Source organism: Musa acuminata, chromosome BXJ3-1 (assembly GCF_036884655.1).
Source record: "Musa acuminata AAA Group cultivar baxijiao chromosome BXJ3-1, Cavendish_Baxijiao_AAA, whole genome shotgun sequence".
NCBI lineage: Eukaryota > Viridiplantae > Streptophyta > Magnoliopsida > Zingiberales > Musaceae > Musa > Musa acuminata.
In genome coordinates this window covers 17,649,025-17,720,584 of record NC_088349.1, presented here as the reverse complement: position 1 = coordinate 17,720,584, position 71,560 = coordinate 17,649,025, and the positions used below count along the sequence as shown (strand labels likewise).

General features: G+C 39.2%; 4 protein-coding genes and 1 long non-coding RNA gene across 14 annotated transcripts in view; 3 read left to right on the top strand and 2 right to left on the bottom strand.

The window, feature by feature from the left end:
- The first annotated feature begins 19,853 nt into the window (after window positions 1-19,853).
- LOC135584086 (nonsense-mediated mRNA decay factor SMG7-like) lies at window positions 19,854-27,829 on the top strand. 3 transcript variants are annotated; one of them, XM_065136648.1, is made up of 8 exons: window positions 19,854-19,986; window positions 20,515-20,611; window positions 21,963-22,565; window positions 22,667-22,789; window positions 23,313-23,545; window positions 23,638-25,604; window positions 25,684-25,827; window positions 27,285-27,829. In XM_065136648.1, exons 2-6 carry the CDS (start codon window positions 20,540-20,542, stop codon window positions 25,580-25,582), a joined length of 2,976 nt encoding a protein of 991 aa, XP_064992720.1. In that variant the 5' UTR covers window positions 19,854-19,986; window positions 20,515-20,539; the 3' UTR covers window positions 25,583-25,604; window positions 25,684-25,827; window positions 27,285-27,829. The 3 variants fall into 3 exon arrangements, with proteins under 3 accessions (XP_064992720.1, XP_064992721.1, XP_064992722.1); XM_065136649.1 differs by having other exon boundaries at window positions 19,909-20,366; XM_065136650.1 differs by having other exon boundaries at window positions 19,909-20,611; window positions 25,684-25,808.
- A 1,196-nt stretch (window positions 27,830-29,025) lies between these two features.
- LOC103992035 (calmodulin-binding receptor-like cytoplasmic kinase 3) lies at window positions 29,026-37,063 on the top strand. 5 transcript variants are annotated; one of them, XM_065136645.1, is made up of 8 exons: window positions 29,026-29,296; window positions 29,590-29,905; window positions 30,244-30,495; window positions 31,463-31,722; window positions 33,412-33,577; window positions 33,653-33,742; window positions 35,701-35,999; window positions 36,513-37,063. In XM_065136645.1, exons 2-8 carry the CDS (start codon window positions 29,590-29,592, stop codon window positions 36,738-36,740), a joined length of 1,611 nt encoding a protein of 536 aa, XP_064992717.1. In that variant the 5' UTR covers window positions 29,026-29,296; the 3' UTR covers window positions 36,741-37,063. The 5 variants fall into 5 exon arrangements, with proteins under 5 accessions (XP_064992717.1, XP_009409872.1, XP_064992718.1 ...); XM_009411597.3 differs by having other exon boundaries at window positions 29,417-29,905; XM_065136646.1 differs by lacking the exon at window positions 30,244-30,495 and having other exon boundaries at window positions 29,417-29,905.
- Window positions 37,064-38,244: 1,181 nt separating this feature from the next.
- Window positions 38,245-43,790, bottom strand: LOC135628423 (ubiquitin C-terminal hydrolase 22-like). The gene is made up of 4 exons (XM_065135058.1): window positions 43,689-43,790; window positions 42,492-43,510; window positions 41,259-41,380; window positions 38,245-39,304 (listed from the first exon to the last, which is right to left on the bottom strand). Exons 2-4 carry the CDS (start codon window positions 43,415-43,417, stop codon window positions 38,535-38,537), a joined length of 1,818 nt encoding a protein of 605 aa, XP_064991130.1. The 5' UTR covers window positions 43,418-43,510; window positions 43,689-43,790; the 3' UTR covers window positions 38,245-38,534.
- A 3,420-nt stretch (window positions 43,791-47,210) lies between these two features.
- Window positions 47,211-48,060, bottom strand: LOC135628788 (uncharacterized). Its single transcript, XR_010492987.1, has 2 exons — window positions 47,924-48,060; window positions 47,211-47,829 (listed from the first exon to the last, which is right to left on the bottom strand). It is a non-coding gene; the product is annotated as an uncharacterized LOC135628788 (long non-coding RNA).
- Window positions 48,061-63,276: 15,216 nt separating this feature from the next.
- Window positions 63,277-71,560, top strand: part of LOC135584100 (uncharacterized) — a 16,898-nt gene continuing 8,614 nt past the window's right edge. For 3 of the 4 annotated variants that reach the window (XM_065136642.1, XM_065136641.1, XM_065136640.1), the window contains exons 1-8: window positions 63,277-63,693; window positions 64,925-65,573; window positions 65,757-65,845; window positions 65,949-66,038; window positions 67,226-67,958; window positions 68,080-69,147; window positions 69,268-69,388; window positions 70,403-71,560. The exon at window positions 70,403-71,560 is cut by the window's right edge and continues 719 nt beyond it. In XM_065136642.1, coding sequence (XP_064992714.1) covers window positions 63,568-63,693; window positions 64,925-65,573; window positions 65,757-65,845; window positions 65,949-66,038; window positions 67,226-67,958; window positions 68,080-69,147; window positions 69,268-69,388; window positions 70,403-71,560 — 4,034 coding nt within the window. In that variant the 5' untranslated portion in view covers window positions 63,277-63,567. Of the gene's footprint in view, window positions 63,694-64,924; window positions 65,574-65,756; window positions 65,846-65,948; window positions 66,039-67,225; window positions 67,959-68,079; window positions 69,148-69,267; window positions 69,389-70,402 lie in introns of those variants that run through there. The other variant, XM_065136643.1, reaches the window with a different exon arrangement.

Below are 71,560 nucleotides of genomic sequence, written 5' to 3'. Positions count from 1 at the left end.
TATTATGGAGATAATAATTCACTAAGCTAGAAGGAGTTCTGACAAGTATAACTCATATCCAACTTGATATTGGGCCTGGAGGGTCACGCACATATGGTAGGTGTTGCAACGAGTAGAGATTCAGATATGAGATATCCGTTGGAGCCCCTATCTTATTGGATATCCAATAAGCCCCGGAATTATTGGATCCCATGAATGAGATCTAATAAGAGATAATAAAAGATTATTGGGTAGAGATCCACTAATATAAGAGGCTTTGGTAATTAGATGAAGATCCAATACCCAATAAGGCAGGATCCATTAGGATTAACCAAGGGCCTCTATAAATAGGAGGGAACTAAAGGCCAATAGGTTGGGGCTTCTTGGTTGCCACCTCCTATTCTCCTCTCTCCTTCTCCTCTTTAGAGAGTAGGCTTGAAGATTTGAAGAGCATCGTTGCAGCTCTGCTGTGTGGATCACCGCTAGAGAGGAGGATGCTTGACCTCCTTCATCCACTCCTACATATCTGTAGGAATTTAGGGATATACGATCTCCTAAGGTAACACAACTATCTCACACATGTTTTCTATGTCGTGGATTTTATACACCAATGTTCGCATGACGACAAACACATATTGGGAAATTTAGGATTTTTTTTTATGTTCTTCCGCTGTGCAAGTGATGTCGACCCTAGATTTCCCTACATTAGCCACTAGCATTGCTTTATAGGCCTCTACCTTTCTATCTACTTTGATCTTCTTCTTGAATATCCACTTGCAACCGATGGGTAGAATACCCTCGGGTGCATCAACTAGGTTCCAAACTTAGTTGAAGTACATTGAATCCATATCAGAATTCATGGCTTCTTACCACTTCCTAGAGTCTATACTCATAATAGCCTCCTTGTATGTCTGAGGATTAATATCCTCTCATCTAATATGTCCCACATATCTCTCAGGAGGATGAGATACTCTATCGGACCTACGTAAAGTCGGAACTTGTGTGCTAGGTACCTGAACGGACTCGAGCTGTGTAGTGGTGCTTGAGCTAAGTTCTCCAACCTTACTCAACTCTATCATGCTCCCATTGTCTCCGCCAAGAATGTTTTCTTTCTCAAGGAACACCGCTCTCTTGGCTACAAAGACCTTTTGGTCCTCAGGTGATAGAAATAATAACCACAAGTTTCCTTGGGGTATCCCATGAACTTGCATTGCTCCATCCTTGATTCCAACATATCGGGGTTGTCTTTTAACGTGGGCAGGGTAGCCCCAAATCTTAACAACCTTAAGATCATACTTCTCCCCTTTCTATATCTCAGATGGTGTAGACACTACCATCTTAGTTGGAACTCTGTTTAGAATGTAAGCTATGGTCTCTAGGGCGTATCCTCAGAATGAGATGGGGAGGTTGGTGAAGCTCATCATGGACCGCACCATGTCTAACAGTGTACGATTCCTCCTTTCAGATACACTATTGAGTTGAGGTGTATAAAGAGGTGTCCATTGGGATAGGATCTCATGGTCCTTAGGGAACTATGTGAACTTTGTACTCAAGTACTCACCTCCTTAATCTGATCAAAGAGTCTTGATACTCTTTCCAGTCTGGTTCTCCACTTTATTCTTATACTCTCTGAATTTCTCAAAGGTCTCAGACTTGTACTTCATCAAGTACATATGTCCATACCTTGAGAAACTATGAGTAAAAGTAATAAAGTATGAGTAACCACCTATGGCATGAGTTGATATGGGTCCACATACATTACTATGTATGAGTTACAATAGCTCAATGGCTCTCTCTCCAGTTCCACAAAAAGGAGAGTTGGTCAGTTTTCCATGAAGGCAAGGCTCACAAGTTACATATGACACAGTCGAATGAATCTAGATATCCATCCTTTAGCAACTTTTGAATCCTTCCCTCATGGATGTGACCTAGCCTACAATGCTATAGGTATGCATTATTCACCTCATCTCGTTTCCTCTTGGACACTCTTACATTCATGATATGTGGAGCAGTGTCTAGTATAAACAAACTGTTATACAATGTTCCTCTCGTGATGATCTCATCATCTAATATTATTGAACAATCATTGTTCTTAAATACTAATTCATTTCCACTAATTGTCAAACATGAAATAGAAATAATATTTTTGATAATAGAAGGAACAAAATAACATGCATCCAATGCAATAATAGCTCCACTAGGCAGATGTTGGGTGACCTCGCCAACAGCTACTTCAACAACTTTTGCTCCATTGCCCATCTTAAGATCCATCTTGTCTCTTGCCAATCTTCTAGGTCTTACTAGAACATATAATGAATTGCAAATGTGATAAGTACTACAGATATCAAATACCCATGTGTTATTTCCACTAATTTTCTCCAAGCTTCTGTTTTGCCCTCTCTGCAAAGTACTCTTTGCAGTTCTTTTTTCAGTGCCCATCTTTGTCGTAGTGGAAGCACTCGTCTTTATCCTTTGTCGAGTCTTTCTTAGCAACATTTGCTTTACCCAGTCTACACTTGCCTTTGCCCTTCTTAAGGGACGTTTATGCTTTCCTTTTCTTTATGGTCTCACTTGTATATAGAACTAGCTTCTCTTTCTTGATATATATATATATATATATATATATATATATATATATATATATATATATATATATATATATATATATATATATATACGATGTAGATATATATTAAATATGTATGTGTATGACATATCATATTAGGAGACCAAATCAAAGAAACCCCTCTCTCGACAATATTAAGTCGGTAAACATGAGACAATTAGATTGATTCACGTGGCCTTCTATCATTATAGGTAGGGACCGATTCTCGGTGTAGGTTGAGTTGGTCGAGTCCCTCGATGTTCACCTATATCACGATTCGCTATCTTGCCTATGACATAGAGATGTCACCGGTGACCTAAGGACATGGTATGCTTGGTCGTGTCTCTCGAGGGTATATCATTAAATCAAACTCATCTTGTAACGATGGTGTTGACTTAACGAACATAATAGTTAGTCGAGTCCCTCGAGACCATGGTGATTTGGAGGCCGAACAGGATGAGAATCATAAGGAGTTGTGATTGGCAAGAGTTGCCTACTATTCGGTCTTAGCATGATTGGTCGAGTCCCTCAAGGTTACACTAAGATGCTGATTGGATCCTGATCCCCATTAGAAGTCTGTTGGAGACTTCCATTTCACATGCTAAGGGTGTCGCGTGACTCGCTAGTTAAATAGTATAAGCATATTAAGATAGAAGTCCATATCTTGATTTTTTTTTTTTTACAAAATATGCATGTTTTTTTATTTCTACTACATCTTTATTTTCAGAAAATGTCGCTTTCAAATCCATTACATGGCATACTTAATGTCAACCGCCTCACTGGTCCTAATTATATAGATTAGCTCTGCAGCTTGAGAATTATTCTCACGATAGAGAAAATCACATACGTTCTTGATACAATGATGCCTATGCCCGAGGAAGGGGCAAGCGAGGATGAGATCGCTCGCTACGTGAAGTACATTGATGACTCCACTCTTGCTCAATATTACATGTTGAGCTCCATGATTCCTAAGTCACAAAGACAACATGAAAAGATGGATGTCAAATCCATTCTCTAACATGTCTGTAAATTGTTTGAGGAATAGGGAAGGACACAACTATATGAGATATCTAAGAGCCTATTCTGTGCTAGGATGACTAAGGGGACACCGGTTTAGAACCATGTCCTAAAGATGATTGAGTGGATAGAGAAACTCACATGTCTAGGAATGGTCCTAGAGGATATCATATTTATGGATCTTGTGCTTCAGTCCCTACCAGATTCCTTTTCACAGTTCATAATAAATTTTAATATGAACAAGTTTAAGGTGACTCTCCCGGAGCTCTTCAATATGTTGAGGGAGGCAGAGAGCACTATCAAGAAAGAAAAGTCAATTCTCTACACTAATGAGACTAGAAAGAAAAGGAAAGCAAAAAATTCTCTTTAAAAGAGCAAGAGCAAGAGTAGACTAGGTAAAGCAAAGGTTGCAAAGAAAGACCCAACAAAGTGTTAGGATCAAGAGCACTAAGAGGGGGGAGGGGGAGTGAATTAGTGCAGCAGAAAACTTTTGACGATTTAAAACGACGTTCGTACGATGAAATCATTTTCGACGTAAAACCATTTTCGAAAACTTAACTTGAAAGCGAGTTCGTAAAGGAGTGCAGCAAAAGTAATGAGGAAGTAAAGCACATATGGAGGTTTTCAGTAAGGTAAGCAGCAAGAATAAATGCAAACCAGAGAGCACCGTAATTTTAGAGTGGTTTAGTCAATCTTGACCTACATCCATTTTGGCTTCCTCCTCCGACGAAGTCACCGACGTCCACTAGAGGCCTTCCTTCAATAGGCGAAGGCCAACCACTTTTTTATAGTTTCACTTCTTTTGACGGGCTTAGGAGACAACCCTTACAGAATTTTCACTCCTCTCTTGAATGATCGAAACTTGGAAGAAAAGAGGGAGGAGAACTTTTGGCTTATATAACAATTTTAAGCTCTAAAAATCACATAGTAAGATTGTATTTTCAGTGCCCTTTCATGCAGGAAAGGGTGGGGTATATATAGGCCCCAAACTGGTTTGAATTTGGAGCTCAAAAATATCATCTCTCGAATTTTCGGGGTCCTGGCGGTACTACCGCCAGACTAGGCGGTACGATCGCTTAACAGAGCTCGGAGACCAAGCTACGGCGGTACCACCGCTTGACAGGGGCGGTACCACCGCCCAGTCTCATTCGGAGACTAAGCCCAAGCAGTGCCACCGCCTGATTGGGGCGGTTGCACCGCCCAGCTTTCTTGGGAGATTGAGCTCCTGGGCGGTGCCACCGCCGGCCAGGAAATCTGGGTCCGAATGGGCTGATCCATTCAGCCCAATTTGGGTATGTCTGTTGGGAAATCATGGGGGGCGACATCATATGCGCAGCGGAAGAACAAGAAAACAAAAATCCCCGATTCCCAAAAAGATGTTCGTCGTCGTGCGAAGATTGGTGCGCAAAATCCGCAAAATACAAAACTGCGTATAGAGATTGTGTTACCTAGGGAGATCGTATATCCCTGTTTCCTTGCAGATCCTCAGGAGAGGGTGAAGGAGGTCAAGCGTCCTCCTCTCTAGCGGTGATCCACACAGCAGGGTTGCGACGACGCTCCTCAAAACTCTAGGCCTACTCTGAGGTGGAGAGGGAGAGGAGAATAGGAAGGGCAAGCAAAGACTCTAGCCTATGAGGCTGTGAATCCCTCCTATTTATAGAGATCCCGTGTCAAAACCCTAATGGGTCCTTTCCCTAGTGGGTATTGGATCTGCATCCAATAAGACAAGGGCTCCGTCGGATATCTCATATCCGAACCTCTACTCATCGCAATGCCTACCATATGTGTGTGACCCTCTAGGCCCAATATCGAGCTGGCCGTGAGTCATACCTGTCAGAACTCCTTCTAACTAAGTGAATTATTATCTCTGTAATAATTCACTCGACTCATCGACTACGGAAGTACTATGCCACTACGCCGTAGTCCCCAGACGATACAGGGGAATCCAATCCATTGGACCTGTCTGTCCTCAGTTACCATGTACCTATAGTCCCTCATCCATCTAATATCCCAGAGACCGTATATCGAGCATGGTGCTGTCAGACCCATACGGTTTCTACTTGAGTCTCGCTCTAATCGGATTCTCCCGGAGAACTCTTTCTCTCTCAACCCGAATGACCCTGGCCAGGGATTTGTCTGAGCAAGAACACATGGGATATTCCTCTCATGATACCGAGAGTGGATGATCCTCTATCGACACTCAATAGCCCTCGTAAGGTCGACTACCACTCCCAATGACCAGCTGTACTAGATCTGGGAACAGCCAAACCTATAAGTCTGGTATCAAAGAGTGGAGCACTCATACAGGACATCCTTGGTGTCTCAAGTCTAAGAACCAGATACACCACTAGGACTACGGAATCGTTGTCTGACAATAAGGCATCATCAACCATCCAGCATTCCGTAAGCGGATCAATCAGTGAACTCATTCTCCAATGAGCACCTGTACTGTATCCCTAGTGTCCCTACACGAGCAGCTATGAGACCAGCTGCATCCATCATATGGACGGGTATACAGCACACCAGTCTATCCGGTTATCACGATGTCCCTCTCGAGTAACCTATGACCGGGATTATTTAGGATATGTGTTTAAAGGTGAATCGATCTCATTATCGTGATCTCATCACGATCCGATTCCCATTGCACAAATCCAAGGACATCACAATACATATGCATTTATGCAATAGTTATAAAGTGATATACGCCAAAAATATAATAAGCAAAAAGATTCTGTATCAAGTCACACGTGCCATCACTCACGTGATTGGCTTGCTGGGCACTTATGACTAGCAATCTCCCACTTGACCTAAAGCCAATCACCTATGTGTCTGATCCCCATCAGACCCCTGTGACGCTCAAAGACAATCTGAGACAATGGCTTTGTTAGTGGATCTGCAATGTTATCTTCGGATGGAACTCTTTCCACTGCTACATCTCCTCGGGTCACGATCTCTCTGATAAGGTGGAACCTCCTTAGAACATGCTTAGATTTCTGATGAGACCTAGGTTCCTTCGCTTGAGCAATTGCCCCGTTGTTGTCGCAATATAGGGAAATCGGCTCCTCACTATCCGGCACGACTCCCAAATCTGTGATGAACTTCTTCAACCAGACTCCCTCCTTTGCTGCATCTGATGCAGCAATGTACTCCGCCTCTGTGGTCGAGTCAGCAGTGGTATCTTGCTTGGAACTCTTCCAGCACACTGCTCCTCCATTCAAGGTGTACACATACCCTGAATTCGACTTGCTATCATCGACATCAGACTGAAAACTTGAGTCAGTGTAGCCTTCAACCTTAAGACTATTACCTCCATATACTAGTAAAAGATCCTTAGTCCTTCTCAAGTACTTAAGGATACACTTTACTGCTTTCCAGTGCTCCAAGCCTGGATCCGCCTGATACCTGCTCGTGACACTCAGAGCATGCGCTATATCAGGCCTAGTACATAGCATGACATACATGATAGACCCTATTGCTGAGGCATAAGGTATCATATCCATGTTTGCCCTTTCTTCTGGAGTCTTTGGGGACATACTCGTAGAAAGCGATATCCCATGTCTCATCGGTATGAGACCTCTTTTGGAATTTTCCATGCCAAACCTTTTGACAATAGTTTCTATGTACCTGGACTGGGACAAGCCAAGCATCCTTTTGGATCTATCTCTATAGATTCTAATCCCCAAGATATAAGATGCTTCTCCTAAGTTCTTTATGGAGAAGTGTCTAGATAACCAAGCCTTTATTGTGGATAGCATTCCTATGTCATCCCAATGATGAGGATGTCATCCACATATAACACCAAAAAGCTAATAGCGCTCCCACTTACCTTTCTGTATACACAAGGCTCATCTTCGTTCTTAACGAAGTCATAAGATCTGATTGCCTCATCAAATCTTATGTTCCAACTTCGGGAAGCTTGCTTTAGTCCATAAATGGATCTAAGCAACCTACACACCTTATCTGGGCAGTTCTTGGACACGAATCCCTCAGGTTGCATCATATACACCTCCTCCTCCAGGTTCCCGTTGAGGAATGCGGTTTTCACATCCATCTGCCAGATCTCATAATCATAGTGTGCTGCAATAGCCAATAGAATTCTGATGGATTTTAGCATTGCTACGGGTGAGAAAGTTTCGTCGTAGTCAACACCTTGCCTTTGACGATACCCCTTAGCCACTAGCCTTGCTTTATAGGTCTCTACCTTTCCATCTACTCCGATCTTTTTCTTAAAGATCCACTTGCAACCGATGGGTACAATACCTTCGGGTGCATCAACTAGGTTCCAAACCTTATTGGAGTACATAGAATCCATCTCAGAATTCATGGCTTCTTGCCACTTCCCGGAGTCTATACTCATAATAGCCTCCTCGTAGGTCTGAGGATCAATATCCTCTAATATATCCCACATATCTCTCAAGAGGATGGGATACTCTATCAGACCTGCGTAAATTTGATACTTGTGTATTAAGTACCTGAATAGACTCGGGCTGTAGAGTGGTGCTTGAGCTTGGTTCTCCAACCTCGCTCAATTCTATCATTCTCCCACTGTCTCCGTCAAGAATGTGTTCCTTCTCAAGGAACACTGCTCTCTTAGCTACAAAGACCTTTTGGTCCTCGAGATGATAGAAGTAATACCCACAAGTTTCCTTGGGGTATCCCACAAATTTACATCGCCCTGTCCTTGATTCTAACTTATCGGGGTTGTGTCTTTTAACATGGGCAGAGCAGCCCCAAATCTTAACTACTTTAAGATGAGGCTTCTTCCCTTTCCATATCTCATATGGTGTAGACACCACCGACTTAGTTGGAACTCTGTTCAGAAGGTAAGCTGCGGTTTCTAGGGCATATCCCCAGAATGAGATGGGTAGGTCAGCGAAACTCATCATGGACCGTACCATATCTAATAATGTACGATTTCTCCTTTCAGAGACACCATTGAGCTGAGGTGTATAAGGAGGTGTCCATTGGGATAATATCCCATGGTCCTTGAGGAAGTGAGTAAACTCTGTACTTAAGTACTCACCTCCTCGATCTGATCGAAGAGTTTTGATACTCTTTCCAGTCTGGTTCTCCACCTCATTCTTATACTCTCTGAATTTCTCAAAGGCCTCGGACTTGTACTTCATTAAGTACACATATCCATACCTTGAGAAATCATCAGTAAATGTAATGAAGTAGGAGTAACCTCCAATGGCATGAGTTGACATGGGTCCACATACATCACTATGTATGATTTCCAACAACTCAGTGGCTCTCTCTCCAGTTCCACTAAATGGAGAGTTGGTCAGTTTTCCACGAATGCAAGGCTCACAAGTTGCATATGACACATAGTCGAATGGATCTAGATATCCATCATTTAGCAACTTTTGAATCCTTCTTTCATGGATGTGATCTAGCCTACAATGCCACAGGTATGCACTGTTCAACTCATCTCGTTTCCTTTTGGACATATTTATATTCATGATATGTGGAGTGGTGTCTAACATAAATAAACCATTATGCAATGTTCCTTTCGTGATGATCTTATCATCTAATAATATCGAACAACCATTGTTCTCAAAAACAAATTTATATCCACTAACTGTTAAACATGAAATGGAGATAATGTTTTTGATAATAGAAGGAACAAAATAACATGCATCTAATGCAATAAAAGCTCCACTAGGCAGATGTAGGGCGACCTCGCCAACAGCTAAAACAGCAACTTTTGCTCCATTACCCATCTTGAGGTCCATCTCGCCTCTCTCTAGTCTCCTAGGCCTTGCCAGAACCTGCAACGAATTACATATATGATAAGCACTACCGGTATCTAATACCCATGTGTTATCATAAGAGTCTGACAAATGGAGACCGATCATGAATGTACCTGAAGCTTCATCAAGCTTTTGTTTCGCCCTTTCTGCAAGGTACTCTTTGCAGTTTCTCTTCCAGTGCCCATCTTTACCACAGTGGAAGCACTGGCCTTTGTCCTTTGTTGGGTCTTTCTTAGCAACCTTTGCTTTACCTTGTTTGCCCTTGCCCTTTCCCTTCTTAAGGGACCTTTCTGCTTTCCTTTTCTTTCTGGTCTCACCAGTGTAGAGAACTGGCTTCTCTTTCTTAATAGTACTCTCTACCTCCCTCAACATATTGAGGAGCTCTGGGAGAGTCATCTCAAGCTTGTTCATATTAAAGTTCATTATGAACTGTGAAAAGGAATCTGGTAGGGACTGAAGCACAATGTCCACACACAAGTTATCCTCTAGGACCATTCCTAGACCTGTGAGTTTCTCTATCCACTCAATCATCTTTAGGACATGGTTCTGAACCGGTGTCCCCTTAGTCATCCTAGCGCTGAAAAGGCTCTTGGATATCTCATATCGTTGAGTCCTTCCCTGTTCCTCAAACAATTTGCGAACATGTAGGAGAATGGATCTGACATCCATCTTTTCATGTTGTCTCTGTAACTCAGGAGTCATAGAGCCCAACATATAGCACTGAGCAAGAGTGGAGTCATCAATGTACTTCACGTAGCGAGCGATCTCATCCTCGCTTGCCCCTTCTTCGGGCGTAGGCATCACTGTATCAAGGACGTACACGATTTTCTCCGCTGTGAGAACAATTCTCAAGTTACGGAGCCAATCCGTATAATTTGGACCAGTGAGGCGGTTGACATCAAGTATGCCACGTAAGGGATTTGAAAGCGACATTTTTCTGAAAATAAAGATGTAGCAAAAATGAATAACATGCAGATTTTGCAAGAAATAAACTATCAAGATATGGACTTCTATCTTAATATGCTCCCACTATTTTACTAACGAGTCACGCGACACCCTCAGCATGTGAAACGGAAGTCTCCGGCAGACTTCTAGTGGGGATCAGGATCCAATCAGCGTCTTAGTGTAACCTCGAGGGACTCGACCAATCACACTAAGCCTAAAAGGTAGACAACTCTTGCCGATCACAACTCCTTGTGATTCCCGTCCTGTTCGGCCTCCGAATCACCATGGCCTCGAGGGACTCGACCAACCATGATGCTCGGTTAAGTCAACACCTTCGTTACAAGATGAGTCTGATTTGATGATATACCCTCAAGGGACTCGACCAAGCATATCATGCCCTCAGGTCACCGGTGACATCTCTATGTCGTAAGCAAGATAGCGAATCGCGATATAGGTGAGTCTCGAGGGACTCGACCAACTCAACCTACACCGGGATTCGGTTCCTACTCATAACGATGGAAGGCCACGTGGGTCAATCTAATTGCCTCACGTTTACCGACTTAATATTATCGAGAGATGTTTCTATGATTTGGTCTCCTATTATGACATGTCACACATGTACATATTTAATATATATCTACATCGCATGCAAATATATATACATATCTAGTATGTGTATAAGCAATCACACCAGATGATCATGGACCACAACCTAATATGATTAGGCCCAAGCCAGTAGGCCTAATCACTCACATCAAGATCTATGTGTGCAACGGTGCATCTCCATGCCTTGTGATCGTCCATCTCGTCCTCGTTGGTTCCGTCGACATCTTGATGCATCTTCATGCATCACGATCGTCCGTCTCGTGGGTCCCGCTATGGCTTCCACGCTCCCGCTGCGCCTCCTCATGTGATTACAACTTAATCATAGGCACGCAGGCCCGACAATAAACGAGAAATATAATGGAGGTTCGCAGACCTCAATAATAATAATCACAAGTACACACATCACACGGTCCATGATCATCCGTCCACTCATCATACATCACATGTATAAATAATCGTCATTATGTAGGATTACTAGATAATAAAAATAATAATCAACTAAACCTTTTAATTAATTAATATTTTCTGAAATCAGGGATATATAGGGAATTTCTCAATTCCTAAGGGTATTTTCGTAATTTGGACAAAAGACAGAAACTGGAATTTCACAAATGCATAGGGGCAAAACTGTCTTTTGCGCAGAAAACCCTAATACCCTTTCCCCTTTTCGCTGCTGCGCCGCCGCCGCCGCCACCCTGCTGGCGGCGGCCTGTGCGGCGAGGGCGAGGGCACTGCCCTCGCCTGCAGGTGGCACGCCCGCTGGGGTCGCTGCCGCTGCAGGTGGGCGCCCCCGCGGGCGCCGCCGCCTTCGCGGGCGGTTCTGCCCGCGAGTCAGCGCCCGTAGGTGGTGCTGTCTCGCTGGCGGCCGCCCCTGCGGGGTTTTTGCCCGTGGGAGTAGCGGCCACAGGCGCCGCTGCCCTGCGGTGCCTCAGCCCGCGCTGCTGCCCCGCGGCGCCTCTGCCCGCGGGCTCAGCGGCCGCAGGCGCCTCTACCCGCGGGCTGCCAGCCCCGCCGGCCGCAAGCCTGCTGCAAGCAGACCGCCGGCCGGCTGCTGCAGGCACAGCACTTGCGCATGCGCCGGCGCTGTGCTGCCTGGCTGCGGCTGCGGCTGGCTGCAGGCATGCAGATCGAGGGCAGCAACTGTTGCTGCCCTTCCTTGCTTTTGCGTCAACGATTTTGACGTCAATATTCTTCCTAAACACAACACACGCAGTTCAAAAACCAATCATTCGCACGAACAACCTGGCTCTGATACCACTGTTGGGAAATCATGGGGGGCGACATCATATGCGCAGCGGAAGAACAAGAAAACAAAAATCCCCGATTCCCAAAAAGATGTTCGTCGTCGTGCGAAGATTGGTGCGCAAAATCCGCAAAACACAAAACTGCGTATAGAGATTGTGTTACCTAGGGAGATCGTATATCCCTGTTTCCTTGCAGATCCTCAGGAGAGGGTGAAGGAGGTCAAGCGTCCTCCTCTCTAGCGGTGATCCACACAGCAGGGTTGTGACGACGCTCCTCAAAACTCTAGGCCTACTCTGAGGTGGAGAGGGAGAGGAGAATAGGAAGGGCAAGCAAAGACTCTAGCCTATGAGGCTGTGAATCCCTCCTATTTATAGAGATCCCGTGTCAAAACCCTAATGGGTCCTTTCCCTAGTGGGTATTGGATCTGCATCCAATAAGACAAGGGCTCCGTCGGATATCTCATATCCGAACCTCTACTCATCGCAATGCCTACCATATGTGTGTGACCCTCTAGGCCCAATATCGAGCTGGCCGTGAGTCATACCTGTCAGAACTCCTTCTAACTAAGTGAATTATTATCTCTGTAATAATTCACTCGACTCATCGACTACGGAAGTACTATGCCACTACGCCGTAGTCCCCAGACGATACAGGGGAATCCAATCCATTGGACCTGTCTGTCCTCAGTTACCATGTACCTATAGTCCCTCATCCATCTAATATCCCAGAGACCGTATATCGAGCATGGTGCTGTCAGACCCATACGGTTTCTACTTGAGTCTCGCTCTAATCGGATTCTCCCGGAGAACTCTTTCTCTCTCAACCCGAATGACCCTGGCCAGGGATTTGTCTGAGCAAGAACACATGGGATATTCCTCTCATGATACCGAGAGTGGATGATCCTCTATCGACACTCAATAGCCCTCGTAAGGTCGACTACCACTCCCAATGACCAGCTGTACTAGATCTGGGAACAGCCAAACCTATAAGTCTGGTATCAAAGAGTGGAGCACTCATACAGGACATCCTTGGTGTCTCAAGTCTAAGAACCAGATACACCACTAGGACTACGGAATCGTTGTCTGACAATAAGGCATCATCAACCATCCAGCATTCCGTAAGCGGATCAATCAGTGAACTCATTCTCCAATGAGCACCTGTACTGTATCCCTAGTGTCCCTACACGAGCAGCTATGAGACCAGCTGCATCCATCATATGGACGGGTATACAGCACACCAGTCTATCCGGTTATCACGATGTCCCTCTCGAGTAACCTATGACCGGGATTATTTAGGATATGTGTTTAAAGGTGAATCGATCTCATTATCGTGATCTCATCACGATCCGATTCCCATTGCACAAATCCAAGGACATCACAATACATATGCATTTATGCAATAGTTATAAAGTGATATACGCCAAAAATATAATAAGCAAAAAGATTCTGTATCAAGTCACACGTGCCATCACTCACGTGATTGGCTTGCTGGGCACTTATGACTAGCAATGTCAAGGGCCCAATTGCCCCCAGATTAACTTAATAGGATCATCTCTCATTCCTAGCTTAATCTACATGTTAACTACGATATTTCTTAAGACATTTACTGCAACTTGCTCCGGTGCGTCAATCGCTTCTTCTAGCGGGCTTCCGACGAACTTCCGGCGAACATCCGACGAACCCTCGGCGATGCTCCAGCGGACTTCCGACCAACTCCTGGACTTACGACGATCCACTTGGCGAGTTCCGACGAGCTTCTTTGGCAAGCTCCTGGACTTCTCGGATTTGTTCCTGCAGAACCTCCGACGACCGTCCGGACTTCCGTCGAACTCTCGAACCCCCAACGTGATCATGGTCTTGACTCCGGTGCAACTCCTACTGCATATCTTACTTCCATCGTAGTTAATCCTGCACACTTATCTCAATATATGGATTAGATAACAAATGACAATTGACTTCATCTTCAAAATCCGAGATTCAACACAAAGGACAAAGGCTAGTACTTCCACTGCATAAAAAATGGGCACTATAAGAGGAATTGCAAAGAGTACCTTGCAGAGAAAGCGAAACAGAAGCTTAGAGAAGCTTCATGTACATTCAGGATCAATCTCCATTTTTTAGACTCTTATGATAATACATGGGTATTGGATACCGATAGTGCTTATCATATTTGCAATTCGTTGCAGGTTCTGGCAAGGCCTAGGAGACTGGTGAGAGGTGAGATGGACCTCACGATGGGCAATGGAGCAAAAGTTACTACAGTAGTTGTTGGTGAGGTCGCCCTACATCTGCTTGGTGGAGCTATTATTGCATTGAATGCTTATTGTTTTGTTCCTTCAATTATCAAAAATATTATTTTCATTTCATGTTTGATAGTTAGTGGATATAAATTAGTTTTTGAGAACAATGGTTATTCAATATTATTAGATGATGAGATCATCATAAGAGAAACATTGCATAATGGTTTGTTTATGCTAGACACTACTCCACATATCATGAATGTAAGTGTGTCTAAGAGGAAATGAGATGAGGTGAATAGTGCATACCTATGGTATTATAGGCTAGGTCACATCCATGAGATAAGGATTCAAAAGTTGCTAAAGGATGGATATCTAAATCCATTCAACTATGAGTCAAATGCAACCTGTGAGCCTTGCCTTCGTAGAAACTAACCAACTCTTCATTTAGTGGACGTGGAGAAAGAGCTACTAAACTACTGTAACTCATACATAGTGATGTATGTGGACCCATGTCAACTCATGTCATTGGTAGTTACTCCTACTTCATTACCTTTACTGATGATTTCTCAAGGTATGAACATGTGTACTTAATGAAGTATAAGTTTGAGGCCTTTGAGAAATTCATAGAGTATAAAAATGAAGTAGAGAACCAAACTGGAAAGAGTATCAAGACTGTTCGATCAGATCGAGGAGGTGAGTACTTAAGTATAGAATTTACCCAGTTCCTCAAGGACCATGGGATTCTATCTTATTTTGGGGATATGCCCTAGAGACCACAACTTACCTTCTGAATAGAGTTCCAACTAAGTCGGTAGTATCTATACCATATGAGATATAGAAAGGGAAGAAGCCTGATCTTAAGGTTGTTAAGATTTGGGGCTGCCCTACCCATGTTAAAAGGCACAACCCTGATAAGTTGGAATCAAGGACGGAGTAGTGCAAGTTCGTGGGATACCCCAAGGAAACTTATGGGTATTATTTCTATCATCTTGAGGACCAAATGTCTTTGTAGCCAAGAGAGCAGTGTTCCTTGAGAATGAACACATTCTTGGCAGAGCCAGTGGGAGTATGATAGAGTTGAGCGATATGTGAGTTTGTTCGGGTACCTAACACACAAGTTCCAACTTTACGTAGGTCTGGCAAAATATCCCATCCTCCTGAGAGATATGTGAGATATATTAGAGGCGAAGATGTTGAGGACATTGATCCTCAAACCTACAAGGAGGCTATTATGAGTCTAGACTACGGGAAGTAGCAAGAAGCCATGAATTCTGAGATGGATTCCATGTACTCCAACAAGGGTTAGAACCTAGTTGATGCGTCCGAGGGTACTGTATCCATCAGTTACAAGTGAATCTTTCTGAAAAAGATCGAAGTATATGGAAAGATAGAGACCTATAAAACAAGGTATTGGCTAAGGGGTATCGTCAAAGGCAATGTGTTGACTATGACAAAACCTTATCACCCGTAACCATGCTAAAATTCATCACAATTCTATTGGCTATTGCAGCACACTATGATTATAAGATCTGGCCGATGGATGTGAAAATCGTATTCCTCAATGGCAACCTCGAGGAGGAGGTATATATGATACAACCCGAGGGATTCGTGTCTAAGGACTGCCCACATAAAGTGTGCAGGTTGCTTAGATCCATTTATGGACTAAAGCAAGCTTTCCAAATTAGAACATAAGATTTGATGAGGCAATAAGATCCTATGACTTCGTTAAGAACGAAGATGAGCCTTGTGTGTACAGAAAGATAAGTAGGAGCTCTATCACCTTCTTGGTGTTATATATAGATGACATCCTGATCATTAGGAATGATATAGGAATGCTATCCGCAGTAAATGCTTAGTTATCTAGACACTTCTCCATGAAGGACTTAGGGGAAGCATTCTATATCTTGGGGATTCAGATCTATAGAGATAGATCCAATAGGATACTTAACTTGTCACAGTCCAAGTACATAGACACCATTGTTAAAATGTTTGGCATGAAAAATTTTATGAGAAGTCTCATACCGATGAGATATGGGATATCGCTTTCTAGGAGTATATCCCCAAAGACTCCTAAAAAAAGGGCGAACATGGATAGAACACTCAATGATAAGGTCTATCATGTATGACATGCTATGTACCAGGCCTAATATAGCGTATTCTCTGAGTATCACGAGCAGGTAACAGGCATATCAAGGCTTGGAGCATTGAAAAGCAATAAAGTATATCATTAAGTACTTGAGAAGGACTAAGGATCTTTTACTAGTATATGGAGATAGTAGCCTCAAGGTTGAAGGCTATACAGACTCGAGTTTTTAGTCTGATGTCAATGATAGCAAGTCGAATTTGGGGTATGTGCACACCTTGAATAGAGGAGCAGTATGTTAGAAGAGTTCCAAGCAAGATACTACTGATGACTCGACCACAGAAGCGGAGTACATTGCTACAACAAATGCAGCAAAAGAGGGAGTATGGATGAAGAAGTTCATCACAGATCTAGGAGTCGTGCCAAGCAGCGAGGAGCCAATTTTCTAATATTGTGATAACTATGGGCCAATTGCTTAAATGAGGGAACGCGGGTATCATTAGAAGTGTTCTGAGGAGGTTCCACCTGATCAGAGAGAACGTGACCCGAGGAGATGTAGTAGTGGAAAGAGTTCTATCCGAAGATAGCATTACAGATCCATTGACAAAACCATTATCTCAGATTGTTTGTGTCTTGATTGTCGAAGATTAGGTCTAAATTGAGTTAGTTTTGGGTATAATCATGCTAACTCAATTAAGAGCCCATTGGGCTTAAACGAGGGTTGATTTGGGCCCATTAAAAGGCTCATTCAGTGACTTACAGATTGGGTTAAGCGGTGGCACCACCAAACTGGCGGTGGAACTATATATGAGCTGAAAATTTTAAGTACACAATCTCCTAGGTTGTTTGGTGGTAGTATCGCCCAAACTGGGCTGTGGTACTACTAGCACTTAATGCTAGCAGACAGTGGTATTGCCCAAGCTAGTGGTAGTACTGCCAGAGCTTGGTCTCCCCTAGGTGGTAGTACTACCCAACATAGGCGTTGGTATCACTTGTACCCGGAAGACCTAGAAATTTAAATTTTTGGCTTCATTTTTTAAATGATTTGGAGCCTATAAATACCTCACTCATCCCTGTAAGGAAAAGACAGAAAAAGTGAACTAAAACGCTAGTGAATCAAAGTTGTAATATTGAAAAGTGTTGAGAGTTCCTCTCCTCTTCTTCAAAAGATTAGAATTATGTCTAAAAGATGTGTGAGACACGATAAATATTTTCTCTTAAACCTATGAAAATGAGAAAAAGTTGTAACAAAGATAGTTGGTCTTCGTCCATTGAAAGAATATCGTTAGTGGAAGCAAGTGGTCTCGACAGAGGAGGAATCGGAAGTGGACGTAGGTCATAACGATCGAACCATTATAAATCCAATGTACATTTTCTTTATGCCTTTCACTTTCATCTCTTACTAATTTAATTGCTTATTATACTTGCTCTAAGTTAAGTACACTTTTGATATTGGTTTTCATCGAATGAAATTTTCAAAAATATCAAATTTTTTCGAAAGTATTAACTCACCTCCCCTCTTTTAGTGCTACTACGATTCTAACAAAAATTGATTTATCTCTTTTTACTAATCTTTTACTTTTGACTTGTATTATTATCTTTACTCGTAACCTTTTTTACTCACACTTAATACTTGATAAATCAAGTTTTTGAAATGTATTGATTTCTCATTGTTTTCAGATGGTTAAATTGCAATCCTAACAACACTTGGGTGGGTACATCTAGGGATGAACACAAGATGCGACTTAGACTAATCTCGACAAGTTTCATACAATAAGTCCAAGACTAAGCAAAGCTAATTAGAAATAGTGACCCAACTTCCCTTATGAAATTTAATGATGTACCAAAGCCCCACGCCTCACACTTAATGAAGAACATGGTAACGAACTCGATATCCTCCTCATTAATACCTTGTAACATAGGGCAAGAGGGGTGGGGAGCATTAAAGGCAATGAGATGATTCCAAAGATCATGATAAAAATCCAATAAATTCATTTCCAGATAAAGCTCACACTATTTTTTAAATAGTGTTACTATTTTTTAAATAGTGTTACTATTTTTTAATAGAGATATAGTGCTCACACTATTTTTGAATGTTGCTACAATGTTTTTCAATATGACACAAAAAATAGTATAATCATTTCAAAAATAATGTAACTCGGATCTTCAATTTTTTTTTTGTTTTATCAAAACTTTAGAAAAAAATCTATTAAAATATTCAAGTGGTTTTTGTTTCAATGTGATTGCAAATTTACCTTAAATTAGAATAATGACTTATTTAAAAAAATTAAAATAGAAAAAATGATCAGGCCTATGTAACTTCATTAAATATTTTTGATAAAAGTGAAATTTGAGTTACATTTTATTTGAATGATATCATACTATTTTTAAATATAGCCCAAAAATTATGTAATTACATTAAAAAATAACTTAGGTCTCTAAAATTTTTTTCTCCTTTAAACTTAAGAAAACCTTCTATAATAATAATCAAGTGATTTTGTCCTAAATGGATGGTAAATCCACCTTAAATTTGGTAAAATAAAAAAAATGACATAATTTGATGCTTTTAAGGACTGAAATAAATAAAAATACCTATTTTAAAAGGATGAAAAATAATTATTTAGCAATTTGTAAGTTGTTTACAATTTTTTTTAAAAAAATAGAATACTTGAAAAAATTGGAATGTGAATTACATTATTTTTTAGTAGGGTTACACAATTTTTAATAAGACTAAAAAATAGTATAACTTTATGTAAAAATAATATAATTCTGGTAAAAAAATTTTATTTTCGTAAAATTTCGAAAAATCTTCTTTGATAATATTCAAGTAATCCTGTTTTCGAAAGTAATGTAAATTCTAAACGACATAATTTCATATTTTTTAAGGTTGAAGTAAATATGGAATACATATTTTAAAAGCCCAAAAATTTGAAAACAGTCACGCTGTTTTTAGAAAAATAAGAATTAAAAAAAATGGAATGCAAGTCACGCTGTTTTTAATTTAATGAAATTAATAGAACCCTTAAATGGAAAAAATAATAATATTATCCTAAATGGAACCCAAAAACATTGTGACCCTAAAAGTAATATAACCCTTAAATGGAAAAAAAAAATATTATTTAATTTTACTTAAATCGACCCATTGTTTTATTAGGATTTATTCTAAAAGGAAAGGAAATAAGGAAAAAGACAAATTAGTGGTTTGAGTGTATTTTTGTCTAAGTAAAAAAAGCACGAGTTCTCTTTGGGAAAAAAAAAAATCAAAATAGGACAGGAAAAAAATTTAAAAAAGAGTGTTTTTAGGAAATTTATTCTTGATTTTTTAAGATAAATTTACCGGACAAAATTATAAATAGACGGTCTTCTTATTTAGTTTAAGCTAAAGAAAAAAGTAAATTAAAAATAAAACCAAAATTATAAATTTGGCGGTCCTCTGTTTCCCCACTTTGACGGCGACGCCGCCTTGGGTAATGCTTCGTCTCTCTCTCCGTTTGCTTTCGATCTTCGGGGCCAGGTACGTTTCTTCTCCTTTTCGACCACGATCTCAGGGGGAACATATGCGGTCTTGATCAAGCAACGCAGGCATCGACCTTGTTCTTGCGGCCGTCTGCGTATTTTGGGGGTCAATTCGGTGGGTTTCCGTCGAATCCGGACGCTTGAGGGTCAGATTGTGCGGATTGGTGTCTCTCGTCTTGAATATGCGTTCGGAGATTGGTTTTGAGGAGCCTGTGATCGATTGAATGGTTCGCTGGTGGTGATTGTAGAATTAGGTTTTCGGTTAGGGCTAGGGTGGAAGATCTTGGGGGTTTGAACGAAAATTGAGATATTTTGGAGAAGGGCATGTTGATGGCTCCCGATTCTTGAATTGAGAATCGAGTGATGACCGTTCCTTTGGTAAATTGGCATGCCTAGAATTAGATTTTTGTCATCATTGGTGATTTTATTCCCTTTCCCCTTTTTTCATAATAGAAGTTGTTCGTCTTTTCGGATGATTTTTTTATGCATTCGTCGGTCTAAAGCTGCCCTGGTTTTTCTACCTTAGCAAGGGCCAACTGTTTATTTGATGGATGATGACCGCGCCAATGGTTAGGTCTTCTTCCACCTCGCCTGGGGAGCTTGCACAGCGACTTCTTGAAAAGGTATGAGCTCGTAAACGTCTTGTGTTTAAGATTGGATCTTGCTATTTAGATTTTGCAATTATACCAATTTTTTTGTCTCATCGTAAGGACTCTGGTGTCTACACCCACAAGCCTTGTTAGGTATGTAATCACGTCTCTACGGGTCACAAATAAGACTCCGTAAATTATTCAATCCTGCTAGAGACAAGTTACAGTACAAGAAGTGGATCATTTATGTTCTTAAGGCCGTTTATGAACTTATAGTGTTTCACATTCATATTAATATTTTACAAGATTAATCTTCTCCTGTCTGTCCTATCTTGTACCCTTGTCGAGTTGGAGAAATGGATACATGTCTGTAACAAATTCTGGTGCACGTGTCCATGCAAGGATATGTATCTTATGAAGTACTTTAGAAATCAGAATGTATAACCATTATATTTGCCTCCTGTGAGTAGGCAGCTAAATACTTATCTGAAATTGCAAACTCAATGGCAAAACGAAGTAACTATAACCAACCTTTTTATAAATAATGTCAATCTTGTATTAGATTAAAATTAATAATTTTGTTGTTTATGGAGCTTTTAAGTTTTGCTCTATCCTTGTGGAGCATAATTATCCCACCCAAGGTTTGTAATTTCGTATCGTACCGGAGTATCGAGCTTAACTCGGTGCGGTATACCAAGCGGTACGTTCTGGTGTGTATATATATATATATATATATATATATATATATATATATATATATATATATATATATATATATATATATATATATATATATATATATATATATTTTTTTTTTTTTTTTTTTTTTTTTTTTTTTTTTTTTTTTTTTTAAGGCGACAACGCCTTGACGACGCGGATGAGGAGAAGTCGTCGACAACGTCGAGGTCTTGTTGTCTCAGGCAAGGAGGAGGCAACATCTCATCTGCGGTGTCTGGCGAGAGAGGGCGACAATAGATCGGGATCGTCGAGGGAGAGCAGCTTCGGATCTCTAGGTTCTCCCATTTCTTCTCCCTCTTCTTTCTTCTCCCTCGGCTAATACCATCTGGTAGTGGACAGCGACGGTCGAAATCGACCGTCACCGACCGATTTAGGGTGGTAACAAGACGGAAGCAACCCTAATCTATGGTACCGTCTGGTAACAGGCGGTCCGTGTATCGGTTTGTTGGCAGATCGGTACGTACCATCTGGTACGGGTGGTATTATTCGAAATTAAAATCTTTAATCCCACTTATGCCACTTTTTTTTTATTTATTGGCTTATTTTTATTTTTTGTATGTGCAGTGGTGGTTTGTAAATTCTGTTCCACATTTGAACTTGTCTTACCATCTTCATGAAATTGTAATTGTCTTTTTTTTATATACAGAACGTTGAATTGGAGAATGGGCTGCGAAGGTCCACAAAGTTAAAACTTCCTTCAGACCCTAATGCTTGGCTGCAAATGCGTGAAAACTATGAGATTATAATTCTTGAAGATCATGATTTTTCCGAAAAGTATGATGTGGAGTTTGTCCTGTGGCAACTGCACTACAGAAGAATTGAGGAGTTCAGGCAGCACATTAACGCAGCAGCCTCGGCCGGATCAAATGCAACTTTTGGTGGGAAGGTTCTCGTCCGGCCTGATAAAATTAAGAAAATCCGTTCAGTTTTTAAAAGCTTCTTAACAGAAGCTACTGGATTTTACCATGATCTGATATTGAAGATCAGTGTAAAATATGGCCTGCCTTTGAATTACTTCAGTGAGGGCATTGAGAAAGAAATTGTTTTGGCAAAAGATGAAAAGAAATTGGCTGAGATAAAGAAAGGGCTTATGTCTTGTCATCGTTGTCTGATATATTTAGGGGACCTTGCTCGCTACAAAGAACTATATGGAGAGAGGGACTCCGTTAGTCGTGATTATGCAGCTGCTTCAACTTACTACTTGCAGTCTGCTTCTCTTTGTCCTTCGAGTGGTAATCCACATCATCAGGTATTGGTCATATGTTATTTAATTAGAGCATTTACTACCTTCTAGAGCTTCTCTTGATTTAAGTCATGTTACTTTTCATATTTATGAGCTTATCCTTGCAGCTAGCAATACTCGCTTCCTACTCAGGTGATGACTTGTTGGCAGTCTACTGGTACTTCAGAAGTTTGGCAGTGGAAATACCCTTTTCAACAGCACGAGATAACTTGATCATCGCTTTTGATAAGGTATGTTTTCATTGCAACCAACTGGGACACTGTTCCATAATTTGTATTCTGTTGTGTTATCCCTAACTTGGTCCATGCTTCCATCATTACTGCATCCCTTGGCTAGTTTAAACAGTTCTGACATGAGTTACAATTCCATGTTTGCTCTGTTTCTTTTGGACTGCATGATTTTGTAGTCAGTTGTTATGATGATGATTTTTACCATGCTAAATAACTTTTTATTACTTTTCAAGTTTCTCTGGATTATGTAGATGTGAATTTAGAATATATGTTGTGGTGGATTATGGCTGATTTTTTTGGTAATGTTATACATGACTTATGGGCCTACTCAATAAGAGCAACACTGGCTTCACTCTCTCTCTCTCTCTCTCTCTCTCTCTCTCTCTTAATTTTTTTTAAAAGTTAGGTTATTGCAGATTATTTGCTTTTGCATATCATGAAGTTAAAGAGTTGGGTTGTCATTCATTTGATGTTTCCACTTATTCTCCTTTCGTCTTGATCTTTAGTTTTTACTGTTCTACAGAATCGTCAAGGTTACTCTCTGCTGTATGGCAATTTGAAAACTGCTCCAGGCAGACGACTGTCTTCGCATTCAGCTGGGAGAGGTAGAGGAAGATGGGATGCAAAGTTTCTCCTAAAAGATACCAAAATTGAAGTGACTGCGACCAACGAGCAAGAGTTGACTATGTCAGAAGTGTTTAAAGCCTTTTCGACTTGCTTTGTTCGTCTTAATGGCATCCTTTTCACACGGATGAGGTACTTGATCAAATTAATTCCCTTCCAGTAAGACTTCTTGATAATGCTAAAGTTTGATAATGCTAAAGTTATTTGATTACTGCATTCAACAGCTTGGAAACTTTTGGAGAGGTATTATCATCTGTGATTAATGATCTAAATGTGCTCCTTTCTTCTGGTCCTGAAGAGGAGCTTAATTTTGGTCTGGGTGCTTCTGAAAATGCATTGATCATTTTGAGGCTTGTTGCAATTCTGATATTCACTGTACACAATGTGAAAAGAGAGTCCGAAAACCAGTCATATGCTGAGATTCTGCAGCGTACAGTGTTGCTGCAGAATGCATTCACTGCTGCCTTTGAGTTTGCTGGATACATCCTCAAGAGATGCATAGAGCTGCATGATGCTACATCAAGCTATCTCTTGCCAGCTATTCTGGTTTTCATCGAGTGGTTGGCATGTCATCCAGATGTAGCAGCAGGTATTGATGCAGAGGAAAAGCAAGCAGGTGCAAGATCAGTTTTCTGGAATCAATTTGTCTCATTAATGAATAAACTTATTCAGACAGGACTTGCATCTGCTACTGGTGACAAGGATGAAACCTGCTTTTTTAACATGAGTAGGTATGATGATGGAGAAAGTGGTAGTAGGATTGCACTATGGGAGGATTTTGAGTTAAGAGGTTTCTTACCCTTAGTGCCTGCGCAATTCATTTTGGATTTTTCGAGGATGCATGCCTACATGAATGATGGAGGCAAAAAGGACAAAGTATCCCGTGTCCAGAGGATTCTAGCAGCTGGACAGTCTCTTATGAATATTGTTTCAATTGATGAGCAGAGAATATATTTTGATCCTAGCGTCAAGAAATTTATAGTGGGTACAGAGCCTTTATCATTCAAAGGTGAAATAGATCCTACCTTTTCAAGTCCATTGGATTCAAATGTTACTGAACAGGGAAGTCAGAATGAGAGTGTGGCTGATCTTGGAGTAGCATTAAGGACATATAATCCTGGAGTGACTCAAACCAAGGTACAATTATATGTGGAAGGAGAAGAAGATGAAGAAGTAATCGTCTTTAAGCCTACAACTGCTGAGAAGTATCCGGATGTATCTGCTTCGGTGTTGAATACCTATGACTTAGTCAACCCTGTACAAGCATCTTTAGCAACTGATTTGATGACTCATGAGCATCTTTCTGTACATTCTGATGGTTTTCCGATGTCGGCAGTATCCAATGTGAGTTTGGAACTACATCCATCTACCACTAATGTCTCACAGCTACCTTTGCAGTATGTGAATTCTGACAATTCCAGATGGTTTATGAAGCAAGATGCATTTTTGTCTGATGGACTGAAAAATGTTAACATAACAGAAAATGGTTACTTGAATAAGCATATGTTGCAAGAAGGCTCAAGTAACTCGCAGCTTAGTTCATTTGCACCTTTATTTTCTTTTCCTGTCAGTTTAGGTGCCAACAGCACACTCTCTAGCCAGACTAAAGCTGCAGAAGATGTGTTTCCATCTACACTTGATACTATAGTGCCTTCAGGATTAAGCTCTGATGGCATGACCATGAACCTCTCTTCAGCCTTGCCATCATTAAGAAAAAATCCTGTGAGTCGTCCAGTTAGGCACTCTGGACCCCCTCCTGGATTTAGTTGTATTGCTTCTAAACAACTGAATGGAGCAAGTGCTACTTCTTTTGCAAAGGAACAGCAGCCTGATGTTGATGATTACAGCTGGCTAGATGATGTTCAATCTTCATCAACCAAAGCAATGGGAACGGCAAACTCATATAATCAAAATACGCATTGGTTTCCATATGTTAATATGAACAACACTACTGCCTCTAGTGCTGCTTCCAGCTTCCCATTTCCTGGGAAACAAGTATCTAATGTGCAAACTCAAGTGGCAGATGAGCAAAAATGGCATGATTTTCAGCTTTTTCAGCAACTGAAAGCTTACAATGGGCAGAAGCTTCAGCAACTAAATCCACAGCAGAGTTTGCCACCTGAACAACATCAAGCACAATCTCTTTGGTCTAGCCCATACTTCGTGTGAAATTTTGTGAAGATGACTACTGGTAACAAAAGGAGGAACTAATATTATATATTTCTTCAGAAACTTTCATACCCTTATCTAATTTCATTGTTCTGTTTTAGTGATGGATGAATATCTTGCAAACAAGGGACCTCTAGCCTGGTGCCTATCGACTTTGGTTCCACCTTTGCAAACTAAATGATGTCAGGTTTATGTTTGAACATGGAAAGTCACTGGAGTGCTGCAGGTGCTTGGACTAAAATTTGGTACACGTTGATGCTTAAACTTTTTTCCACCACTTTTTATAGTTTTCAGATAAAAAAAGGCTTGATATGATTCTTTCTAGGCTGCTTTTGTTTAGGGGAAAAGAAGGTTAAATTGTGTTTCCAGGAATCCTTTCTATACTGTTGGAGATATGGATAGATATCAGACTTCAGATCCATGAGTTTCCACTTTCTTATCCTGTCACATGGGTTTTATTGTTTTACTTGGTTGACCCTCCCTCGATCCCGTATTGACAGGAACCTTATGTACTGGATTTGCTCCTTTTTGGTTACCTCTGCTTTCTGTTCTTATGCAAGTGCCTCGTGAAAACTTATCAAAAGATAAATTTTGTCATGTCACTTGCTGAGATTGTTTGCTATTATCATATGAGATGCACTTGACTAGTTCCATAGGATGAAGACGATTTACCTACTGATTAAGCAAAACACATAAGGAAATTACTTTAATTGTTGATGTTAATATCCTTGGTCTTTTATCTTTTGTGTTCTTCAGTTTTAAAATCAGATATTTAAATTTGTTTTTTGATTTTGAGATCTGAAATCTAAATATGGTGCCTAAGAGATTGCCTTTGTTGCATATGACTGGTGTCATATGATTTTGTTTTGCTTTTCTAGTTTATGGTGTTTGAATCACACGCAAACATAACTACGGATGCCCTTTAGTTGGACATTGTTCCATCCCAATCAAGTTTCTTGAGGTCATATTTGTGGATTAGCTGTTCCTAAGGCTTTTTTTTTTTCTTTTTATCCTTCTGTTGTTAATGAAGTTAATGATGTGTTTCCTGAGGAAAATTTTGCTTTTACCAAATAACATTCGGCAGCAGTTTTGCTAGATCATGATTGGTGCCATTAAGTGAGTTTGATAATTTGTTTAATGCACACCAATATCATTGTTTTGGTCCTATGTTTCTTGTTGTTACTTTGCCTTGTGTCCTTAATCCTTATCACTTCAACCTCTTTTTACTGCATTTTTTGGTGTAACGCGTAAGCGTCCACATACTAAAGTTTGCATATGTGAAGTTAATTGAAGGCAGTTTCATATTCTGGCTCAGGTAGATTTTTTTGTCTGGTTTTTCTTTTTTGTTTCAAATGGTTTATTTAAATCGTACATTTAGGTTGATGTTTTGTCTGGCTATTCTTTTTGTTTCAAATGATTATGTTTATGCAGTACATGCTTTCTTGATTTGCTTGTTTGGGTCAACAAGTTTCGAAAGTATTTTCTTATTAAGATTTTTCATTTGAAAATTTTTATGCAAAGGGTTTTTTTTATATATAACTCAAATGAGAAGTTTGTGTTCAAACACTGTTAATTGGATTATGATTAATTATTAAATTATATTAGTCTGTTATCTGGTGTTCTGCCACCAAGAGTTACTTTAATTGATTGGTATATGTTGATGTTTATCACCTGGGAATAATCAAGTCACTTGTCTTTCCAGAATGCTCCGAGACTACCAGGCTGAAGAGCAAAGATGGTCGTTGTCGACTTTGGAGTTATCGTGAGAAAGTCCAACACATACTTGATGGTTCAAAAGTTAAAACGATGTGAGATCTTCACGGACTTTGCTCCTCGGTGGCAACCATTGTTCCACCATAGAGTTGCCTTACATGGCAGGCTTCGGTGTACTTCATCTACCAGCATCTGGGTTTTAGCTGTTAAAATAAGGTGTCTACATCAGTAGTAGGAAGATATTGGTCGCAGAAAGAGATATGTAACTGCACAAAGTGATTTCATATCGGAGGTTACTTGGTGATGGTAATTAATTCAGAATGCAGGAGATGAGAATCCATTACTCATGTTGCCTTAAGGATACTTTTACTTAAATTGTTTTATATAGTGGTGTGGTTTGCTTTATCACCTAGCTCAATAACTTGGAAGACCTCGAACTTCCAACTAGAATATCCTATATGTTTGCAACAATTTGTATGGATTATGGTAGCTGCCATCTCTGGATTAGTAGTAATTGCACTTGTCTATAAGGTATGTGTGGTGTGTCATGCAATCCAACTGCCACTATATTTTCAAGGATCTGTACTTCAATCTGGATTTGTTTTCTGTGGCTATCACAAGAGGTTTGATGCATCTTACTGTTACAAGAGTATGCTATGACTCACCTATTTTTGAAACCGGTGTTTGGGACTCCTGCTTGCTATTCTAGTTTTCTGCTCCTCCTCATCACTAGATCAGCATTGCAACTTGACTTGAAAATTGGAGTTCATCGCAGTTTCCTAGTGTCAGCTATGTTGAAGAGTGAAAGTTGCTTGAAGATTAATAATTTGACATGGGCTGATGTATCTCCGTTGGACAAATTCCCTAAAAGTCTCTCGACGTTCATTTTGCTTCTTTCCCGGACAGTACCTCTGTTCCTTAACTACTTTCTACTTTTTTTTTTTTTCCGTCCAGAACAGTACCTCTTCCATGTCTTTAGTCCGATTTATTATGAATTGTCTTCGATTCAAAATGAAATTGAAACCGGTTCGGAATCGGTTTTATTTTGATTAGCACATTTATAATTTTAATGATTGTAAATTTTGATTTCAACACTTGAAAAAAAAAAGAGAATGATTTTTTGCCCAATTTATTCTTTTTGGATAACTTGAATTGAATATAGAACAATTTCATACACAACCAAGTTTCCTGAAAATTTAAAAATCTATTTATTTTCAGATCTCGATGCTCGTTCTAAATCCGATATGGTGCTAAACTCGTGTAGCATAAGTTTTCTCGCGTATAGTTTTCATGTGAGGCTTGAAGATGACGAATCGTGCGAACAGCAGCCGTTCACCGGGGGGTGACCCGAATTTAGGGAAACGGTAAATAAGGCAACGGTATTCCCATCGTCCAAACTAGTCGGAGTGTGCGCTCGTGGCGGTGACGGCAATCTACGGTGGACGTACAGCAGTGAGTCCTGACGATGATACCATCTAAAAAACAAAGAGGAATCGTTGTGAAATCAAACAACTTCATACTCTGACGACGGTGACCAGAATCTCGGGTAGAGGTCATGAAGACATCCGATGAGCTTACCGTGCAGAGTCAGATAAGTTGGACCAAATCAAAATTTCGATTTGAGGAAAACAGATTGGCTTAACTGAAGACGTGGCAGCCATCCAACCAAGGCATCATCAGTTGATCTCCCACGTATGGAGGAGATAATGGCAACCGAGGTGGTGACCATACCACAGGCTCGCTATTGAATCGCCGCCAAAGGTTGTTCTTCCAACGAAGTCAAGGCGATAACGCCGTCGCCCCGCTCACCTCCACCCTCCGCCTTTGACTCGACAGGCAGCCGCCGCTTCCCGGAACTCTCGTTCCCTTGCTTCCAGGACTGGCTCTTCCTCCCTTGTCTGCTACAAAGCTTCCCACCTTCGCATCCACCATTATTTTCCCCCAGTTTCTGGATTTCTTGAAGTGAGCTTTATCCAGACTCTTGATTCGCGGCCGGACCTAGTATCCTTATCCCCTTTTCCTGTTCTGATTCTTTGATAGATGCATCAACCTCTTACCTGGATGATGTGCTTTAGTTAATTCATGGTTTTTTTTTTCTTTTTTGAACCTGTAACGAATTAGACATAAGAGATCTAAGGACGTTATCCTTTCAGGGTTTCTATTCCCAGGTTCGGGGAATTAGTTACTTTTCCATTTGTTGGTTCTGCTGAGGCGGTTTTATCCGATCCAAGGACTTAAACCGCGGCTCAGAATACGATTTGTGAAGGGTTTTCTGTGTTCAGAATTATTGGTAGATGGCTTCTTTGGCTCTGCATCTGTTGATTGTAGCACAATTGCCATGGGGCTTGGTGTCTGCTTCAGTTCCGACACTTTCTAAGGCATGCGGATACGATCAGGTTGACTACTTGAGATCGCGGGGTGAGTATTACCTCTCGATTAATGGGATAAGGATGGATGATGCCTTTTTGATCTGCAAGGCACTCGAATCCTACTTCAAGAATGGTTGCTTCACCTGTGACGCCAATGTGGAATCGTGGACAACAATCGGAGAGAACTACTGCGATCAGGACTTCACCGCATTCGTTCATGTCAAGTGCAGTACCATCTCTGGTAAATTCATGACAAATGGGTAACCTTATAAAAGATTTTTGTTCTGCAACCACTCAGGAACGACTTGTAAAGGATGTGAGACCGCATATAGGAAACTCAGTCCGGGTAGACGGTTAATGGATAGAATTAATTACTATTTCATAGAATTAGTTTTCTACCATTCTTGAACTTATTTATGTTGAAATTAGTTTAAATACCTGATAAACAAAGCTATTTATAGGTATCAGATGGATATACATATCTGTAGTGTTTGTTTTCCCTTTTTTTTGTCCTATAGCGATGTTACAGAATTTGGTTAATTGAATATGTGCATCTTATGTTCACATGACCTATTGTAGTGGACTCACTCAAACAAGAGGGGAGGAAACTCTTATTACAGTCATCAGAAAATGTCACAATTCTTAGTCAGGGGATCAAACTGGATCTGTCAGATGAAGAAAAGAAAGAATATACGTCTTCAGAACCACAGAATATCCCTCTCGCTATTCCAGGAATGCTCCTCCTATGTTGTGGTGTCCTCTGTCCTTGCTTTCATGCTAAACGAAAGGAAAAAAGTGAGCATAGTGTTCTAGACAGAGAATTGAAATCGAGTGAGTCAATCATGAAAAGCTGCTGTTACAGATTTGTCTACTTTCTTCATTTTGTTGTCAGTTCACTAACTTCAAAGGATGATACAACCAGATCTACTAGATGGATCCTTGCTTTATGGTCTTGTTGCTGCCTTGCTGGTGCTTCTTGTTTTATTATAGTAGCTGTTGATTTCACATATGGCTAATCCTTGGAAGAGTTTCTATTCATCTGAAATGATACTAGAATCTCCCATGTTTCTTGATGGAATCCTTTGGATCTTCTATGCTTAATTTTAATTGAGCCATGGTGGAGTAGATCCTTGGAGGATTCTATCTTTATCATTTTAATTGTCTGCTATATACTTATAGATAAGCTCATTGCTTCATTGACCAACACTGACATTTCCAGACTGAGCTTTGTCTCAAATTCCTTGTTTCAAAGTAGGGCGAAGCAAGTGCTTCATGCTTGAACTAACATCCCTAGAAATCTCTATTCTCATTACAAAAATCTCTAATCTTCTGAAATTATCATCTTTCAATAGATTTATTTCTTTTTATCTCTGATTCAAATGCTTCCACTATCTTCTAATGATTCATCATACCTTAAGATTCTTTTGGTTTATGGTTTGGTTGAACAGACATTACTTTCATTTTCGAAAACAAAAGATATCATGTTGACTAGGACAAGGAAATTAATTTCTTACATATATAGGCAAATGCTTCCGTTATTTTACATGGCTACCTTTTCATTTGCTTTAAAGGAAAAACAGATAGAAGAGAATTGATGGTTCAAAGCCAACTCCTGTTAGACAAGCATACAGTGGATATGTGAAAAGTATATTGACATAGATCCTATAGTCTCAATTTTTTTTTTACCATAATTGATCTATAGGCCTAGGATTCTGCCCCTATGATTTGCTATATTGATGGCACTATGCTTTCGCAGCATGTTTGAATGTGTCCTAATCAGATTCGTTTCATGTTTCAGTGGATTTAAATTCATCTTTAGAGTTAAGCTCGGTCTCTGAAAAGATCCCAGTGACCCCAAGAGTACCTCCTAGTCCATCTCGGTTTTCATCATCTCCTCAACTGAGCAGAATTGGATCAGTACATCTCAGTATCAATCAGATAATAAGGGCAACTCATAATTTTTCAAATTCAGTGAAATTAGGTGAAGGAGGCTTTGGAACTGTATACAAGGCTGTTTTACCAGATGGTCAAGTCGTCGCAATTAAGCGAGCAAAGAAGGTAATAATATATGTCTTCTTAGAGGTTTCACAATGAGGCTTAGTATCACAAAGATGTATTGCTAGACTTTACTGAATAACTATTATTAAGTCTTCTATTGAAATGCACAATAATTTTGTTGGTTTTATTAGTGTATTTTTTTTTTATTGCATATCAATTTGACTGAGAATACTTGCTTAACTAAATATTTAATTTGGGTATTATTATATGACCAATAAAGTCTGTTTTTACTGATTTATAATGCTATGCTAGAATCTTTTATACTGATCTATCTATACTTAAGCCAAGAGAGGGAGGTACGGTCCATGTAGTTCTCATATTCTAATGGAATATCACTTTCTCTTAGCAATAGCATCACGATAGCAAGGTAATAAACTGCTTAACATTTGGGCTAATGGTACACTACCTTTCTCTTGGCCAGTAAGAGATAAAATTATTCCCAATACTGTAACATGCAAAGCACTTCAGATAATAGTACTTCTATGTGTTAGTTCTGGCAATATGGGCAGTTCTGGCATTCTGAAACTAGCTCCGAAGCATTATATGGCCATCTCGCCAATCCTTAATAATCAGGGTGTCTTTCTCATCACCCACCACATTCTATGATGGGTACTACTATATCCTCACCTGCTGCCAGCCCATAGATAAACTTGATGACTTCAGCAGTAAATCCAGAGGCAGCAATGGTAACAATCAAGCATCACGGATGATTGAAAGGAAATCAGCTCATCCTTGAAGTTGTAATCTCACTGTCAACAGTGACATTCAAAGCAGTTGCAGCCACATTGGAAGGGCTTCTTACTATTGTTGTCTGCCATGCAGCCAAGTTAACAAAGGATAAGAAAGAAGGGCACAACATTTGATGCAAGTAGACTGCATACGTTATTCCTAGGGTAAAACAACAAGCAAACCATTAAGATGAATTGGGGGTTGTGACTTGTAAGACCAAAATTACTAAGAAACAAAAGACTTCTGAGAAAAAGTAAGGCAACCATATTAGGTCTAGATTCTCCTTTTGCAAGGTGTACAGTGATGCCAGGAGCAAGCACAGTCCCACAAACGTGATTATTATAGTAGAAATTTTTTGCTTTCTACCAATTTTGTCCATCGTGGTATAAATTTAGTAGAGTTGATGATAGTGTATTGAACACCACTTTTCTATTTGTGTCCATTTGGAGCAAGATTGCAAACTGACAAAAAGTTTGTATTTATTTGCTCTGTAGATTGTTTTGGTGGCGCAACAATATGGTAGTACATGCGTGTCATGTCATCTTGTGATGTTATATTGAAAAGTGCACTTAATATAGTATACATATATGTTGTGGCTACTTAACGCCATAGGTGTCAAGTAGTTGGGTCTTAGAGACAACCTTCCCGCATTGGGGGTAAGGTCATCTACATTTAGCACTTTGTACGTCATAGGTGTCAAGTAGTTGGGTCTCAGTGTATGGTGATACACTGACAGTAACTTCATGGACCAGGCTACTCTTTTGACAATACGCACAACATTGAGAGAGGAAAATGTGTCTTCAGTTCCCTGACGTCTGAATGTTCTGCTTAATCTTAATCTTCAGCTATGTGACCATCTTTTCGTACCTTTAAATTTATGGATCACTGGCAATCGCAATAAAAAGTCTGCTTTTTTTTATATTACCTAGATGCAATCTGCTAAAATTAGCTTCTGGTTAGGAGCAAATTTCATCTTTGAGAGATGAATTCAGCAATGAAGTTGAGCTGCTTGCAAAGATTGAACATAATAATTTGGTGAGGTTGCTTGGTTACACTGACAAAGGAAATGAACGCATTATAATTACCGAGTATGTCCCAAATGGTACTCTGAGGGAGCATCTAGATGGTATGCTTCAGATTTTCTTGATGTTGTGTAGTGTCCTTAAGATAGAGTAATTGATACAATCTTCTCATTTTTCAGGTCTCTGTGGAAAAATTTTAGACTTCAGTCAACGTGTAGAAATCGCCATTGATGTTGCCCACGCATTGACTTATCTCCATCTATATGCAGGTTAGGCTATATTACTGGTTTTTCATTCTTGTTCATGAATTTCCTTTAAAATATCGCTTATTGTTTATGCTTTATTCAATTAGTTATAAACAGATTTAAGAGTTTCATATTGCTACTTGCAAGTTCAGTGAATTCTTTATGCATATTATTTGTCGTTTGCTGAGCATGATATGTCATAGTTGCATCTCTTTGGTGAAGACATGGCAAAATGGAACATATCTAGTTTGCAGATGTCATTTGTAGGTCCATAGATCAAAATTGTTTATATTTTTGCTTCATTGCTTAAATTTGTGTATGCTGATATACTGTTTCAGGTTTTTTTGTATTGAGTACCGCACATTAGATGTCAGAATACTACTTGTAGAGTCCAGATTGGCAAAATATTAGCTCCCTGGATAACTTTGATTCTCACAAGGAGATTTTTCAGACTAAGCTTTAGCCGTTCAATAAAATGGCACACCTGGAGCTTCCTGACACCACACCCAAAACCTATCCCATTTCCCTTCTCTTTGCAGAAAGAAGGGTTATAATATGAAAATGAACCTTGTCGTACAACCTTGGCAGTGATGCATGCAGTGGAAAGAAGGAAATAGAATGACATTATCATCATCATGGAATTGATATAGATACCATGAATAAGAGACTAAAGAGGCTTCTAATGGCTCAAAGAAACACTCAAGGAAGAAAAACATCTCTAGGCCTATGATCTGTGCCCAAACAACAGATAATTTCTAGGGAGCAATCCTTGGCATCTTGTTCGTTTATAACCTTCCTGAGGCTACAGATACCCTGGAAGGTTACCCCTTGGATTTAGAAACGTAATATGCCTCTTAGGTCTCTTTAAACATTAACTTGCCTTATTGGCATTTGGCAAGTACCTCTTGCCTGCAGTTACTGAGGAATCTGATAGAATGCTTGTTGTCGTGGGTCATTGATCATAAGAAAATGATGTAAATGAGTGAGTGTACATCACTCGTTTTATGTAAAGAAGGCACCTGTTGCCAATTTCCAACAGAGCTAAACGCTTATTTTGAAAGACATCTAAACTTGCTGGTGGTTTCAGGCTCTTCCTTTACACTGGCCTAAAGGAAATGGAAGTTTAAAATTCCAGAAGTTGTACAGAATCATGAAGCTCTCCTGGTCTACTGTCATCAGTTGCCATCTGTTGTGATGTATAGAATCCTTTACACTGATCTATTGTCATCCGTCGCAATCATTTTTTGTCATCCTTATGTTATTTATGAAAATTCCAGTCTGTCTGTCATCAGTAAATTTTTATATTGTCGTCTCTTGTAATCATTTGTCATCCTCATGTTATCATGTCAACACCAGTCAAGTAAGATGGTGATGAGTCACCATGGACATCACAGTAAAAATATTTTTTTTGGTTTAGAGCTTAACTTTTGAAGTGGTAGTTACTAGTTGCTACATCTTGAATAAGGTTGGTATCAGTAAAATATAATAATGATTGTTTGTTATGATAACAGCTTCTGTTTTCTCTTCAGTGAGTTTGTTATTACTTGTCGTAGGCTGAAATTAAGTCTGCTTAAGTATCTAGAAGCATATGTTTATATGAAGTTTATAGGAACTCAATCGCATACTATATGCTTTTGTAGATTCCGTTGCTTGAAAAATGTTGTTCATTACACAAATAATGTCCCAAACATTTTCCAATTTTTCATGGTATTCTTGAGCAATGGGATTATGCATGTATTTATTTATTCTAATTATGTTCAATGCTTTCTATATGTGGGTGCATTATGTGCCAAGTGTGCCAGGATATTGGAGTTTGTGCATCCTTGCTTAATCTGTATTTATGAGTTTATTGGTCTCAAAGATGTGTACATGTCATCCAGATGTGCAAACTCTCCAGTCAATTTATTGGACCAGTACCATGTAAAACTGTTCTAGTTCATCTGGCTCAATATGTGATGTGACAAGAATTGTTGTGTTGACAGAAAAAACAATAATTCACCGAGATGTGAAGTCATCAAATATTCTGCTGACAGAAAGCTATAGAGCAAAGGTGTCTGATTTTGGGTTTGCAAGGAGTGGTTTATCAGACACAGATCAAACTCACATATCAACCAAAGTGAAAGGAACTGCTGGGTACCTTGATCCAGAATACCTAAGGACATATCAACTCACTCCAAAGAGCGACGTATTTTCCTTTGGAATTTTGCTCATTGAAATTATTTCCGGGCGGCGACCAGTAGATCTCAAAAGAAATGCTGACGAAAGGATCACTGTAAGATGGGTATGCATTGGTGTCTCTTTCTCCTCAAAAGCTTATTGCATTGCATGAAATCTTGTGCCCCTTGGCTGCATATATGTCCTGGTAATTAAGTTCCTCAAATTAAATAAAGATATTTAGTTAGTCCGGAATGCTATAGTAAAATTTCTTTTCCAAAATTTACATTGACTAAATGAATCTCTGGTTTCTATAAAATCCATAATGATGTTTGCAAATATGCAATAACTAGTTCCATTACTTGTTCAAAACATCTCTGCTGATTTTGGCCTCTGAAGCTATTTGTCATCTCCCACTCTCTAATTAAAATATGCCACTTTGTGTTTAATGAACCAATGAATTATTAGTCATGTTCCTAGCTTTAATTTAGTTTCAATTTGTCTGCTCTATTAATGGAAGACAACTCGATTAAGTTTCTTACTTACTAAATATGCAATCCAAAGCATTCTCGGAAAAAGTCATATCCTACGACCATTGCTTTTTTTTTTTATCCAATCTTTATTAACTATTGCGCTGCAGGCTTTCAAGAAGCATAGCGAAGGAAATGTTCAGGACATATTGGACCCATTACTGGAGGAGAACGTTGATGATGAGATAATTGGGATGATGCTCGACCTTGCATTTGATTGTGCTGCCCCTACACGTTCCAGTCGTCCTGCTATGAAAGAAGTAGGAGAACAACTATGGGAAATAAGAAAACGTTATGGAAAGACCCTAAGGGGAATGTCGGGATCCTTGCACCAGTGAAGATGGCATGGACGATAGAGGATGTCGCCAAAGGAAATCTGTTGTTCATGCCATTGATCCAAGGACAGTATATCTGCTGTTACCTGTGCATTTATTTTAGGACATAGCGGACAATATATAGATTGTAAATATCAACATTTGAAACATCTTGTTGGATGCACACAACAGGAAATTTGATAATATGCTCTTCGGTGGTCTATACTATGATATTACCACTACCCTTGAGCTAGTATGTTCATCCTGCTGCTTATGGATGATGATGTTTGTTTGTTTGATCGATGAGATTTGGTGCATGTAAAATGCTGTCCATTTGTTTTGCTGTATATTTTTCTGGCGAATGTAGAAGTGGTTGTGTTAGTATTATGACATTTTTAGACTTGGTAGTTTCTTCATTTAAATCCATAACTATCTCCTCCACTTAAAACACCAAAACCCTTGGCTTGACATGGGCGGCCATTTAGATCATCACATTATTATCCATCACATTGTTATCATCAGAGACTTACGAATAAGTTTCAACATGACATGTATACACCACAAATGATTGCTGCTATGATATCATATATAAAGATGACATATATATATATATATATATATATATATATATATATATATATATATACCACAAATGATTGTTGCTATGTAATCATATATAAAGATGTTTTTTCCGAAACGAACGGAGTTTCATGCACGAATCCATTATCGGACTTGTTCAGCATGAATAAAACATTCAGATCAGTGTTGCATTGGTGATGAGGATTTTAGTCACCAAAACTAATGTATAATTTTGCAAGAATAAGTTTACAATCTTCTTTGAAAGTCTCGTGCATTGAGTCAATCTTTACACGATCGAAGTGGTGTCAGTCATATACTAATTTTTCTTCAAACAGATTATATATGAATAATAAGGATTTTGCAGGAAAAATAAAATAAAATAAGAAAACAAATTTTATATATATTTATATATATATATAAACAGATTATATGACATCCACATCCCAACTGTGGATGTCAGCTGCACTGCTTCTAGAATGTAATACCCATCTAAAAAAAACCCACACATTCTAGCGTGAATTAAAAAAACCAAGATTCTATTTTCAAAATCCACCTCTATCGCTCACCCTTTGCGAGAGAGAGAGAGAGAGAGAAAGAGAGAGAGAGTGATCATTTAACTGAGATGACATATTAGTGGGTCAAGATCAACAACCACCCCATGCTTTTTCCTTCTCTAGGAAACTAATGCCCAAAGAGCAAGCTCAACCATTGTATTGGAGAAAAAAAATAAATGAAAAATTGATACAACATTTGTTTGTTACAATGGAGAATAAACGAAAAATTGATACAACATTTGTTTGTTAATGAAGGCCATGCAATGGACATATAGCTAATACCATGCAAAAGGGCACCTTCAATCATTATAGACTTTTCATAATCCATGCTAAAAACTGTTATTGAGCCATCCATCATCACCAACCATCCAGTTGAGTATACTTAATGAAAACGATTCTAGTTGCTGAGAGGACAGCCTCAAAAAGGTTTGCTTTAATATTAAAAGTGAGTTTACAGGCTTCTGAACAAATTACACAGCTATTGGACTGTTAAGTTGTACCAAAAATTGACAACTCATTGGGTCAAAAAATATGTCAGATGAACCAATTTGTTCAACATGTATGAAGGTTGCCTCTAAAACTCTTTGGAGCAAGAGTTCATGGTAAATCAGCACTCCACTGTTTGGATCTTCAACTTTCTGTTACCGGGACCGGACCTTGTTATTGACAAGGTCAGATGAACAATTCAAGAGACGACCACGTTCTCGCTTGCTTTGTAGTAAAGAATTTTCTGTACATAGAACAGCATATATGCCTGTGAAGCTCTCACCACCCTTTCGCTGACACAAGTGATCCATGCATCATCGCATCTGTACCACTGACTATTGAGTCGTAAATATGTTAGATAATGGCCAGCATCTAATTTACCACTATGTGTAACCACTGCAAATAATTCCAAGTTTGATATCGACTCAATTGAAGTGTCTGAATCATCACCACTTGAAGCAAACACCCGATTGCCGTATCTAGCCCTGAGGATGGAGGATGAGAGGTATGGGGCCAAGTCCAGGGAAAATGGAAAGTGCAGATATTGATCAACCTTCCGTGACATTTTTCTCATTGATGAATGCTCAAACCGCTTGATGTGAAAGCAAGTTACCAGTGGGATCTTTCTTATAGACATCTGTTTGAGGGATTCCTGCCTAACTTGACAATGTTGGCAGAAGAGCTTCTGATCAGCGCCCAATTTTTCAGGCCTGGTGAATCGTTCCAGACACTCCATAAGGGTAGAAGTTCCACATGTTTGGCTTGCAAACATCGAATTGGCTTCGCCACCATTCATGTGAAGCTTTGAGCCTGTCACCTTCGTAGGATCCTGCTTAGAATCCAAGTCCAAGGAGATGTCCACACAAGGGTCATATGTTGTAGATGTGAACCCACACATGGTGCAAGTGACATCGGATCTCAAGGTACCAGAAAACACCCTATGAGCAATGCAACATTCTCCACTGCTTACTGCAAAAAAAGAAGGGGGGGGGGGGGGGGGGAAGATGACTATAAATGTCTGGCCATGCAATCCTAGGCATCAACATGTTTTAATAATTTTCTCATCAAAGAACAAGAAAAGAAGAAAAAACTATCATGCTATACATAGCACAAAGAAAAGGAACGACAGTAGAGTACAGTTTTCTTGATTACAAAAAGTTTGACCAGTGGCACAATAGTTTAGGATAAGAGCATCCACAGTTCATGAGAAGGTACTAACACCAAGGATTCTTATGCAATGGGCTAATAGATTGGGAAGTTGTAATGGTGAAGTTGTAATGAGAAGGTACTAATACAGCTTCATATAATAAAGATAATGGTGAAGTTGTAACACAAAAATTATGCATATAACCTGAACAATCAGAGAAAAAATGTACTATATATAGCACAAACAGAAAAAATATATATATATGGAGAGCAAGTATAGAGAAACAATTGGTCAACAAAAAGAAAAATAAAAAAATATTTAAAAAAATAACGAAGGCAAGATTACCATTAATCTTCTTCAAGAAATTAGGATATCCTTGCATGAGTAGACAAACATAATATGAAGTGATGTAGTCACTGCTGATATGAACCATCTGTTAATCTACTAGGCTTAACTATTACAATGAAGAATGTACATCAAAATCCCTATTCCTCTAAGAACACTTTCAGGAGGATGATAATTTGCCACAGATCCCAGTGGTACAACCAAAACATGCAAGAGATGCATTTCATAAGCATGAAGAAAAAAGCGGCATTGCTAAATGCTTGCTTTGAAGTTGCAACCTCTTAGAGCTTAGTTACTCATCATTGTCTAAGCCTTTTTCCAGTCAAAGTAGGGTTGATACAGAAACTGCATGGAGAATGCTCTGACACCTACAGATAGAACCATATGATAGTTTGGACTTTCACTAATAAAATTTTCTCTCACTCAACTAGGTTAGCAAGAAAGAGCAGACAAGCGGACCCTCTCACGCCAACACAAGACTTTAGATCAGTAGTTTTATAAGATCAGTAGTTTTATACCTGGCCATTAGTGGAGGACCGGTAAGTCAACTATATATATTTTTACCCTAGTTGTTTTCTTATCGGCTTCGGCGGATTCTCTTGTGCCTTCTTCTTCTCCAGTCGATGTAGACTTTCTTCATACTAAAAAAGTAGTAAAGATTTTGTGAACATCAATCACCATCTCTTTTGTTTGCACTATAGCAACAACATTGATCTATTGCTAATAAACAACCTACTACTTGAAAAGGCAAACTAAAAAGGAACTGAAGGTTCGGTTCATGTTAACCACACAAGGAATCCAGTAAAGAAGAACAAAAAGAAAGGAAGGTATGGATGAGGATACAAACTCCAAAATTCGGTTTTAGCTGACAAGTGAGATTTAGAAGATACAAATTTTATAACTTTCCATTTACTAGTCTTTACTAGTATTCCAGCATATGAAATAGATAATCATACAAGCAACAACCAGTTGAGAAGATTGCATCTTTTCATGCAAATAGCCAATTAACATATAACCAATGTCAGAGGTTAGGCTCATGATTAACAACCATGGACTGAGTATTATTGATCCCATGTCAAAATAAAGATCCACAATTCAGAGAAAAAACCGTGTAGGAAAGAAATTAAAATCACCATCTTTTTGTGTGCAAAGGATAAGATACGTGGTGAAGGATGAATTCGAGCCTAAGACTTTACCAGCTAAGCTGGCAGACACCTTCGGAACTTCAAATCACCATGGAACTTGCTAGGAGCAAAAGTTCTGTCATTTCCAAACACCTCATAATGAGGTTTTACCAGATATGATTTGGAAATCACATAAAAACTGAGAACTGACGCGTTAGTAAATGAGTAATGCAAACTAATAAAGTTGTATGACAATAGTTGCATCAAAATTCTAAAAAGAGAAGATGAATGCAGAAAAGCATATTACCATGACTGGGACGTTTGCCTGGATCCTGCTCTTTTTCATGGATTCCATCAAGCATGCAAATAAAAAATTCATGTGCATCGTGTTGTTGGTAATTTGCAAGGTTTGATGCATATCGCCACCAACTGTGACATCCAAAATTCTCAGTTGTAAAAAAGTCAGATTCAGTCAAAATCTCAGAAGGTATCCCATGAAATAAACAACTTGACAAAAAACTTAAGGTGCATTGAAATTGGAAAAACTTAACCATCAAGGAACTATTTAACTGCATTTTGTCTTGTGTAATCAGAACATCACATTCGCATGACTGTGGGATGCATTCTTTGTTCAAAGTCCCAAAGTAGGCTAAAAACCAGTACCATAGGAAGTTGATGATGTGTTTAATGAGCATTGCAGAATTAATACCAAAAGAGGTTCTGTGGATGGTAACCAGTCAGGAAGAACACATGGAATGCAATGGATAACTTTTAACTAAAGCAAATAATAGACTAACTACTTTAGGTATTATGAGAAACATGTGCATCAATGATTAGCTATTAATTCTCACCAAGCAAGCATGATTGAAAGATCTAACCTTAAAAGAATTTTCAGATAGTATTTTTCAGATCCAAAATAAAACACAAAAGCCTTGAAGTTATATCGAATAGGGTGTTGTGATTAACTGTTGCTGGTAAAAATTATTATCCCGTCAAGTAAAAAGCTTCACTTTCACTAGTGGAATATGCTAAATTCCTTTTTACAACTATCAATTCTACCTGTTATGAGCAGAATAAGTGCTCACTTGCAAGCACATATCAACTTATAAAGAAAGAGGTCTCAAATCAAAGTTAAATAAAACAGAAAAACACTTCAACCAGAAAACAAAAAGAGAAAGTAAAAGAAACCTTTGAAGCAAAACCAAAACCAAAATTGAAAAACTTGTTGACCGCATTCGACTCTTGTTTTCATATTAAGAAAGCAAAACAAACACAAAATATAATTTTATAATATTAGTTAAAAGAAGCAACATTAACCTATCAAAATCCATTAGAAGTAAAGTTCGACATTCTCAGCTTTGTCCTGGCAAGCACGCAAGGAGAAAAGCCATTCAACAGATCATCGATTCAAAGATAATTCTCGAAACCTTCCCTTCAACAACGACGCGGAAAAAAATTTGATAACTTGAAGCCTAAAAATCAGATTTTTTTTTTTCTTTTTTGTTTTCTGAAGAGGAGAAATTTAGGGAAATAAAAGGACCTGTAAAGGAATTTGGCAGGGCTGTAAGGCTTCCGATCGCCAGAGAAGACAGCCGAGTACATCGCGTCTAAATCACAGGCCAGACAAAATTGCAATCCCACCGTCGCGTCTCGGGCATTGCTTCTCTCTTTGCTGTAAGCCTTCTTTCTGCTCTTCTGTTGGCAAACCATGCGGTTGTGTCGGTCGCTCAAGAAATAGTTCCTTAGCAACGGCGTGTGGAGCAGGGCCTGGAGAACAGAGTTCATGAAGCAGGTGTTGCCGAGGTTGTTCAAACCCCTCAAACCCCATGGCAACGGAGCGGAAGACGTGGCGCAGGAGGTGGCGGCGGCGGCGGCCGCCGTCGAATTCGCAGTGGTGATGGTAGATGAAGAGGAGGCATTGCCCTCGCGGACGATCAACGAGCTTGATCTCCGCCCGATCACGGCCCGCTCGGGCGCATCCGGCGCCCACGGCCGGTACTCCACCCTCCGGGGCCGCTTCGCCCGGCTCCCTGGCTGCGGCGGCGGAGGGCGGGAAGCGGCGGGCATGGTGAGCGCGATCACGACGGCGGCGTCGAAATCGTGGTCGTACACCTGATCAAGACACGCCGCGCAGAAGAGCTCGGCTCGATCGACGTCGACGGCGATCTCGTGACCGGGGGCGGAGGCGTGGTCCGGGGCGTGGTGAAGGCAGGAAACGGCAGCGCAGGCGAGGCAGGCGTAGAGCCGGGGGCCCCCGCGGCGGCAGGAGGCGCAGCGGGGGACCTCCCCGGGCTCGCGGTGGACCTCCGGGCGTCCAAGGGGCGGGCGGCGGCGGAGGCAGCGGTGGAGGGAGCGGAGGCCACCACCCCCGGCGGCGCCGCCGCATGAGCGGTAGGCGGCGAGGTGGGAGCAGGGCGGCGGGAGGCGGAGAGGACGGGTGCCGTCGGCGGCGGAATTGGAGGACATTGGAAGCGGATCTGAGCGTTGGATCGGATGGAGCAGCGGGATATAAGCCTCATCGATCGGACCAGATGGGTCCCGACTCGGAGCCCGAACTCACTGAGTCACGCTCATAATATTTTTAATTCATCCACAATTACAACAATATACTTATTATTAGAGAGAAATAGCGCGAGATAAAAGCCACAGAGAGAGCTGCTTCGGCCTGCTAGATTTATGATAAACAAAAAAAATAAAAGAAAAAGAAAAGTAATAATGTTTTGGGTTCTAAATCTACCAGAGCGAGTGAAGAAAAGGACAGGTGAGTCGACTCGGACTGGGGATCGGCGACAGGGCTGGTTCGTCGACCGAGGAGGAGCAGAGTCTCTGTTTTAAAGCTCTGCTTTCATTTATGTTGCTGGGAATGGAAGGGGTAAAGGTTCGATTCCCCCCACGGTAGGATCAACTGCATGTCGCAAGGCAAAGATGAATAATCCTTCCCAATCATCGCTAGCTACGTTTATGAAGGTGGGAGCGTGTCCACTTGTAAATGGGTTTGTACGAAACTAGTCCGACCGGGTCCCGTGGCGAAGCCCACAGGTTCAATTGCCGTCTGCAATGACAGAGCAGGTATCGCGGCGGGTAACACCAGCGGGTAACGAAAGTATCGCTCGGACTTTTACGAGACCCTCGTCGATGCGTGTGAACGGCATATGCGTAAATATCTAAAATCTTCATCCCGGCTTAGATTGATAAGTTGGTTTTGTACTCAACTTTTGTCTTTGCTTATCAAGAATTCAAATTGAAAGTTGCTGTGCTTTTCTGAAGAGTGACATGCCACTGTGATCACACATCGCCTGATTCAAATGGACAAACCAAAGTGCAGGAGACTCCCATCGATACATCCTCACCACTCTTACATTTAGAAAGATTGATTGTTTATGAGACTCGAACCCTAATTTTTTTTAAATCGCAAAGAAACAATCAATCTTCATAAATATACATTAGCTTAGCTAATTTAGGCACCACTACATGAGTACCTAAAACAAAGATATCCAAGACAAAGAAAGTGCTTATATATATGCTCACACTTTGAGGCCAATTTGTTCTGAAGGTTGGAAATGAACATATATCGATCACTGACAAAACTTATTTCGCAAGCTTAGTTATTAATATTTCACCAATAATGAAATGAAAGTAGCAACAATACAAGATTTGCTTGCAACCTTGAGCAGAGTCTCCAGATTGGATCTATATAGTTGGTCTCACTGTTGTTCTTCCTTTACTCTTTGTTTTCCTTTGTTTTAGTCAGACTCAAAACTGCTCGATCATTTGGCCTCACTGCTTGCAACTTCCTTTTTTCAAATAACTACATCAAGTACCTGCAGATCAGTTCAATTTTGACACACCATGATATTAGCTTGGAAAATTGAAACGATAATGAATTCATTTCCCTGAGAATATAGTAATTGATAGTAACATCTCTCACGATATATCAACCAGAGTTATAACTTCCATCCCAGTGTGTCCACTACTTTGCAGGCTTTCGCCAGCCAACACACACAGTTTCCTGCATAAAGTCCTGAACAATAAACAATTATTTCAAGATCGTCAAGAAAAACAGCAAGAAAACACAATTGTGATCGAAAAATATTACAAACAGTCAAAAGTTGACATTGCCAATGCCAAACAAAGGGAGATCTAATGGCTCAGATCTTAAGTTCTCCATTCACATAGACGACAAAGTGTTACAATTAAACTGATCAGAAGAAAACAATGACACAAACTAACATACAGCTGAAATATGATACATCACTGTCCCTTTTTTCTTCATATGATACCCCTATAAATCACTCAGGCTTAAATAGTTGAATGCAAATAAGAGAATCAGAGCCAGAAAATTTGCCATTGACTCCATGGACAGTCAACTGGTAGAGAGCTTACGATAATGATTGTATAATCCAGATTATAGGTGATTTTCTCTTGCTTCTTGAACATTATAATAAAGACCTATTCATATCGACACACATCATTTTTTTTAACCTCAAATATAATGGACAATGTTAAAAGCAGTTGTTAAATATCTCAAGCTCTTAACCTACATTAGGTGCTACTGACCCAAGCTAGGTTTAAAAATTCCACTCACTAGTGTCATTCATCATTGCTTGATTTTAAATTTCCAAACTGCCAACTTACTGTAGCAAGTGCTACATTAATGACATTCCCTTTTCTTTCTCTGTACTTGAAAGCCATTTGTTTGAGGAGGCAAAGGACAGCAATTGAAATTTAAATTCCAGATCATTGTCAGTTTGAACAGATACATTGATTAAAATAAGGAATCGTGTGCTACAATTAGATGCTTTGACATAATAGCATCATTAGCTACTACAATCAGTACAAAACAGAAATCTAAGAATATAACAAATAAGTAATAATATCAATATAATTGAGGTACCTTCGGGAAGACTACTTGGCTAATTGGGGTCCACAGAGACTTTGCAGCTCCAAGTTCACACTCTGTTTGAGCTTTCAGATCCATCTCAACTTCCCGTAGAATCACATAGAATATGACAAGGTTCGTAATATCGTACCATACCGGTATTTCGACCTGAGCTCGGTACCGATATGGTACGATATATCGCTCGGTACACCCAAGTGTATCGAGCGATACACTCAGAAGTGCCGAGTACTGTAGCACTGCTGCAGTGCTACAGTCACTCGGATCGGTAACAGGCGGTCCGCGTACCGGCAACCGGTCGGACCGGTATGTACCGCCCGATAAGTTTCGTAATATCGTACCATACCGGTATTTCGACCTGAGCTCGGTATCGATATGGTACGATATATCGCTCGGTACACCCAAGTGTATCGAGTGATACACTCAGGAGTGCCGAGTACTGTAGCACTGCTGCAGTGCTACAGTTCACTCGGACCGGTAACAGGCGATCCGTGTACCGGCAACCGGTCGGACCGGTATGTACCGCCCGATAAGTTCGATACTGCAGACCCTGGAATATGACACAAAGCGGAACAAAACCAATTTTTATTTACTTAAGCATAAAAATTTGTTTTTAAACAGCACAGAAACTTTAGCATAAAAGTGTGTTCATACTTCATACAATTAACAATTTTCAGATAACAAATTGCCACCTTTCAGACAGTCTTAGCAAGTCCTTAATAGATCTTTAGTCTTAACCCCATTTAACCATTTCAACCAACATAATTAAAAGATGCAGAGCTATATCTGAAATAAATAGGTTTCTCATAGGGAAAGTCAAAGAACATATACCTTTGTTAGTTGCATTTTGTTTCTAGCTGCATTTGTCCTGGTGTTTGTGCAACCTAAAACATTATAGATGTTAGGGCAGCGAATGGCTTATAATATAAGAAATATTATTCATGTTAAATATCCATTGTAATGTATCTCTTCATCACACTGAGGAGAAAGGATCAACTTTTTGTCATTACAGCTGTTAGAAACTCATCCCAGGTATAGATAACCTTGACGCATACATCTCTCTTGTGTTTTTCTGCATGTTTTAAACAAGCATGCCCTGGGTACTTGAGACTTAAGAGTACTACTTTCACTTACTCCACCAAAGTGACCATTGGTATGTCTGTTTTCACACTGTTGTCACACCAAACAACCTGCACTTAGACTTGCATGTGAGATTTTTGACCCATGATATAAGTAATAAAATAGCATGCATGTAGTGTTCAACTGAGGCTCATTGCTGTCATTGACACTGCAATTTGACCAGAAGAATAGACTATCAGCAACTACTCATTTTAAACAAAGAGATCTACCAGCAACATAACCTTCTCGCAAAAATGAAAAGACAAGCAACTAGGATTATACTTGGCCTCCAGGTTAAGGGTATAGAGTAGCACTGAGCACAAGAAGTAGCCTTGAACATATACAATGAAGAACATTTAAGTATCATGTTCACTGACGGCAAGTTATCCCTCTTTGCCTAATAATCGATGAGGACCCACTCCCAGCCAGAAACTAAACTCCACCTTAATGCTATTGTCTAACCAACAGTGACCAAAATGAAACAAACTCTCGAGGACCAGATGCCACACGACCCACACCCCCTGCCTCACTTCCTCTTCTTGGTAGCTGGCTGTGGTAGTTCCTTGTCCTCTTCATCATTCTCATCTTCTTCATCTTCCTCTTCCCCTTCCTCTTCTTGATCCTCGTCCCCATCATCATCTTCATAATCCTCCTCTTCGCTTCCTCCTCCATAATTGGCCTCAGGGTCATCATCATCTTCATCTCCTTTGCCATCATTCTCCTCCCCGAGAGATCTTTGCCTCCGTCATCTTCTTGATCATCTCCATCCTCATCCCTGTCTTTCTCATCGTCATCATTGTCATCTGACTCACCACCATCCATGTTTTCTGGTACAACTTCATGTTTGCTTCTCCTAAGTATCCTTCAAAGCAACAGCACAGGATAAAAGTTTCAGAAATAAAATTAATTGATTGTGGTAGCAAACTAGCTGATTCAAGATCAAGACAAACATATACCATAATGGACTGGTTAAAATGTACACATGCTTTGAGCTTTGATTAGGTAGACATAAGGTATGGAGGAAAGATCCAACATGTAAATCATTTCAGACAATTCACCCAGTGGACCAGTTTGTCTTAATAAAGAGACTACCTGAAACAAATTCAATATTTAGTGGAAACAGATAAAAATCATCAATCTGTACAAAAGGAATGCAGGATCATTGTTTTGACAAACATTAGTACATGCACTCCTTCAACCAAGATAGGCAATAACGGAAAATGAGCTTTACCAAGTAACAAACACTAAAAAGATGAAAACAACAAAAAGGAAACTTCAAAACCTAGTCTCAAGGGCTAAAGTAGAAATGAAAGAATGGCTTTTAAAGAAAAGATAAATAGAGACTAATTCTGAGATAATAAGTTGGACCACCTGCAAAAGCTGAAGCATCATGGAGAAGGCAACTCATACCCACAAAATATCCTAATTTTCATACACCATGAGATCACAAACAAGTATCGAGAAGGAGCAAAATAATCTGACGGTCCCAAGAAAACTGTCAATTCCGATCCCAAGCCCGGATGAAAAAGATGGAGTGTTGCGTTAGGTCACTAACAACCAATGTAAAACTATGACAGATCTCATGAATATGAATCTTAACCGATTTCAGTATAAAGCTAGGTCATCACCGAAAAGTGACGCAAGGCACCTTCACTACCTAGGTGGCCCGAATTACAAATGATGGGCTAGGAGGTCACTCAGAAGCGTCCCATCACATCGACGCATGGATGCGGTGCCAAGTAGGTAAGAGTCCTTTCAATGTTTCGGAACAATGGGAGTAAGGAAATTAGTTCAAGAACAAAAGATTAGGTTAGCAACTTGGAATATAGGAATTCTTTCAGGAAATGGATTAAAATTGGTAGACACAATGATAAAAAAAAATATATTATTTGCTTACAAAAGACTAAGTAGGGGAAAAATCTAGAGAGATTAATAGTAGTAGATTTAAAATATGATATACTAAGAAAGTTAAACACAAAAACGATAAAAGAATTATTGTTGATAAGGGTCATAAGAACAATGTTGTAGCTGTAAAAAGAATTGGAGATAGAATTATAATTCTAAAATTTGTGAAAGGACAAGATGTTTTGAATGTTATTAGTGCTTATACCTCTCAAGTCGGATTGGATGATCAAACCAAAAGAAAATTTTGATAAAACTTAGATGATATCATTCAAAGAATGTTAATAACCGAAAAACTTATAATTGGAAGATATTTGAATGGTCATGTATGGAAAACATATGATGAATATAAAGGAGTGAATGAGGGCTTCGATTATGGAAAGAAAAATGAAGATGACCGTATGATTTTGGATTTTGCAACTTTGTAAATACCCGCTCTAAGAAGAGAGATGAACATTTAATTACTCCAAAGAGTGGTCACAACTGTAGTCAAATAGACTTTTTTCTCACTAAAATGGTAGATAAAAGTATTTGTAAGGATTATAAAGTTATACTTGGCAAAAGTTTGGCTAATCGACATAGGTTGATGGTATTAGATATTTACTATAGAAAATAAAAGAATAAAAAATTAAAAAAATTACTAGGACTATATGATGGAATTTTAAAAATGATAATGTAAGCACATTCAAGAATAAGATAAAAGGAATGTGACTTCGAATTTAGATGAGGATAATATTAATATTATTCGGACTAAGATAGTTAATAAGATTAGAAGCTTAACAAAAGAAATTATGGTAAAACTAAAGATAAAGGTGTAATATTAAGGGAAAGTAAGTGGTGGTACGAGGAAGCTCAAAAAATAGTTTTTACTAAAAGATCATGTTTTAAAGATTGGCAAAATTATAAAAATGAGAAAAAATTTAAAAGATGTAAAAGATATAAAAAAGAGGCTAAAAAAGTGGTTAGTATGACAAGATATAAGGCTTATGATAATTTTTATAATAAATTAGGCAGTAAAAATGACGAAAAAAAGATATATATTAAAATGCTAAAGCTAGGGAAAAAAATATAACGATTAAGTAATATTAGATGTATTAAAGATGAAGATCAAATAATATTTGTTAATAATAATGAGATTAAGAAAATATGAAAAAAAATTATAAATTATTTAAGAATAAACTCTTTTTATAAATTATTTAATGAATATTCCACACAGGACTTAAATTTAATGATAAACAATAGTGATAGATTTAATAATCATAGATTTATTCGTAAAATTAAAACTAATGAAGTAAAAGATACATTAAAGAAGATGAAAATAGCTAAGAGTGTCGGGCCTGATGGTATCCAGGTTTGGAAATGTTTAGAGAACGAGTAGCTTGATTAACTAACTTATTTATCAAAATCATGATATTCAAAAGGATAATTGATGAATAGAAAAAGAGTTTTTAGTACCAATTTATAAAAATAAGGGTAACATACAAAATTATTCAAATTATAGAAGAATTAAAAGCATAAGCCATATTGTAAAACTTTAGAAAAGAGTTATTGAAAATAGGATAAGACTTGAAACAAATATATTTGAAAATCAATTTGGTTTTATGCCTAGAAGATCGATCTTAGAAACTATTTATCTATTAAGACAATTCATGAAAAAGTATAGGGATAAAAAGAAAGATTTGTATATGATTTTTATTCACCTAGAGAAAACCTATAATAGGGTTCCTAGAGATTTATTATGGTGGATTTTATAAAAAAAAAATGCATCCACTAATTATATTGATGTTATTAAAGATATATATGATAATATAGTTACTAGTGTTAGAACTATAAGAAGCGTGTCTAGCGAGTATCCTATTAACATATGATTATACTACGAATCCACATTAAGTCCCTAGCTTTTCACATTGATTATGGATGAATTTACTAATCACTTATATAATAGATTTCTTTGTGTATGTTATTTGCTGATGATATTATCTTAATTGATGAGAGCCTAAGTGGAATTAATTATAAACTTGAGTTATGAAGGCAAGTCCCAGAAACTAAAAGTTTTAGATTAAGTAGGACTAAAATTGAATATATATATATATATATATATATATATATATATATATATATATATATATAGTGATTCTAAAAGTAGACAAGAGAATATAATTAAATTGGATAGACAAAAGATCCTTTTAAGTAAAAGTTTTAGATATGCTGAATCAATTATTCAATAAGATAGAAAGATCGATGAAGATATAATTTATAGAGTAAAAATAGGATGATTAAAATGGCGAGGGGATGTATGATCATTGGATACCTTTGAGATTAAAAGATAAATTTTATAAGATAGTTGTGAGATCAACAATACTTTATGAATTTGAGTATTGTGCAATTAAGAAAAAACATATATAAAAAGTCTGTGTTGTCAAGATAGGAATGTTGAAATGGATATATGGAGTTACTAGAAAAGATAAAAGAAAAAACATTTTTATTTGTAAATACCTAGGTATTACTTTGATAGAGGATAAGATAAAAAAAAATCATTTAAGATGATATGGGCATATGCTGATGAGACTTCTGAATGAGATAATAAAAAAAGATAAAATAATTAATATTAATAGTACGAGGAGAAATAAAAAAAGACTTAAAAATACTTTAATAGAAACTATATGTACTTTTAACTTAACTAAGCATGTGACTTTTTATAGATCTCAATGACGACAAAAAGATCCATATAACTGACCTTAAATAGTTGGGACTCACAAATTTATTCTTGTAGTCAATGCTATTCATACTGTCACCACTCGGACATTACCCATGTGTCCTTCCAAAATCCACAATTTAGATAAAATAAAGCTAACAACTTTGAAAGCAATGCAACTACACACACAAGGAGAGAGACTCCAGAAGTTATCCTAACCCTTGTACCTTGACATCACACAAAACCTCAGATCCATTTCCAAACGGTGCAAACACCCATTTCTAAGCCGCGAACAGACCGTGCAGTCACGGGCCAAAGAGAAACAAAAATCTCCCAATTAAAACAAAATACCAAAGAAGGACCTTGTTTGATACACCAAACAAACATGTTCGTACCATTAACCTAAAGAACGCACGATGAAGCACTTTAAGAAGCTCGAAAGCTCACAACTTATGTTGCTTAACACAAAGGAAAGCCCTACGTCCACTTCTCGGATCATCAAATTCGCAACTTTAGCAATCAAACAACCAAAAAGCGAAATCAAGATATCGAACTAAAGGGACATCCATACTGCTAGAAGAAGTCAAAGGAGAGACCTTCCCACGGCCAAGACAGTCTCCCCCACGAGGAACTCCACCGCGAAGGGCAGCAGCTCCACTACTCTCGCTTCAGCACGACGCCTCCATATCTATAAACCAAACACCAAAATGTGTAAGAGCAGCAAATGAAAATGCAGCGAAATAGATGTTGAATCTCGGATTTTGATGATGAAGTCAATTGTCATTTGTTGTCTAATCTATGTGTTGAGATAAGTGTGCAGGATTAACTACGATAAAAGATAGACAAGCAGCAGGAGTTACGCCGGAGTCAAGTTCATGATCACGTTGGGAGTTCGAGAGTTCGACGGAAGTTCGGACGGTCGTCGGAGGTTCTGCGAGAACAGATCCGAGAAGTCCAGAAGCTTGCCAAGCGAAGCTCGTCGGAACTCGCCAAGTGGATCGTCGCAAAGTCCAGGAGTTTGTCAGAAGTTCGCAGGAGCATCACCGAGGGTTCATCGGATGATCGACGGAAGTTCGCCGAAAACTCACCGGAAGAAGCGATTGACGCACCGAAGCAAAGCTGCAGAAATTGTCTTAGATCTAATCGTAGTTAGCACATTGATTAAGTTGGAAAATGGGAGGTGATCCCATTAGCTTAATCTTGGGGCAATTGGGCCCCTGAAAGACTGAAATTGGGCCGAATGGAGCTAACCATTCGGACCCTAATTGCACCAGGAGGTGCAACCGCCTAGGCCAGGAGGTGGCACCGCTTGGGCTAAGCCTCCCAGCGAGACTGGGCGGTGCAACCGCCCCAGCCAGGAGGTGGCACCGCTTGGGCTAAGCCTCCCAGCGAGACTGGGCGGTGCAACCGCCCCAGCCAGGAGGTGGCACCGCCTGAGCTCAGTCTTCGAGCAAGACTGGGCGGTGCAACCTCCCTGATAGAGAGGTGGCACCGCCTGAGCTCAATCTTCGAGCTAGACTGGGCGGTGCAACCTCCCTGACAAAGAGGTGGCACCGCCTGAGCTCGGTCTTCGAGCTCTGGCAGAGAGGTGCAACCGCCTCAGTCAAGAGGTGGCACCACCTGGGCTCAGTCTTCGAGCTCTGCCAAGCGGTGCAACCTCTCCAGTCAGGAGGTGCAACCGCTTGATCCCGGAATTCCGAGATTTGATCGTTTTGAGCTCTAAATTTGAATTGGGTTAGGGCCTATAAATACCCCACCCATTCAACACTGAAAAGATACAGACCTACACCGAATTCTTGATCTTTTCTATGATTCTAAGAGCTCAAATTTGTGAAAAGTCCTAAAGTTCTCCTCTTTCTGTTCTTCAAGTCTTGAGTTGTAAAGAGAGGAGAGAAAGGTCCTGTAAGGGTTGTCTCCTGAGCCCATCAAAAGGAGTGAATCTGTAAAAGGGCAGTTGGCCTTCGCCTATTGAAGGAAGGCCTCTAGTTGACGTCGGTGACCTCGTCGGTGGAGGAAGCCAAAAGTGGAGTAGGTCAAGACTGACCGAACCACTCTAAATCTCTGGTTTGCGTTTATTTTGAGCACTTTATCATTACTGCAAACCTCCTACATAGCTACTACTCTCTGCGCCTTTACGAACAAGTTTCTAAGTGCTGATCTTTCCGAATCTGCATTCAGACGTAAATCGATGTTTTCATACATTACAGTTTACGTTTACGTTTTGATTCTGCAAAACTGTCTTCTGCGCTTTTACGAACGAAGTTTCTAAGTTCAGATCCCTGTAAAACTATGTTTTAGACGTAAACTACTTTTAAACGTAAAACTACGTTTAGACGTAAAACTGCGTTTAGACGTAAAACTGCGTTTAGACGTAAAACTGCGTTTAGACGTAAAACTACATTTAGACGTAAAACTGCGTTTAGACGCAAACTGCATTGCGCTTAGACGCAATCTGATCTTAGACGCAAACTGCGCTTAGACGCAAACTGCGCTTAGACGCAATCTGCATTTAGACGCAAACTACATTTAGACGCAAACTACATTTAGACGCAAACTGCGTAAACTGCGCTTAGACGCAAACTGTGTTTAGACATAAACTGCACTTAATCATAAGTATTCTTAGAATCAGCTTTTGCATCAAAATAGTTTTTATCAAACGAACGCAGCTTTCATTTTTAATCGCTGAAAGATTTCCGCTGCACTAATTCACCCCCCCCCCCCCCCCTCTTAGTGCTCTCGATCCTAACAATTGGTATGAGAGCAAGGTTAACTCTCTAACGGATTAAAACCCAAGAGAAATGGCATACGCCGGAAACCAAGAGGGGCATTCTATTACGCGTCCACCCATGTTCAGTGGGACGGACTACACCTACTGGAAGACCCGAATGAGGATCTTTCTTATTTCTATGGATTTTGAACTGTGGAATCTTGTCGAAAACGGATTTTCGAAGTCTTCTCTTCTAATGATCGATTGGAATGATTTGGAGAAGAAGGCTTTCGCTCTTAATGCAAAGGCTATGAATGCCTTATTTTGTGCACTTGATAAAAACGAGTTTAACCGTGTTTCAACTTGTAAAACTGCATTTGATATTTGGCACACACTCGAAGTGACCCATGAAGGCACAAGTAGAGTAAAAGAGTCAAAAATCAATTTGCTGTTACATTCTTTCGAACTTTTCCGGATGAAACCGAGTGAAACCATTGGTGACATGTTTACCCGTTTCACGGATGTCGTCAACGGTCTAAAAGGACTCGGAAAGAGCTTTTCGGATTTTGAGCTTGTTAATAAGATACTAAGATCCCTTCCTAAGAGTTGGGATCCTAAAGTCACTGCTATTCAAGAGGCAAAAGATCTGCGAAATTTTCCTCTTGAAGAACTAATCGGGTCATTAATGACCTACGAAATGACTTGTAAAGCTCATGAAGAGCAAGAAGACATCCTTCCAAAGAACAGGAAGGATATGGCACTCAAAACTTCTGAATGCCACTTGAGAGAAAACTCAAGTGATGAGGACTGTGATGATGACTTGGCACTTCTAACAAGAAAGTTTAAAAAGTTTTTTAAAAGAAATAAGTTTAAGAATGATGCAAAAAATAAATTTGAACCCAAGAAGGACCAAGTAATCTGCTATGAATGCAAAAAGCCGGGATACTACAAGAGTGATTGTCCCCAAGTCAAAAGGAGAACATCAAAGAAGAAGGCGCTTCAAGCAACATGGGATGACTCGAGCGCATCCGAAGAAGAGGAGTCCAACATCGAGCAAGTTGCTCATTACGCTTTAATGGCCATCGAAGATGAGGTAACAAATTCAATAGATGCAGATTTATCATTCGATGAATTATTAAATGCTTTCCATGAATTGTTTGATGAGTGTAAGACTATCAGTAGTAAATACAAATTGCTAAAAAAGGAGCATGATAGTCTTATTTGTAATTTCGATAAGTTAAATGCTGAACATCATGATAGTTTAAGCCCATGCATAAAATGCCATGATCTAGAAACTCTCCAAAAAGAAAACTTGCTACTTAAGGACACATTGTAGAAATTCGAGGTTGGTAGCAAGTCATTGAACATGATCCTTACAAACAAGGGTCACGTTCCCAAAAGAAGTGGAATTGGATTCGTGAGAAGTCCTCACCAAAATCCAACCACCTTCATAAAAGGCTTCATCTTACATATTCGACATCAAGACAAATGTAACTTCTGTTGTAAATTTGGACACAAGACACATTGTTGTCCATTCAAGAAAATAAGTCCAAACAAATTGATTTGGGTTCCTAAAGGAACCAGGACAAATTCTATGCAACATGATAGAAAATGTAGATCTATTTATGAGGCACCCAAAAGCAAATGGGTACCTAAACATCATCCTTTCTTGTAGAAAACTAAACCATCGCAAGCTAGGAGCAAGAGATGGTACCTTGATAGTGGATGCTCAAGGCATATGACCGGAGATCCATCTCAATTCTCTAAGCTCACTAGCATAGACGAAGGATATGTCACATTCGGAGACAACAACAAGGGTAAAATCATTGGCAAAGGAACCATAGGTAACAAATCCAACTTCTCTATTGAAGATGTTTTGCTAGTTGATGGTTTAAAACATAACCTCTTGAGCATTAGTCAATTATGTGATAAAGGATATATTATAAGATTTGAATCTAATGCTTGCATCATTGAAAAACCACACAAAAATATATCTATGATTGCATTGAAACAAAATAACGTATACACTATTGACATCAATGATTTGTGTAATGAAATGTGTTTTTCTGCTTTGAATGAGGATGCTTGGATATGGCATAGAAGATTAGGTCATGCTAGCATGAAACTAATCACTCAAATATCATCCAAAGAACTTGTAAGAGGAATTCCTCATATCAAGTTCATCAAAGATAATGTATGTGATGCTTGCCAATTAGGTAAACAAATTAAGAGTAGCTTCAAATCTAAAAATCAAATAAGCACCTCTAGGCCCTTACAATTGATCCATATGGACTTGTTCGGACCAATCTCCACATCAAGCCTAGGAGGTAGCAAATACGCCTTCGTCATCGTGGATGACTATAGCAGATACACATGGACTTACTTCTTAAAACAGAAAAGTGAGTGCCTTAGATCTTTTACCAAGTTTTGCAAACTTGTTCAGAATGAGAAAGGGTCTATGATTTCATCAATTAGAAGTGATCATGGTGGTGAATTTCAAAACCATGATTTCCAGGAATTTTGTGAACTCAATGGATACAACCATAATTTTTCTACTCCTAGAAATCCTCAACAAAATGGAGTTGTAGAAAGAAAAAATCGAAATTTACAAGAAATGGCAAGAACCATGTTGAATGAACACAACCTACCCAAATATTTTTGGGCCGAAGCCGTAAATACTGCATGCTACATTTTGAATAGAGTTCTAGTAAGACCTTTACTAACCAAAACTCCCTATGAGTTATGGAACAATAAAAAACCCAATGTTTCATATTTTAAAGTCTTTGGGTGTAAGTGTTTTATCTTAAATGAAAAGGACAACTTAGGAAAATTTGATGCTAAATCCGATGAAGGAATCTTTCTTGGTTATTCTATTGCTTCTAAAGCCTTTCGTATCTTCAATAAAAGAACTTTAATTATCGAAGAATCCATTCATGTTGTTTTCAATGAGATTTTCGAAATCACGAAAAATGATCTTGACGAAGATGTTAATTTTGATTCCTTGAATTTAAATGAAACCCCTTCTCCAACTAGCAACTTGGATGCATCCACTCCCGAAATATCCTTACCCAAGGATTGGAAGTATGTAGATGCTCATCCCAAGGAGCTAATCTTAGGAGACACGTCAAAGGGGGTTCAAACACGATCTTCTCTTAAAACTTTTTGTGCAAACGCCGCCTTTCTCTCCCAAATTGAACCCAAATGCGTTGACGAAGCCATGAAAGATGATTCATGGATTATCGCAATGCAAGATGAATTGAATTAATTTGAGAGAAATGAGGTGTGGAAGCTTGTTCCTAGGCCAAATGACCATTTAGTTATTGGTACTAAATGGGTTTTCATAAACAAGCAAGATGAAAATGGTATTATGGTTAGAAACAAGGCTAGATTAGTGGCCAAAGGTTTCAACCAAAAAGAAGGTATCGATTACGAAGAAACCTTCGCACCTGTGACTCGATTGGAAGCCATAAAGATGCTCCTTGCCTACGCTAGTAGTAATAATTTTAAGTTATTTCAAATGGATGTTAAAAGCGCTTTTCTAAATGGCTTTATTTCCGAAGAAGTTTATGTTGAACAACCTCCTGGATTTGAAAATAATAGCCTCCCTAATCATGTGTTTAGATTAACTAAAGCTCTCTATAGTTTAAAACAAGCCCCAAGGGCTTGGTATGAGAGACTTAGTTCTTTTCTTATCAAAAATAACTTTACAAAAGGCAAGGTTGATACTACATTGTTTATCAAGAATTTTGAAAATAATTTTCTCATTGTTTAGATTTATGTTGATGATATCATCTTTGGCTCTACAAATGAATCTCTTTGTGAATCTTTTGCTAAAATTATGAGTCTTGAATTCGAAATGAGCTTAATGGGAGAATTAACATTCTTCTTAGGTTTACAAATCAAACAACTAAGCAATGCCATCATTATTAGTCAAACTAAATATGCCATGAATTTATTAAAAAGGTTTAATATGAACAACTCAAAGGCTAGTAACACTCCTATGAGCACCTCCACTAAGTTAGAAATTGATGAAAGTGGAGAAAGCTTTGATCAAAAAACTTATAGGGGTATGATAGGAAGTTTACTTTACCTCACTACCACCAGACCAGACATCATGTTCAGTGTAGGACTTTGTGCTAGATTTCAATCAAACCCTAAGATATCTCATCTCAAAGCAGTTAAAAGAATACTTAGATATCTTAATGGAATCACAAATCTAGGATTATGGTACCCAAAATCAGAAAATTTTGAGTTAACAGCTTATGCTGATGCGGACTTCGCTGGCTGTAGACTAGATAGAAAAAGCACATCAGGATCATGTCAATTTTTAGGACATGCCCTTGTTTCCTGGTCATCTAAGAAACAAAGCTCGGTTGCTCTATCAACAACCGAAGCTGAATATATTGCAGCAAGTGCATGCTATGCACAAGTTGTATGGATGAAAAACACTTTAGAAGATTACAAAGTTAATCTTAAAGATATTCCCATTAAATGTGATAACACGAGTGCAATATGCTTAACTAAGAATCCTATACAACACTCAAGAACAAAACATATTGATATTAGACATCACTTTATATGAGATCATGTCACTAATCATGACGTAACCATAGAGTTCATTGATACTAAACATCAACTAGCTGACATTTTTACAAAACCTCTAAGTGAAGAACAATTTGATTTCATTCGAAGAGAATTAGGAATGTTGATGTGTCCGAATAGATAAATTTGTTAAAATTATTTTTCGGACTATATTGAATGATCAAATCACTTGATTGCCATGTTTCCATGATTATATGTGAAAATCTGCAACAAAATCTTGTCCGAATGCATCTTATTTATTCGAATGCTATAAAACAGATTTTCTCGTACACTTTCATGAAAAATAAGTTTCTGAAATAGATTTGATGAAGTGATTCATGTGTATGTATTCCATCCTGCAAAATCTTTACATAGACAATGGATTATAACAAAAAAGGGAAGAAGTATTTAAAGCAATCTATGTAAAATTCCTCTATAAGCTTGCTATTATTATTTTCCTGGTATCATAATTACTATGCTTTTTGTTGATGACAAAAGGGGAGATATATGAATTGATAAACACTGCCATGATTAGAAATACTATGAGTGATGCTATAAACACTGCTATGATTATGCCATCCTTGCATCACCAAGAGATATATGAACATGTGCTAAAGTTTGCATTATGCCCTGAGTTGATATCTTATCATGTGAAGAAAATGCAAAACTTGCTAGAATATTTCAAATGTGTGCATCATGTAATAGTGCTTCATAGCTTTATATGATAATGTTCAAACTACATGATGAACAGTTACAAACACAATCATACAAACTTGATGATGTATGTCAAGCCTTGACATCATCTTTGAAGAGATACATCATGATGAGTATCATGATGGGAGTATTGATAAGTTTAACTGATCTGACTTATCAATACGTCACTTGAATTCTTAGGTCTTGAATTCAAGGTTGACTTATCTCAACTATGACATATAGACAGGGGGAGTTAAGGATAACTCCATTATCAATTGATTGTCATCATCAAAAAGGGGGAGATTGTTGAATCTCAGATTTTGATGATGAAGTCAATTGTCATTTGTTGTCTAATCTATGTGTTGAGATAAGTGTGTAGGATTAACTACGATGAAAGATAGACAAGCAGCAGGAGTTGCGCCGGAGTCAAGTTCATGATCACGTTGGGAGTTCGAGAGTTCGACGGAAGTTCGGACGGTCGTCGGAGGTTCTGCGAGAACAGATCCGAGAAGTCCAGAAGCTTGCCAAGCGAAGCTCGTCGGAACTCACCAAGTGGATCGTCGCAAAGTCCAGGAGTTTGCCGGAAGTCCGCAGGAGCATCACCGAGGGTTCATCGGATGATCGACGGAAGTTCGCCGGAAACTCGCCGGAAGAAGCGATTGACGCACCGAAGCAAAGCTGCAGAAATTGTTTTAGATCTAATCGTAGTTAGCACATTGATTAAGTTGAAAAATGGGAGGTGATCCCATTAGCTTAATCTTGGGGCAATTGGGCCCCTGAAAGACTGAAATTGGGCCGAATGGAGCTAACCATTCGGACCCTGATTGCACCAGGAGGTGCAACGCCTAGGCCAGGAGGTGGCACCGCCTGGGCTAAGCCTCCCAGCGAGACTGGGCGGTGCAACCGCCCCAGCCAGGAGGTGGCACCGCCTGAGCTTAGTCTTCGAGCTAGACTGGGCGGTGCAACCTCCCTGACAGAGAGGTGGCACCGCCTAAGCTCAGTCTTCGAGCTAGACTGGGCGGTGCAACCTCCCTGACAGAGAGGTGGCACCGCCTGAGCTCGGTCTTCGAGCTCTGGCAGAGAGGTGCAACCGCCTCAGTCAAGAGGTGGCACCGCCTGGGCTCAGTCTTCGAGCTCTGCTAGGCGGTGCAACCTCTCCAGTCAGGAGGTGCAACCGCCTGATCCCGGAATTCCGGGATTTGATCGTTTTGAGCTCCAAATTTGAATTGGGTTGGGGCCTATAAATACCCCACCCATTCAACACTGAAAAGATACAGACCTACACCGAATTCTTGATCTTTTCTATGATTCTAAGAGCTCAAATTTGTGAAAAGTCCTAAAGTTCTCCTCTTTCTGTTCTTCAAGTCTTGAGTTGTAAAGAGAGGAGAGAAAGGTCCTGTAAGGGTTGTCTCCTGAGCCCATCAAAAGGAGTGAATCTGTAAAAGGGCAGTTGGCCTTCGCCTATTGAAGGAAGGCCTCTAGTTGACGTCGGTGACCTCGTCGGTGGAGGAAGCCAAAAGTGGAGTAGGTCAAGACTGACCGAACCACTCTAAATCTCTGGTTTGCGTTTATTTTGAGCACTTTATCATTACTGCAAACCTCCTACATAGCTACTGCTCTCTGCGCCTTTACGAACAAGTTTCTAAGTGCTGATCTTTCCGAATCTGCATTCAGACGTAAATCGGTGTTTTCATACATTACAGTTTACGTTTACGTTTTGATTCTGCAAAACTGTCTTCTGCGCTTTTACGAACGAAGTTTCTAAGTTCAGATCCCTGTAAAACTGTGTTTTAGACGTAAACTACTTTTAAACGTAAAACTACGTTTAGACGTAAAACTGCGTTTAGACGCAAACTGCGTTTAGACGTAAAACTACGTTTAGACGTAAAACTGCGTTTAGACGTAAAACTACGTTTAGACGTAAAACTGCGTTTAGACGCAAACTGCACTGCGCTTAGACGCAATCTGATCTTAGACGCAAACTGCGCTTAGACGCAAACTGCGCTTAGACGTAATCTGCATTTATACGTAAACTGCATTTAGACGCAAACTGCGTAAACTGCGCTTAGACGCAAACTGTGTTTAGACATAAACTGCACTTAATCATAAGTATTCTTAGAATCAGCTTTTGCATCAAAATAGTTTTTATCAAACGAACGCAGCTTTCGTTTTTAATCGCTGAAAGATTTCCGCTGCACTAATTCACCCCCCCCCTCTTAGTGCTCTCGATCCTAACAAGAGAAGAGTACGACGACAACCCTAGGAAATAGAAAAAATCAAAACAAAACATGAGTATCACACACTGAGGTCGAAGAGGAGGGAAGGGGTATGCTACAGCGGATGATTTCTCGTCGGGGCGTCTTGCAAGGTGCACGCGTTGGGTTAAGGTTTAGGGCGATTGCGGTTCGAGTGAGGATCCTATACAAATCGATCATGGGGACCCACGGAGGACGCTCACTTGTTCTACGCAGAGTCAACGGATGGTAGGGTTTTGGAATTCGAAGGACGAGTAATTAATAGAATAATTGGAGAGGATCTCATCTACCTTTACGGTTTTGAGTCCCTACGTTAAGGCCTGCATCCAACCCGCACGTACGTGTAAATAATTAAGTCATCACTATCGTAATTTCTTTTATCTTTTCTTCCGAATTAATAGTGATAAATTAATATTTCATCATTATTGATTTGACTGTAAGAGTATAAGGAATTATCCATTTTGAACATGCTCATATAATTTTATCCTTTCAAAACTCATGAGTCTGAAAAGAGTGATCTAACTAATTTATAAACCCTTATCCTTTTAATATCATTATGATAAATTAATATTTCATCATATAATCCATATGCTCGTAAGAAATTATCTATTTTAAATGTGCATGTATGAGTTTATATTTTCAGGATTCATAAATCCCAAAAGACATGATAGTGAGAATGATTGGACGAGTTTATAAGTCTTTCATTTCTTTACTTTTCAACTAATATGAAACTAAATATATTTATTAAATAATGATTATAATTTGAAATGATATCAAATAGTGAGATGGTGGTTTGTCCTTTTTTTTTATTAGAATTTTGAATTGAATAATCGTATTCTTCTTTTCATCGTTCAAACTAATATATATTGCTTATTACAGTTTATTGGAACAATATCAACCGATAAGATAGAAGATTTAAATATAATATTAAAAAATAGGGATCATATATCTATTATCGGACGTTGACGGAGGATCCGAACGCAATCGGATCGGTTGATGAATAGGGATTAGGATCCGCATCAGGATGTTCACATTGGATTCCGGATCGGGTTCGGGATGATAAGTCACAGTGCCGTCTCCGGCAATAATTGCAGCTCATGTCACTCCACTAACCCATCACATATGAAACAAGAGAAAGAAGGCTGTTCTGCTCTTCCCAGAATACCCCTCGACCGCAATCGCGAGGACACGAAGAAAAAGGCCGATAGCATCAGACGGCTCACAACACCCAACGTTTCCGATCACGTGCTAACCCGCCTATCTCATCATCATTTCTCTCGTCCGAGCAACGATCCGCGTACGCCCTCGTTCGTCACCCGTCCGTATGCGTTCGTGATGATTGGAAATTTACCTGGGCCTACAACATGGCCCGCCATTCTTTAACAGGGTACGTGAGTGCGTAGGAATGCATTTTTTCGTTCGGATTCAATTACTGTTTTACCCTTTCCTTTTTTTCCTCTCCCTTCCTGTCGAGTTGCAGAGGGAGCAGAGCGCAGAGAGCAAGAAAAGGTCAGAGCGAGGGACCAACCGGAGAAAAGGAACTCAACAACAGAGTGGAGGGCTAAAATCCCTAAAAATCTCTCTCTTCGTTATCTATTTCTTCTTCCTCTTCTCCGCTTGCTGTTTGTTTCGTCCAATCAATCCCTCTTTGTGGCAGCCGAAACCACACTCTCGTCTTTCCAAAACCCTTCTCTCTTCCCGTGTTCTGTGGCTCCGCGGTGGCGGGATGAGGTAATGGGGGAAAGGTAGGAGGGACGGTGGGCGGCCATGGACGACTCCTGGCTCGCCAAATGCGTGGCGCCGCCGCCGCCGCTTCCGCCATTGCCGGCTCCGGCTTCGACTCCGACTGTGCCGCCGCAGCAACTGCCCCTCCCGCAGGCGTCCGCGGGTCAGGTATCCTGCTTCTTCCTCTTCGAGAGGTGGGGAGGGGGTTAGCATCAAGAGTTGGTGAAGGTTGATTCTTTTCGTGGGGGATGGGGGTTTTGGTGGATATTCGTGCAATGCATGCGTCGTTTCTGGCTGTTCGGTGCTGTTATGGTGGCATTGGTTGGAACAGCTCTTTTGATATTATTGTAACTTTGCGCCCACGCTGCATGTCTTTACATAGAGTGGTATTAACGGAGAAGTCGCTGGGAGTATTAGGTGGAGCAACTTCACTAGCACGAGACCAACATACTCTGGCAGCGTGTTCGTAGAATTCTTGGGCTTTAACTATGCCACAAATATATCATGCTCTTAAATTTCTGCCTATAGGAGCTTTTTCTACTTAACATTGTAAATCCTTCATGAATACAAGCCGTCTATTGCCAAGATCATCAGATATCGCGAATGAGGACCTTTTGTAATAGCAGGAACTGTGTACATCTGTAAGCTGAACAAACATATGCTCCAAGCCATGCAATGTATGACCATGTAGCGATATGGATAGAAGTATACTGTATAATTCTGGTTTCAAATATGCAATAAGTTTCAGATTGTTGTTTGGCCCTGAGAGGGGCATCTAAATAAATGTGAAGCATAAATTTGCCACTGCTTTAGTCTTTCTCATTGTTTTTTCTCTCATATGCAAGGCAAAAATAGGACTAAACTTGTTTTCAACCTTTTCAGAGGGAAAAATAAGATTTTTCTGGAAATGTTTGATAATAATAAACAGCAAAAGCACATAGATTGACACTCTTGGGAGGAATAAGAAAGAACTTACATGAGATATAGAGGGGTATTGTGGTGAACAAACTCCAGGAAATTTAGGGTTTATGTATGGAGTTTCTCGAGTAGGGTTGTTTGACATTGGGAGGGTCTGGAAGGTGCTTAATGCAATTAGATGAATGTGCAAGTGCACCCACTGTTATAAATCCATAATCATTGATTAGAATGAGCACCTATCTGATGGTTTTTTTCTATCCTTTTTTCAGATATATGTATTCTTTGTTATTTCTGATTATGTGACTCATTTTTTATTAAAGTGATGATGTTACATGCCCTTAAGATAAAGGGCTAGCATTTAAATGCTGGTTTGTGTAATACTGGGTGCCCAATAGACTTGTATGGTATGCCATACAATACATAAAGTGAAGTTTTTGTATGAATTTATGTACATGGTTAACAGCATTGTCTTACTCTGCAGGTTTCTATGAATTTACGCCATCATTTCCCTTCTTTTCTTGCACAAGAGGCTGTTTTGAAGGATCAAGTAAGAAGTCAAGAGGCTTCGGCTAGTGATACATTCAACTTAAGTTCCTACAGATTGGGGAAGACAGAGCTGGGTAATTCATTTCTTGCTCTTTTGTCTGGCAAGTTTTCTCAGTTGCCAAATTCAAGAATGGATGTAGCCAAGCCTCAAGGTAGCAATGATGATAAGATTCTAAGTGGTAGTGGTTGTGTGGTCCCTTCTATAAATATCCCACCTCTGCCTGAAAATCATGGAGATAATGCCCCAGGAAATTGGAATGAGCTTTCCTCTTTTGTTGCATCGAGGCCGTCTGTAAATTCTGCTTCGGTACATAATAGTGCTCAAGTTGCAGGGAATTCTTACCATGATATGGACTCTATTGAACTAGTTTCCCCACAATCATCTAAGTGTAGCAATACAGGATTTGCATTGAATTCTACAAGGAGTGGATGGCTTACTTCAAGTAAGTCAGCAAATGGCAATAAGCATGCAACCATGGATGTTCAAGCTTCACGAATTGTTTCATTTGAAGCTAAGCCTCCTGTTTCCAATAACAATTCTCCGTTTCTTAGAGGACATCCTCTTGTCTTCTGCAGAAACACTGGTTAGTATACCACTTGCTCTCTTCACTAAGTTGTGGTTGACTTGCATAAATTATTTCTGTTTCTCTACGTACATCAATGATCTTGTTGACATTATGTTATACATCTCTGTCTTATGTTTTGTGTAACATAACTTGATAACAACAAGCTAAAATTCATAAAAGTGCTTTCTGACATCCTGACAGTTGGGGAATTATTTATGGGCAACAAAGGACTTTTTGAAGTTATATGCTTTTGTCATAGCTGTCGCATGTCTGTCGCCAAATTTTGTGAGGTAGCCTTGTAAAGAATCAGAAACTTGTGATTCTTCTCATGTTGGGCTTTTCCTTTGTCACTCTCATAGGGAGAATGGTCTTCTTCACATGTTTTTCTTGCAGCATTCTGGATCACCTTCAGCGAACCCTGGTGAGGCTGTCTATATGGAGAATGGAATGAGTATATCACATTGGTGCAAGCTATGCTTAGGGGTAATGCTTTCACAAATTTCATTTTATGGAATTCTCGAGAAGTTTTCATTTATATTACTGTACATAGAATCTGTAATCCACTAATGTCTTTTCTTTTTATGCAAGTACTCCTTTGCTGAAGCAACAGTTTCAACAGATGTTCTTGGAGTTAGGGTTAGAATCAAATTAATTTAGACTTGCAATCAGTCTCTTGACAAAGCGAAGCCTGTGCCCCATGTATGAGCATTTTCTAAAACATTATATCACCTGAAAAATAGATGCAAGTTTTCCCATGCTGAGGTTGAAAAGCTTCTCTAATGTAACATGTAGAATCTATCATCTCTTTGAGGTGTCTATACACTACTTTGTCACGATGATCAGCTCCCTCTTGTTCACTTTTGACTGCTTTCTCTGCTTCAAACTAAAAAGTTAAATATTTATTGTAGGCTGTACTGAATCATACTCATATTTGCTGATTGCTTAAGGATATGAGCATCATCATTCACAAGCACACTGAAATTATCCTATTGTATGCTCACATGTACTGCTGCCAAATTCTTTGTAGATTTTCATTTTTCAGCTGCCCATTGTTCAATGTAGATGTGCACCATTATCTTTGTATTAGTAATTATTTATGACCTTTTGAAAGTTTAATATATAGTACATGCGAGTTGCCTGTTGACAGCTACTGACAAATTTGTGAGGAAGTGGTCAGCTGATTCAAATCTCTCTAGACAGCACTACTAGTCATCCTGGTTTCCTGTGTTAAGCTGGATGTGTAGGAAATAAAAAAAAGGATTTATCTTTGTGATAAGATTCTGATCTTCATTCCAATGCTAGAAAATGGACTTTTAGCTCCTTAATTTTGCTAACCAGTAAGATAATTATTCTGCTTCATACATCATTTTATGGTTTCCATATGATTTATGTTTTATGAAATATAACAAGAAGTGTTATCCTGTAATTTTGTAATGCCACAATGATGCTAAGTTAAATAGCAATGCAAGCATATGTGCAATTGCAACACTCTTCATATGTGGGACTAATATCTAATCAACCCAAAAGTGTACCATTTGGAATCTTCCTAGAAGGGTGGTGCAAAATAGTTACAATCTAATGGTACCATGTTTCACAATTGAAAGTCTTGTTTTCTCATTGCAAAATTTATTAGTAACTTTAAACTGGCTTCTTGTTCTCTTATTCATTAGATTCTGGCACCAAATGATATCAGTGGATGGGAGTGGACAGGTGGTTCATCAACAAAAGGTGTCTTTTTTGGTTCCAAGGCTAGTAATGCTCCAACCTTGGTAAATAACATTGGGACAATCAGTGATATCAAGTCATTTGGTGGATCTTGGAGATCTGCAGAACCTTTGAATAATAGTGTTGTACCTAGTCATCCATACACAATGGTAGGGCACACTGCCCAGGAGAAATCTGTAAACAAGGTACAAGATAATGAATATCAGAGGTACAATTTGGATGGATGTAATCTTTTCCAAGAGAAGATTCACAGTTCCGAGCAAGTTATCAAGTCTGTTCTGTCAAAGAACCAGTCCATGCAGATAGCGAAGCAAAGTCCTACTTGTGTTGGTTCTGAGAAACTTCATTCAACTCTATGTAAGGGAAAAGAAATTATCGACCATTATTTAGATACTGATGGTGTCAATTACAACACCAAATTTGTAGATCAATCTGTTGCCCTACCATGTTTGTGGGCCAACAATTCTGTAAACCATGATTGTGATATCAGCAGTAACAACTTCTCCATTGATACGTCTCTTGCTGATAAGGATGGCGCTTCAAACATAGAATTGAGGCTTGGTCAACCATCTCAAAAATGTCATATATTTGCAGGTTCCTATCCAACACCTGTGCTGGAATTTGGAGCCACATGTAACCCAAAGAAGCCACACTTTCATCAGCAACTAAAGCAACAAGGTAACTTTGATGGTTAGCATTCTTTTCTTTTTATATTTTGATTCATTCTGTTTCAAGTGTTTGTTATCGGTTAATTGCATCTGTTACTGGAGAGTTGGATAAGCGCTTTGTCTTTTTGCAGTTGATAATGCCTATGATAGAAAGAAGACTAGTCAAAGTCTGCATTTCACTGCTTCAGAGACATTATGTTCAAATAAAAGACTCGAACGGCATGCAACTACAGCTGTTAATACTTACAATCATTCTGAATCAGAAGATCTGAGTCGCAGTGCAAACAAGAATCCACTGATTTCACTGTTTCTCTCACACCTTGAGGGGAACAGTACATCTCTTTCTCTTGATAACTTTTTTAATAGCAGCGATCATCTTCCATCTAGGGTGCCTAGTGGTGACTCTCCTGTTAAACTTAAAGTTTCCAATCCTGTAGGAGATGCAACTCATGGTATTGAAAGAAAATCTGAGGCAAGTAAGTTGGATTTTCTCAATATCTTAGATGAAAGAAAGAGCCTTCTGGCTGCTGATAATGGCATAGTGAAATCTGTGTGCATAGTGAAAGATAACCAAATTGCCAATACTAGAGAGATTGATACATCTTTTAGTAAGAAGTGTCCTCAAATTAGTGTATCTGTGGATGCTAGCCAAACTTCCTTCTATCCAGATCAGCTGTCTGGCATGTTACAGAAACTTGGTGGTAAAATCCCCAAGCAACATGATTTAGCCTCTGTCTCAAACAAGGATTACTGTAATCATGCCGTTCATGGATCTTCCGATCCAGTTCCTAGTGAGATGGTGGGTCATGATTCTTTGAACTCAGATATTCCAATGAGTCTGGCTTCGACATCCCTGTGTTCGCTGGAACCAAAGAAAAAGGTTTTAAATACAACCCAGCATTTGATGGATGTCAACTTGAAAAATTTTGCTTTTAGGCACATGGTTGGTTTAACTACACAGAAAAGTTCTACTTCCCTTAAAAAAAGTCCCCAACATCACAAACTATGCTGTTTGTCATCCATGGAACCTCAACTTGATGGTTGTCAGGATCTGGAAATGCAGAGAGATGCAGGGGAAGGAAATTACTGCAGAAATTACCATGAAATCTCCAAAATTGCTATAAAATCTGTACATTCATGTCCAAGTTGTCAATCTGGTCGTGGTATGGATATTTTTCCTGGTCATCCTTGTCATACAGGTCTGTATTATATATAATTGAGATATCTGTTTTAATTACTAAAACTGGTGATTGTTCATATGCTTTTAAGTTACTATACATGCATTGAATAGTTATGTTCTTATGTTGATGAATATGCAGGTTCAACTAGATCCTGCAATTGCACTGGTTCAACACAAAGAGTTCCACTAAGTTCTGAAAAATACTGTAAAAGGTTTTCTACTTGCTGCATTTGTGATGTTGATGAGCAACCTTGTTTGAGGTGGTACCATCTACTTCTGTAGCGCTCTTGTATGTGTTAGTGGACTTTGTATGAGATAAGCAACTCCCAAATGATCATCTAAAGAATTTTTAAGAAAGCCTTTCTTAATGGAGCATAAAAGAGTCACCGGATCTGGATTTTATAGCAGACATCTTTTTATAGTTAGCTTAAATTGAACATAATGTGGACCCTATATGTGAGTGTTGATGCATATACACAAGGTATCTTTTCATGAGCATGCCTGACAGCTGCTCTGTTTTCTTATGAGCATGCTCATTTGGTATAAATTTGGCATACTCTTGGTTTGGCAATTAAATCAACTTTGACATTGTCGATTTTCTGTTTTCCTGATTGGTTCTCATGCTTCAGTAAGTAATTCTTTTTGTTGAAACCTTATGTGGGACATTGGCATGGAACTGCTGTCTGCAGGACATGTTCCTTGCCAGTACTATCTATTTCATAGATTCAGCCAATGTTGTTAGGGCAAGTGTAAATTAACTCCCATCTTCTTGGTTAGTACTATTGTTAATCACTTCATAACATACAATACATTAAATGACACATGACGCACTAGTGGACTTGAACTTGAGATCTATCATTTATGCAACATGGAAAACAATCCAATAACCTCGGATATCTCAACAGAGACATAAATGGGTAGTTGACTATATATATATGTGTGTGTATCTTCATCTTTAGAATACACGTAAATGCACAGATACAAGCAGTAAATCTACATTGGTTTCTGATCATTTTTTAGTAATATGACACTATAACTTATGTTGTTGTTATATGCTTTTTGGTTAGGAAAACATTATCTTGGAAGCATATTGTAGCTGTTAGCTTTTGTTATTGTTGTTCATTTTATATCTTGTAAACCTTTTTCATCATGTTTTCATGCTTTATTTTGAATAATTATTTTTTATCTCTATCCCAGTATAGTTCTTGGATGTACTATTAATGTCCAGATGGATGTTTAAGCATATCTTTCCTCACTCTTGATCTCTACCTCAGATTGGGGAGGCTGGGAAGCAATTGTTTCACTGGTAGTCTTAAGCATGGAATGTGCAATCACAAAGAACATAATTCTTGCTTATCTCAACATTGCTGCTCCTCTGTACTTCCATATTGTGTTTCAGGCTTCTGTACATCAGGTGGTAATAAAACTTTTCATGCCTTAAGTGAACGAAGGGTTTGTGGGCAAGCTAAAGTAATGCATGCCACTCCAGACCATGATAAGGATTATTTAATACCAGACAGAAAAAGAATTTGTCTAGCTCATTGTGGTTGCTCTAAGAATAAGTTTGTTCCAAGGAATGATCAAAAGACATCCTTTTGGAGAGATGTTCCAAAGAAAGTGTATGCCGATGCTGATATCTCTTCTACTTTCAAGATTGCACAGGCACTGGAAACCACAAAACGTATTGGTGATCAACTTGATGATTGTTCTCCAGAGTTTGATGGAACTCATCAATCTTCCCAGTCAACGAGAGCACAGAAGATGTTTAATATGTCATCTGGATCATCTGCTCCTGTTGTAACTGAGGTTTCAACTGAAGTTAATAATTTAACTTCTTGTGCAGCAAATATTAGAACTACAAATATGATCCATGATCTCTTGGTGGATGAAGGATCAGGGAATGAGAAATGTGGCTCATCTGATGAGGCTGTTGGTGGTGGGGAGTGTGAGGAAACCATTCACATAATGGGTAAGGTGGATGTAGCTACACCTGGGTTCCATCATTTGGCGGGTCATTCTTCTGTTGGCCTTATTGATGAACTTTGTTTGATGAGTCCATTGAAAACCAAGAGGGTTAGGAATATGAATAAATGCTGTGCAGATCAAGAGAATGTCAATAAGAATCTGAATTTTGAAAGGACACCTAAAACAGCTAATAGAAACGAGTCTATGGAGCTCAATGGACCAGATATGTTAATTCCATTATCTGATTATGCTTTTCCTTCTGAAATCCCTAATAATCTCAGACATTTAGAAATTGACCATTCTCGATCACAAGGAGAAGTTTCCCCACAACCTGTTAGTGTGAAGAAAAAAACACATCTTTCTACTTGTGGATCTTCAAGTGTTAAGAGAAAGAGGTCATCACTGTCCTGCAACAAGTCTAACTTCGAAAGATTCAGTATCCAACATAAATTGCAGGAGGACATTGA

Bases quoted from the DNA above. Each gene is read 5' to 3' on its own strand.
- LOC135628423 (XM_065135058.1), bottom strand. From the start codon at position 43,417: ATGTCCTCCAATTCCGCCGCCGACGGCACCCGTCCTCTCCGCCTCCCG. The intron at 41,381-42,491 runs GTCCTTTTATTT...TGGATGTCACAG, and splicing joins CCTGCCAAATTCCTTTACAG to TTGGTGGCGATATGCATCAA. The intron at 39,305-41,258 runs GTAATATGCTTT...CTTTTTTTGCAG, and splicing joins AGGCAAACGTCCCAGTCATG to TAAGCAGTGGAGAATGTTGC.
- LOC135584086 (XM_065136648.1), top strand. From the start codon at position 20,540: ATGATGACCGCGCCAATGGTTAGGTCTTCTTCCACCTCGCCTGGGGAG. The intron at 22,790-23,312 runs GTATGTTTTCAT...ACTGTTCTACAG, and splicing joins TGATCATCGCTTTTGATAAG to AATCGTCAAGGTTACTCTCT. The intron at 23,546-23,637 runs GTACTTGATCAA...TGCATTCAACAG, and splicing joins ATCCTTTTCACACGGATGAG to CTTGGAAACTTTTGGAGAGG.
- LOC103992035 (XM_065136645.1), top strand. From the start codon at position 29,590: ATGGCTTCTTTGGCTCTGCATCTGTTGATTGTAGCACAATTGCCATGG. The intron at 33,578-33,652 runs GTATGCTTCAGA...CTCATTTTTCAG, and splicing joins TCTGAGGGAGCATCTAGATG to GTCTCTGTGGAAAAATTTTA. The intron at 36,000-36,512 runs GTATGCATTGGT...ATTGCGCTGCAG, and splicing joins AAAGGATCACTGTAAGATGG to GCTTTCAAGAAGCATAGCGA.